Genomic DNA, 64,694 nt, shown 5'->3' with positions numbered 1-64,694 from the left:
CTGCCCAGAACTCATTAGAGACAAATTGTAGCTAGCTGCTACAATGGCTTTTAAATAGGTTTTATTAAATAAATCAAAGTTGAATTCACATACCATGCTAAGACAAAATACAAAGATAACATGGCTTAGTGTGATGTATGAATCTGATTCTGTTACAGCTTTGGTTCATGACATTAATGCACATAGAGATCCTAAATACTTTCCTTGATGTAGAAAAGCAGAACAAGGGAATGGGATGCATTGTGTGAATTGTCTATTGGGAATGTAAATCCTTCCTCTTTTATCGGGCTTTCTTCCCTTCACAGAGATTTTCTACTGAAAATGTTAGGAAATAACCTTCACCTTTCTATATCTGTTTCAGGATCTATTTGCTTTATGGTGGAAGGTAGTATTGGAGTATTAAATGAGGAAATTTGGGGTAGTAGGAGGGGAGAACATGATCATAACTGGTAGGAGATGATCAGTGCTTGCTTCTTTGAATGTTTAGTTACTTTACTCTATGGGCAGAAGAAAACTGACACCAGTAAATGGATCAGGAGGATTGAGGAGGCAGCCGGTGGCAGCGCGAAGCAGCGGACCGGTGAGGCAGCTGGGGGCAGCGCCGAGGAGGCGGTTGGAGGCAGTGTGAAGCAGCGGACTAGTGAGGCGGCTGGTGGCATGGACTGGGAGGGCTGCAGGCGGCAACGAGGCAACACGACAGAGACAGCGGAACAGCGGAGGAGAACCTGGCTGAACGTCGAAGATGGAGCAACGGCTAAAGGCAACTGAGGGCAACTAGAAAGACCGGATGAACACAGAAGGGCAGTCAAAAAAAGCAAGGCAGAGAGGTAAGAGATAAATAAGGAACAAATTAAGAAAAGGACAGATAAGGATGAATTTTTAGGCAGAGAGCAGAAAGCTAAAAGCAAAACCCTTGTGGAGAAAGCAGCCCTTCCCTTCGTTAAATAGCCCTATTCTAATATTAACGTTTAACCTCAATACAAACTGCATTTTTTTCTCTTAAAACCAAGGGGCATACTACCACATACTTTTATCGATACCAGAATAATAAGGCACAAAAACAAGCACAAACAGGCAAACAAAAAGATAGAAAAAATAGGCATAATTACCTAGAACAGAGAAGCTAGAAACAAAGCTAACAGCAAAGCACATCCACCAACCAAAAAGAGGGATTTTCAAACAAGAAGCTCATGGAACAGGTGACTGATACTATTGTGGTACGCAATACATGTTCCATGTATGTGCTTATGCCCAAAGAACACCCAAACTATACATGCATTAGATATAAATTATGTGAACTACTACAGGAAAAAGGAACTTAGAGGCAGCTCTAGCCATACCCCAACGTACAAAAGAAAGCTCCACCCAAACTGAACCAAATAATGAACAAATAACTCCCAGTGGATTTGACCCTATTGATAAACCCTTGGAGGAAGACAAATGGAGGTATGTCACACACAGAAGAAAACACAATACTCAAAGAAATAAGCAGCATACAACTAACAAACCCCTTCTGCCCAATCCAACCCAACCAGAAGCAGCCCCATTAAAATTGAGTGATCAATTTTTCCCCTTACATGGAAACATGCAGACCCACAACCTCCCCCTCAAAGAAAACATGCAGACACCTAGCAAAGAAACAACTTCAAATATCCCTAAAAAAGTCACATCAACAAACACACCTGAGATAAACAGAAAAGCACTCCAAACTGCAGCCTCCCAAAAAGAAAGGAGAGTGTTGGTAATAGGAGACTCTATCCTCAAAGGAAAAAAATCATCCATCTGCAGGCCAGACATACAATCCAGGGAGGTATATAGTCTCCCTGGAACAAAAATCAAAGATGTGGCTGAGAACCTAACCAAAATAATTAGGCCCACAGATTACTACCCCTTCCTCCTTCACATTGGGATGAGCGACGCAACAAAGAACCTGAGTACAATAGTGTGAGATTACAAACAACTAGGCAATAAAGTTAAGCTAGGAGCACAAGTAGTGTTCTCATCAATACTCCCAACGAAAGGCCAACATCCATTGAGGGAAAAAAGAATTCTAGAAATAAACCATTGGCTAAAGGATTGGTGTCACCAAGAAAACTTTGGTTTTCTGGATCATGGACTGCATTTCTTATGTGAAGGACTCATGGCAAGGGATGGGCCGCACCTCATGAAAACAGGGAAAAATGTACTTGGAAAAAGACTGGCCCAACTCATCAGGAGGGCTTTAAACTAAAATCGAGGGGGAAGGGTGTCCAATCTCTAGAACCCAAAAACAATCACAAATCACATGAAAACAAACAATGAGGTAGGCAGTGATGAGGAAAAAAACCTCAAGCAACAATCAGAAGATGCAGGAAACATACCCGTGGACAGGCATAAAAGTCTTAAATGCTTATATAAAAATGCTCAAAGCTTGGGGAAAAAACCAGGGTGAACTAGAATCAATAATACACGAGGGAGGGTATAACATAATAGGCTTTACAGAAACCTGGTGGGACGAAACCTATGAATGGAATGGACTGATGGATGGATACAAATTGTTCAAAAGAAAGGGTCTACAAAAAGTGGAGGGGAAGTTGCATTATATGTAAGAGAACACTACATACCTACAGAAATCACATGATCAAAGATAAAATCTCTCCAGAATGTATATGGGTCAATATAAAAGAGAAAAAAGTGACATTGCCATAGGTGTATATTACAGGCCACCCAACCAATCAGAAGAAATAGATGAACTCTTTGCCAACCAGTTAACAAATGTATGTAGGAAGCATACCTCAGTAGTAATGGGAGACTTCAACTATCTGGATATCAACTGGGAGACAAACTGCAGTGAGCAGAAGATCAAACAGATTCCTAACCAACCTAGCCAACAACTTTGTCACCCAAAAGGTGGAGGTGGGAATTAGACATAAAGCTATACTGGACTTAATCTTTATTAATAGAGAAGAAGTGATAGAGGGAGTTGAAGTTGCCAGAACCTTGGGGAAAAGTGACCACGTCATACTGCAATTTAATATAATGCAAACATAGCAATAAAAAACAATCCAACCAGTGTCTTAAACTTCAAAAGAGCTGACTTTAACAAACTCAGAAAGAACTTAGGAAAGATCCCATGGATCCTAGAGGAAAATTCTGAAAAATGTGATCATAAAAGCCCAGACCAGCGCAATACCACTGAAAAAGAAAAACAAATTCAAGAAGAAACCAGCATGGCTGCACAAAGATCTCTCTAACAAACTGAAAGACAAAAAGGACAAATGCAAAAAATGGAAAGAGGGGCACATAACTAAGGCTAATTATCAGCAGACAGCCAGAACATGCAAAGACGAAGTCAGGAAAGCAAAGGCTCAGGAAAGTAAAGGCTCAGAACGAACAAAGACTTGCAACAGAAATCAAGGATAATAAAAAAAAGTTTCTTCCAACACATTAACAACAAGAAAAAAGTCAAGGAAACTGTAGATCCACTAAAGAGAGAAGATGGCAAAGAAATAACAGGCAACAGGGAGAAAGCAGAACTGCTTAACTCATACTTTGCATCAGTCTTCATACATAAAGAAACTATAGCCCAACATACAAAAAAAAAAAAAACCACTGCAAAAGACAAACTAGAAACAAAAATTAAAATAAGAAAATGGTAAGAGAACCCTATCTGACCTTGAGGAGTATAAATCACCAAGACCCAACAGATCACATCCCAGAGTTCTGAAGGAGCTAGCAGATGTTATCTCAGAACCATTACACCACATCTTTCATAAATCCTGGAGCACCGGGGAAGTACCTGAGGATTGGAAAAGGGCTGATGTGGTTCCCATCTTCAAGAAAGGGAGAAAAACGGACCCAGGAAACAACAGACCAATCAGTTTAACATCAATACCTGGGAAGATCCTAGAAAAGATAATAAAAAAACAGATCTGCGAACAACTAGAAGCAAATAAATTTATAGCTAGTAGCCAGTACGGGTTTGTTAAAACAGATCATGCCAGGCCAATCTTATTTCATTGTTCAATAAAGTAACTAAACTAGTAGACCAATGAAATGCTGTGGATGTAGTATACTTAGTATACTTAGATTTCAGTAAGGCATTTGATAAACAACCTACTGCTTGGTAAGCTAGAAAAAAGTGGAATAGACAACATCACCATCAGATGGATCTGTAGCTGGCTGGCAAACTGTACTCAACGAGTAGTCCTCAATGGCACCACATCCACATGGAGAGAAGTAAGCACAAGGTTCTGTCTTAGGCCTAGTACTCTTCAATATCTTCAATGACTTAGATGAGGGAGTTGAAGGGGAACTTATCAAATTTGCAGATGACACCAAACTGACAGGAGTAGCCAACACCCCAGAAGACAAACTCAGGATCAAAAAAGATCTTGACAAACTTGAACAATGGGGCCTATCCAACAAAATGAGTTTCAATGTGGAGAGAAGCAAAGTTTTACATTTAGGCAGGAAAAATCAAAGGTACAAGTACAGATTGGGTGAGACCTAGCTCAAAAACAGTAACTGTGAGAGGGATCTTGGAGTCCTAGTGGACGATTACTTGACTATGAGCCGGCAGTGTGCAGCAGCAGCCAAAAAAGCTAATACAATCCTGGGTTGTATAAACAGGCATAGAATCAAGATCACATGAAGTATTAATGCCGCTTTATAAAACCCTAGTAAGACCACACCTGGAATACTGCAGCCAATTATGGTCACCATATCACAAAAAAGATGTTGAGAGTTTGGAAAAAATTCAGAGAAGAGCAACTAAGATGATCACAGGCCTGGAGACTAAAACATATGAAGAACGGCTGCGGAACCTGGGTTTGGCTAGTTTAAAGAAAAGAAGAAATAGGGGAGACATGATAGCAGCATTCCAGTATTTGAGGGGCTGCCACAAAGAAGAGAGGGTCACGTTATTCACCAGAGCACCAGAGGGAAGGACGAGAAACAATGGTTGGAAATTGACCAAAGAGAGAAGCAACCTGGAATTTAGGAGAAACTTTCTGACAATGAGGACAATTAACCAGTGGAACAGCTTGCCTCCAGAAATCGTGGGTGCTCCATCACTGGAGATTTTAAAGAAGAGACTAGACCAGTGATTCTCAACCTTTCTAATGCCGTGACCCCATAATACAGTTCCCCATGTTGTGGTGACCCCCAAGTGGGTGTGGCCACCAATAAGAGGGAGTAGGACAGCTAGGGAAAAGGGAAAAAAATGGCGGACAGCATGGTTTGGTGACCCCCATGAAATGGTCATTCGACCCCAAATGGGGTCCCGACCCACAGGTTGAGAACCACTGGACTAGACAGTCACTTGTCTGAGATGGTAGAGGTTCTCCTGCTTGAGCAGGGAGCTGAACTAAAAGACCTCCAAGGTCCCTTCCAGCTCTATTCTATTCTATCACTAATGTTCTAGTCAGACTTGCACCATAGAGAAATACTTTTTAAGTGTTCAGTGTCTGAGTTTTGCCACTGTTTCATCTTCACATTATATCTTGGCTACAAAAGTGCTTGGAATTATTTTGTTGGATGTTGATGTCACCTGCTTTAAGAAACATAGATTGCAAAATATGCTTCACAAGGGATAAAGCAGTATATTGTATTGAAAGGGCAGTAATTCAAAAATGGTTTGAAATAGAAATAGCTAAGGTATAGTCTTAGAAGACCTAAGATCTGCATTGCACTTATGATATTTTAAAAACAAGCCACAAACATTTTAAGCATTAGCAACATCAATAAATATTTTATATGAGGTTATGATAGTGCCATTGGTGCCTATCAGTTGAATAATGGAACTCTTTCCCTCTTTCCATATATAGCAAGAAAAAGACAATGATAGTATACTTCAGTAGTTGTTTGTAAGGAGACACTGTTTGTCAGGTTTAATTTATTCAGTGAACTTCAAGTTACTATATTATATTTCTTGAATGAGGACATCTACAGTGTCCTTTGCTCTGCTCCGTTAAAACAGCAAAGCTCCTGCATCAAAAGGATCTCATTCCTTGCCAAAGGCTGTCTTCAACAATGGTATCCAGAAACTGATTCTGAAGAAGGCTCGTGCATATTCTTGGGAAGAGCAAAGGTGACTAACGAACAAGCACTGGAGTGCATAACACCAGACATGTCACTGGAAAGCATAATCAAAAACTGTGTCTCACTTAATTTGCCCATGTCATGCAGAGGAATTCACTGGAGAAAGCAATTATGTTTGGAAGAGTTGGGCCCCCAAAGAACATGGTGAACACCATCAAAGATGACACAAGCCAGGGCATAGAACAACCCAAAAAAGTAGTGCAAGATTGGAAGACATGGAGAGACCTGGGCCGTAGAATTGCCAAGAGTCAGACATGCCTGAATGGATAACATCATCATCATCACCACCCACCATCATTGTCATCATCATCATCATTACCACCACCATCATCAATATTTAAAAATTAGCGGTCCAGGGAGTGAGCAGATACAGCCCTTTCTGCTTTTTCCCTAAATAGATTAGCTTTTAGAATTTATGTAAGTGAGGAAGAAGTACTTCTGCATATTGGTAGTTCTGCTATAAATTTTGCCTAGTTCTCAAGAGCAAGGAGCAATGGGGTATCACAGGAGTGCTGTACTATTCTTAACTTGAATTTTGCCTCAGAAGCAATCCCTTCAAACTGAGTCTTAGAAATGGTTTCAACTATTTAATCTCTTCCTGTTTGGGATAAACAATAAAGTGTCTCAAAGGTACCTGAAAGCTGGTGATTATTTCACTGGATTATTTTAGAAACCAAAGTAAAATCCATCTTGGTAGCCCAAAGAATTAAACCAAGCTATTTATCTTTAGAGTAAAAGGTTGAGAAGAGATACCTTAGCAAGATGTCACTAGAGAATATTAAATACTGTATGTATTTGCTAAGGTAAAGAAAGATCCTCCACTCCTTACTATTATTTTGTTTAGAGCACTTAAGCTGGCACAAAGATGTGCTAGCAGAGACAGGCCCCTTATTAATGTATAGCTTCTTGTACAATCTATGGTTGTGCTGAAATAAGGTACAATATTAGAATAGAAGATTTGCTTAGAATAACAAGAGTTGGAAGGGATCTTGCAGATCATCTAGTGCAAGCCCTTGCCCAAGCAGGAGATCCTAAGTGCCAGGGGTAGGCAACCTTGGCTCTTTTATGACTCATGGACTTCAACTTCCAGAATTCCATGCTGGCTCAGGAATTCTGGGAGTTGAAGTCCACGAGTCATAAAAGAGCCAAGGTTGCCTACCCCTGCCCTACACCATTTATTTCTGTCATCTCAGTAATGGCTGAATGATATTTGAAAATGCTTTAAGTCAGCGGTCCCCAACCTTTGTGGTTTGGCAGCCTGGCTGGGGGAGAGAGAGATACTGGGTTGTGTAAGGGTGGTCCAATTCCCAATAGGCCACAGCCTGGTAGTGAGCCATGGCCCAGGAGTTGGGAACCCCTGCTTTAAGTCACAAGTGGGGATCCTGCTATAACTCATGAGAGCAAGAGAAGCAGAGCCAGTGTTCTTGGGTTTGTCTTTGGCAATTTTGAAGTTCAGATACTCAATTTTGTCTCATCCAAAGTTGGCTAATTTCTGTAAGAAAAAGTCAATGTGTACATTCAGTTGCCCTGCAAAGAATTACGGATGGGGATGGATACTTTCTGGAACCAATTCTTTTATGTAGAAGAATATTTCTTAAGTAAAAGATAGAGAAACATGGAAATTTGATTATCGAAAAAGCCAGTTGCCTTCATAAGAGAGAAATGGCTGCAATGAGTCCCGATATTAGGTTTGCAGAAGAAAAGGAACCCAGGAATGGCTTATATCATCCCCCTTACAACATTTCCTTTCAGTAAGAGATTTATTTTCAAAACCACCTGCTTGCTAACTTATAGGCACCCTGACCTTGGATATCCCCAATCCACCATGACATCGTGTTCGACCAAATAAAGCCTGCCGAATGGAAACTCAAATCTCTACAGAGGAAAGCAGTAATCAAAACTTAAAAGGGAGAGAAATAGAGAGATGCTGGGGGGTCGTATAAAACGCCGAAACACGTAGACGCTAAAACACAAAGGTCGGCTGTACCAAACGGAAGCGGTTTCATTTTTGCTCGGATGCTGCTGCTCGCCGCTTGAAGTGGAGGCCACGTGACACAATCCTGGCTGATGCCACGAAAGATGCGGGACACAACAGCATCTAAAACAACAACAATAACAAAATGAACCAATAGAAGAGAACTCCGCTTCCCCGGAACGGTATATATGCTCATCTCCCAACTATCCCTCGCTCTGCCTCCCTTCCCGGTGCCGGGGCGGGGCATCTAGCTCCCCCCTAAAATCGTGCCCTTCGCTTAACGAGCGATCTCCGTCTTCCTCTCCGCCAATGTAGCTGTTTTGGTGTTTAATTTCCCACGGGGCGGATTGGACCCGCTCTCGGGTTTGTAGGCAGATTGAAAGCCATGACATCACCTCCCTCCCTCCTCCAGGCGAAGCCATAAAGACGAGAGGTAGCCGCAAGGAAAAAGCACCGCCGCTGCCGGTGATGGTGGTGCTGATGTTGCAGAGCTCGCCAAGGACACTCGGCCGAGCCTTCGCTGCCGCCGCTCTCTCCCTTTCCTCTTCCTCTTCCTCCTCCTCTTCCTCTTCCTCTACTGTCGAACTCCCAGCTTGCCCCTGCCGTCAGCGCCTTGACGCCGCCCGGTTTCTCCCTCATGCAGACGGCCCTGGCGTCCATCCGCGGGCAAACGGGAGCTAGCAACGCCCGCGTCGCGCAGCATGCCCTGGGGGGTTGGCTTCGCCTCATCCAGGTCGTGCGTGGTGGACCTAAGCAGGAATCAGAGCCTTTGGTGCGCGGGGTCCGACGATCACTTTTCCCTTTATGGGGAAATCATTGCTTTCCCACTGCAGGATTACGGCGGGATCATGACAGGGCTGGGATCTGATTCGTGGTGGAAGAAAACCCTTTATTTGACTGGGGGGGCCCTGCTCGCCGCTGCCGCCTATCTCTTCCACGAACTCCTGGCTATTAGGTGAGCGAGAGACCCGGGTGTTTGGAAGGAAGTCATAGATGCCGATAACGCAGCAGGGGGCACGATTGTGAGGATTGTGTTTTCATTAGAGCAAGGTTTCTTTGAGGTGGGCCGGTAGGATACAGATAATTGGGTTTTAAGAATACAGGCCTTAATTTAAGAGAAGGCTCTGTTCTGTACTCCAAAATCTACTTTGGATGTCAGCATTTAAGCCCCATGTGCAGGGCCTCTGAACATAGGCAGAGTGTTTTTCTAGTGATGGGCAAATGCATTCTGGGATTAAATGGTAAACTGATTTGCAGACTGCCACGATCTCTTTTGAACTATTACCCTCATAAAACTGAGAATGCACATTTTTTTTTTATTAGAAGGAAGATTTCTAATGTAGCCTGCATATTTTTAAATGGAAGATTAATTGTAAAAGAAATATCCCCATAAAACATTAGGAGTCAACGTTTAGTTATGAACTAGTTTAGAGGACCAGTTTTGGTGATGTAGTTCTGAATACTTCGTACACAAAATGAAATATTCCAGTCAACCAGCACTTCGGATGGACACATCTTTGCAGTTTTCTCTGACAATAATGAACATGTTTTAGTTCCCCAGCAGAGGCAACGCCTATTGTATTCCTTAATGTCTCCCATGCAACATAGTACTCAGGCCTAAACCTGTTTAGCTGCCATATTGGTTAGACATATAGAAACAGGCCAACTACAAGGTTTCCCACGATCTTCACTGAATTAATAGAAACACCACAACAACAGTTGAACAGAACTATGGCAATCTGATTTATACAGACTTTCATACTAAGCAAGTAATATTTATGCTAAAATGTATTCAGTAAATATGAGTTATGTGGTGATATTTAACAATAGCTCTTTCTAGTTTCTTAAAATAGAGTGATCGGAGTGATACCTGAATTTGATAAATGAATAAATAGAAAGGGAAAAAAAGTGGGATGGTGGTGGAAATAGTTTTTCAGTTTTTGTACATGGCTTTGCAAATTTTGGGATAATCAGACTTTCCTCATTTTAAAGACCACCAAATATGCTAGACTACACACCCAATCATCAAAAGTCAGTACTGTACTGGGGAAGTCTGTTTTCTCTTTGTTTGTGTGAGAATTGCTAACCTTAACAGGGAAACTGTTTAAACTCTATTGTGACTTGCCTCTTTCTCCAAGGGTTTAGCATCCCTCTTGAAAAAAAGGAAGAAATTCTGGACAATGTTGAAACCTTTATTCCTATGTTGTGATTGTTTTATGGGTGCCGATAAAAGTTTGTTGTTATGGGTTTTGCCACTCTCAATTCTGGATCAACCGGTATGAGTAATTGCAATTTTTAAAATACATTGCAAAAGCAAAGACCAGGAGCTCAGCCACACAATTACTTTATATCCAGTATCAGTTCAGTTATTAGTCACAAATCACAATGTTGGAGATGATACCTCATAGAAAAAAACAACAACTTTTTTTCAGACCAAGAGTCACATCTGGGTTTGGAGTGACCTGCTGGGAATCAGATTCCAAAAATAGGCAGGACCAGGACAAATAGGTGCAGCCAGACAAAAAATAAATTTTGTTTAATTAAACTTGCATTTATTTGAGTAAAATTAATGGTGACTTCCTATGTTTTTAATACGTTCGTCTTTCAATCACGTTAAAATTGACAGCTTTTTGGAAACTTTTGGAGAGGCACTGAAAGACCATCCATTAAAGTCTGCAGGGAGGATGAAACTAGCAAAAGGAAACTGCCTGTTTTCTGTCACAATTCAGACTTTATTGTGGTCGTGACCCAGTGTTTTGCTAAAAGTGATACACAAATTTAAAAATACAACATAAAGTGAAGAAAAAAAATTAGAAATACTTGTATGATCAATACGATGAGGTCATGGCAACTTTTACAAACGGTAAAATCGTATTTGGCCGCATTCAGTGAAATTGAGTCATATAGATCAGTGAACAGCAGCTATACATGGAATAGATCCAAATGACTTCAAAATGTAGAAAAGGAAGTTCTAAAATATAGCCGTGCAACAAAATGTTTTTAATATTTTCAAATTCTCTACCAGGCCACAGTCTTAATATATATGATTTGCCCCCTTAATTTCCCTTCAAGAACAACATCTAATTATGTTAAAAATGCTAGAGTTAATGTCCTTCTGAGTTTGGGGATAGTTATTTATACATCTTGCAGGACCAACTATTGTACTGTACTCAAAAACACATCTCTAGAGACAGCTGACAGATTTAATTGCCCTTCTGTGCCCATAACATGTAAAACACTTGGCACTGTTTACTTGTAGCCCAAATGGCATAGCTTTCCTTTGGGCACCACAACATCTCATGCATGCACAAAAGGGTTGGAGTTATGGCACAATGCCACAATGTTGCTTTCGTCACTTTAACGGAAGCAGCACTAATTCATATCTGTTCAGAAGAAAGCGCCTCTAAATTCAAGACAGCATAGTACCAAATAAGTAGATATATGACAGTGGTGGCGAGCACTCAGAGCCCTCTCTGTGGGCATGCATGCTGTCACCTCAGCCCTGCCTCCCCCTGTGGCCCCCTGCTCACCAGCAGCTCCCCTGAGGAGAGTCACCCCTGAGCATGGCCCACATGAAGCAGAGCAGCCAAGGACATGGCAGCCAGGCAGCGGGGACAAGACTCCACCCTGGTGCCCCATCGTACAGTTGATGCTGCAGGGCAAGGGTGGAGGGCGTGGCTGCCATGGTGCTGCTGGGCTACCTGGCAATCTGTGGCGGGCGGTGGAGGCAGTGAGAGGCCCTGAGGGTGGGTGGGGCTGGGGCTGGCTGGGGCAGAGCTGGGTGGAGGCCTGGTTTTTGGGTACTCGGTCTCTAAAAGGTTCTCCATCACTGATATATGACTTGCGGATTTGTAGGGTGCTTCAAGAAAGAAAATTCCTAGAATTATCTTCCAATGTTTAAATAATTGATAGTTTTAAAATCATGTTAAATCTGAGGATCAGTTTATTTGGAGCTGATTAGAGATATATTTGTTTTGTTTTGTTTATATTGTATGTGTCCTGCATTTTTCCCTCTTCAATTTTATTTTCACAATTATTCTGTGCGGTAGAGTAGACTAATAGATAATAATTGCCCTAAGAGCAATTAAAGAGGATTATATAGCTGGGCAGGGATTCAAAGCTGGGTCTTTGAATATTTGTCAACGCTGCTAATATTGAATATTCTTGCTTTCACAATATATGCAGAACTGTCTGGTATTTTTAGAGTTAAATCAGGTGACAGGGAAAGGGGAGGAGAAAATAAGGAAAGCCCGGGAAAAAGAAACGGAAGTGAATCTTTGCCCTCCAAGTTAATTGGAAGATGTGAATCATGACCCCAAAATAGGGGAGGGGAAGTGCCTGTTATGTTATGTGCAAAGGAAGGGAAATTCAGATCTTAGCATCCCACCATGTTGCGCTGACACTCTGTAATACTAATAAAGGCTTTTTAGGTTAAAAAAATGCCTGAAAGTTCTTTGAAGTGTTTCGTTAATCAGACACATGACAATATTTGTGTTCGTTTTTGATGTTAAAAGTTGGCCAATCAGGTCTTGAATGTGCAACAATGATACATTGTAAAGTAAGATTAGTGACTATAACAACTGCATAACTACTAAATTACCTCCCCGGTATGATAGAAAGAAGTTGATATTAATTTAGTGAGGTTAATGCCTAAATGTGAATTGCTTTATATTCTCTTGATCTGGTTATAAAATTATCTTAATATGATGTCAAAACTTTCACAGATTGCTAGTGGAGACATCAAAGCATAAATTTTTGCATAATTAATTAATTAATTAATTATTTTACAATGACTAAATTACAAACATAAAAGATTATATACAATTGTTTTAAATGAGATTATTGTATTTCTTTCTTACTTGGGTAGTATATGTCTTCCATAATGGCTCATGGGATTTAGATTTTGTTACAGAAGTCTCTTAAATGTGTTCCTTTTTTAAAGCAACAATCTGAAGCTTGTTAGATGTGCTTGATCATAAATCCAGAATTCTTAAATATCCAAAGAAAATATGTTGGGAAAAATTAGTGATTTTCTTACCTTTAACTGATCTGATTTATTACCGGTTGATTTTTAAATCCTAAGCAAATGCATAGATGATTATATATTGGAGAGTAAGTCCCAATAAATTCAGGGGGCAGGGATTGAGCAGATATGTCTAGCATTACCTTGTAATAGCATAATCCCAATCATGAGTAATTCCCACTTAATAGGCTCTTTTCTAAAGAGGTACACATGTACCGCTACCTTTAGTTAAATTACTTATGGAGGATATGTTTACTGTATTGAACTCAGACTAATCTCTAAAGCAGGGGTCCTCAACAGTGGCAACTTTAAGATTTATAGACTTCAACTCCCAGAATTCCTCAACCAGCAAAGCTGGCTGAGGAATTCTGGAAATTGAAATCCACAAGTCTTAAAGTTGCCAAGGTTGGAGACCCCTGATCTAAGGCAACTTGTCGTGATTGTTGTAAAGCTGGAAACAACTTAAAACGAACATAAGAGAATAAGGAATGTCCTGGTTAGGTCAGCCCTTAGAGATAGAACAGACTTTACAAGAATGTCTGGAGGTGGACTGTCAAAACAGAATCTTGAAAGCTGAACGGTGTTTCCCCTTTTTCCCTTGATATATTCCAGGGACTTAAGGAGAAGTCGCTTTGAATTTCTTTCTGATGTTTTCTTTGTTTCCCAGGCTTAAGCCATGTTTTTGTAACTGATGAAAGGTCATCTCTGTGACTCTCCATAGATCAGACATGTCAAACACAAGGCCCGGGGCTTGCCCGTGAAGTGTTTCATGTGGCCCACGAAGCCATCCTGGAAACAGTGAGGGAATGGCCCCTGCTGCCTTGGCCCTGGCCCAGGCCCACCGGGAGGGAGCCAATGTACAATTTTGTGGTGGCCCTCTATGCTGAAACATATTCAGTCTTAGCTCCACAAGGCCATCTGGAAATACGAGGAACCAGCCCCTCCCGTTTTGGCCCCACCCCCTGGGTGCATGCTGGGGAGGGGTCACCCTTTGTGAGGAATGAAGAAATGCATCATCACCTGGAAGTGGTCCTGGTCCCACCCCCTTCTGGCAGAGACCTTCAGATCTGTCCTATTCTTGCCCAGGCCCCCACAGGCACCATTGACGCGAATGATGTAGAGCTGGCCACGCCCACCCAGTAGGCCACACCCACTCCATCCACGCCCATCCAGTAGGCTGCACCCACTCTGGCCACACACACCCCCGAGGGCAACTGCAATGCTGATGTGGCCCTCAATGAAATTGAGTTTGACACCCCTGCCATAGATTAGTTATGTGACTCTGGGTGCTCTGCCCCAGGATATGGGGTTGTTTGGTCTAGTTAAGGCATTAGACTAGCACCAGAAAGATTTAAGCTCAAGTCTACCTTCTGTCCATTGGGTGATTGGGTGCTGATCTCTCTTTTTCAACCCAACCAGAGTATCTCATAGCATTCTTGTGGGAAGAAAGGGGAGAGAAAGGGTTATGTATAACAATTTGAATTTTGGAAGCAAAATCAGTTTATGGATATGATTAAAACATCTCCATAAGGCATAGTAGTTTTATTATTGCTGCTAACTAGCATTCACTTATTTAGAGTTCTATAGATAAATGGGGACAGTTGCAGAAAGAATTCCTGAGTTCCGTGACTATTAGTTATGTTGGGTGGGAATTATGGGAATCCCATTATTTCAGGACAGCTCTATATCCGAGAAGGTTGCTATTTGAGAACCATGGCTTCAAATCTTAAATTGTTATGAGGTGGCACCTGGTGCCACAATCTGCAAGTAAACCTATTGATTAATGGGAGTGGGATGATCCTGGAGCCTGTTCTGACAGATTAATTGTGCCAGGTAAAATAGTCATTATTCTGATAACTTGGATAAAGCAGATATCTGTTACATCTAAAAGCTTTGTCCATCTATGCAAAATAAAGACAAATCAGGGTAGCAGTACAGGTAATAATAAATGAGTTATCAGCTATTATGGATTATTGATGGGAATCCCACACCCTGGGTTGTGTTTGGATTTTTATTGTTTTTCATAACATTAGTCTTCTGCTATGGACATTCTGTTATTTTATTATATTGTTTTAACTGAAGAAGGGGTTTGGATTGTTGGAGTGGAGTGACATTTAAGCCCCAATAAATAAATAAAAATAGATAAATAATTATAATTGGCTAACTCAAAGTAGTGAAAACATTTCTTTATACTATATTTTCCGCAAGCTTGTAGAGTTAGTAAGATGGATTGATCCTGAAATATTATTTGTGTTGGTTTGAGTCATCATAAAAGCATATTCTTGGAACAACAATCAGTCAGTGTTTCAAAATATCATTAGCTACAGAGTGTGTTTGAGAGTAGAAAATATAGCAATAACACCACTTACAGTTTAGATACCAATACTGCAAGATCCCTCATGAATCACCTATCCAGCATGAGCAGCACAGATAAGAACACAAAAGCCTTCTTTGGTTCTTGTCAGAATCCACCAACCAGATGGAGAACCTGATGGAGGGTTGTGTTCCCTTGATCCCAGTTCCTAAACAGAGAGGGACTGTGTACTCAGCCTCAATTAATATTCTGTTGCAAAGCAGGGCTCAGAAGCCTGCGGATCACAAGGTATCCCAAGAATTTTCAAGTTTGCACTGCTGACATTTGATGCCGTATTTTCTCCTCTTGTTATTAACAAATGAAGCCATAAGATAGATTCATTAGAAGAAAGGAGAGGAGAGAGAAAAGAATAAAGGAGGGGAGAAGGAAGTAGGAAGGTTGGAGGAGAAGAGGAGAAGTGGGGAAAAAGGGAAGGAGAGTGGTGAAGGAAAGAGGAGAGGAAGAAGAGGGAAGTAGGGAAGAGAGGAAAGGGAGAAAGAAGGTAGAGAAGAAGGAGTGTGGATACAGTGAAAGGGGAAATGGGTGAGCAACACCAAAAGTCATGTGTATGTATTTATTTCATTTTATTAAAAGTATCTTATTTTAAAAAGAATATATGTTAACATCTGATAAATATCACGGTATATGTATGGGGGAGAGTTTGGAAAAATAAAAAAATATTAAAAAAAAGAGATTCATTAAACCTCTGTAGGGTTGTTAGACATGTTTACTGAGAAAGCCCCTACTCATCCCTCCTCAAAGTGCAAAATAAAAATAAAAAATAAAAATCTAGCTCTCAGAGGCTCTTTGAGCCATTAAATAAAAGCACTTGACCAGCTGAAAGAAAGATGGACACGTTATAGGAGATGGATTCTACAAAGCACCAAGATTGCCCCAGAGAATCATGGGTCTTATGAGAATTTTTACCAATAACTTGCAACAAGGAAATAGTCCCACAGGAGAATCTAGAACAGGCCATTTTTGTTTTGTCTGCCTCACAGAAAGTTGAAGAATCTACAAGTTGGAATGACAAAACATGTAAGATGAGAGATGGGTGAATAGGAAAGGAGCCCAATGATTGCTTTGCTTCACTTTCACTAGTCTTGTCCTCTTTGTGGCTTTTTTTTTTTATAATTTATATTTCAGCCTAAAAGCCAATGTCTGCTCTCAAGTCTGTTCGTATTGATATAATGTTTATTTTCTGGAATTGAAGCTAAATTTTGGTCCAGTCTCCTGGAACTTGGCTGGAACATATCCCCGTCAAATTCTGAAATGGAGATAATGCATTATTAGCCTATTCTGTTGGAAAAAGATTTTCCCTAAGTGCTGAGTAGAGGGAGGTAAAGGGACTCAAGAATTAAGGCATGTGATAAGAGTGCTGTGGCTGAAATGCAGAATCATGCATATGGATCTTTGTAAATAATGCAACTGATTGTAATGATGAAATGTTCATATACGATGTCAAGTCATGATAAATTTTGCCTTTTTCTAGTTGGGCAAGGATTAAAATGAAGACTAGGATAATTAAGCAATATTGAGGCTTTGCATGGTTATTTTGCATTCTTCGGGCACAAATAAAGAGGGCCATAATTTGGCCATTGAATTTCAATAGCCCTTAGGCCAGGGGTCTTCAAACTTGGCTCTTTTATGATTGTGGACTTCAATTCCCAGAATTCCTCAGCCAGGCACTCTGGCTGAGGAATTCTGGAAGTTGAAGTCCACAAGTCATAAAAGGGCCAAGTTTGAAGACCCTTGCCTTAGGCCATGGATTGTGCATCCTTGTACTAAGTCAAAAGAGAAGCAGGTAGCCCTTGACCTACAGCTAATTGTTTAGCAACCATTCAAAGTTATAATGGTACTGAAAAAAGTGACTTACAACCAATCTTTGCACTTAATGACCACCGCAGCATTTCCATGGTCATGCAATCAAAATTCAGCCACTTAGCAACCAGAAATTTTACCACAGTTGCAGTGTCCCAGGGTCATGTGATCACCATTTGCCACTTTCTCAGCTGAGCTTCCAAGAAACAAAGTCAATGGAAGAAGCTGGATTTGCTTAACAACTGTGGCAAAAAGATCATAACATTGGGTTGATTTATTTAACAACTGCCTTGCGTAGCAATGGAAATTCTGGTCCCAACTGCTGTCGTAAGTTAAAGACTTTTTGTATCTCATTGCATAGTGTGTGAATCCAACAATAGCATCAAAGGCAGTACTGGCAGTAGGGGAACAAAGGTCTATAATTCTAGTTGAAATGATCTTCTAGTTCATGAAGACATCTGTCTTGGTATCACACCAAGTGAAACAATGCACAGTATTCTAATGACTTATGCAGGGTGATGCATAGTTCAACTTATTTCTGCCTCTTTTATCTGGGAATTTGAGAGATATGGAGTATAATAATTACACTGTGCTTTTTGTATGTACTTTTATTTTTAAAGGTATGGCTGCTTGTTTTAGTTTGTCTTTATTATCTAGTGGCATGGGCTTTTGGGGCAAAGGACAGAATAGAAATAAAATGGATAGTAAGTAAAAATAAATAATGATTTTATAACTGGCTAATTAAATCATCTACAGTACAACAGTAAAACTAAATAGTTAATGATACTAATTATAGATCAATCTGCTGATTTCTATGTTGTGAAGTCCAAATAATAAGTTTTCCCCTAGCAAGATTGCAGCCCTAGTTAAAATTTATTTTGAAACCATTTTCCACTAACTTGAAAGAATTGAATTAGTTATGGTACAATGCTAATTCAGTTGACTAAAATCATGAAAGTAGATATAAAGTGAATTCATCTAATACCACAAGGATGAATGGCTTATTTGAAAGAAATAAAATTGAAATAAAACCCCATTTAAAATTAGGTTGAATAGTTTAGGATTAGAGTTGCAAATTTCTTTGTCCATTACAAGTATGTATTGTTTTCAATTAACTTTAATATTCATATGCTTTTAAATTACTGTAGCCTGATGTTTGCTATATGATATCAACTAAATGGAATCAAGAGTTGAACCTACAATGTAAGCCATACCTAGAGAACATTATTATTATATTTGATGTTATTATAATCATAATGCACATCATCATATACTATATATACCAGTGAAACTTAGAAAGGTTTGTAGCTATTTCCAGTACAAATTCAGTCTGGTTTGTTGGCTTACTTTGCTATTGCTAAGTGCCTCTTAGAAACTTCAGAAATGATGAATAACAATGCCAATAACAAGACAAGACAGATAGAGTTCCTATCTGAGCAACTAACTGCATTGTAGTTTGGGTGTGTTATGTACTTTGATCCTCTCCAAGATGTGATGTCTTCTGCTTTGTCAACCTTCTTGCTTATTTTTTGTCTAGGAAAGAACAAGAAGTCGATTCAAAAGATGCCATCATCCTACATCAGTTCTCAAGGCCAAATAATGGCATTCCCAGTTTATCTCCTTTCTGCTTGAAAATGGAGACTTACTTGAGGATGGCTGATTTGCCTTACCAGGTAACCTGATGCTTCTTGACCTTTAGACCACAATTATTGAGCTTCCCTAAATAGATGTAATTTAATGTTCTTTTTGGTTCTAAAGATATAATCAGGAGCAGCAGCATCTGAAGTGCAAGGGTATCAAAACTAGCAAAGATTGAAGATAGAGGATTATGATGTAAGCTCCATCCCCCCTTTTTTAATGTCCATGTGACAGTTACAGAGGGACAAAAAGAGTGGGAATTCCATCCCAACTCTTTGTTTGCTATCTTTGACATCCAACAGCTGCTGCATACGGCAGAAAATTACATTATTTGTATCTTAAAATTATATAAATGAAATAAAATTAAGCATATAATATCATATGGAAGTATCTGCATGTTATGTACACTTTTCAGGGTTCCTGTTTTATTATTGCAGGATCCGATCTGGGTCAGTGACCCGGAACCAGAGGTTTGTCTTCTGAGTTTCAGATTTGTGCTGGAGCCCACCTTCAGGGAACTTCTCTCTATCCCTAATTCTAGAGAGAAGTATATACCTGTGTTTCCCCACAATTAAGACTGGGTCTTATTTATTTATTTATTTTGGGGGTAGGTCTTACCTCACCTCCGGCACTGATAGCCCCACCCAGCCAGTCCACTTCTTCTGGGGCCGAAGTTCTGCAGCTGCATTCGGGCCTGCATTTTGTAGTCAGGCCTTTCCAGAAGGCCTAAGCAGCTGAGTACATAGCTTGCAGAACCGAGCTATGGATTCAATCCATAGCTTGGTTGTTGGCTGCACAGGCCTTCCAGAAAGCCCTGTGACTGAGAAATGCAGGCCTGGCTGCAGAAGAGGCCTCAGAAGAAGAAGTGGGCAGATGAGGAGAGGCCTGGCTGTAAGGTAAGTGGATGCCCAGGTAAGTGCAGCTCTACCCCCCACCCCCACCCTAGCTTGAGTTTTAGGTGTGTGCCTCTCCCCAAAACTAGGGCTTATTTTTGGGATAGGGCTTATATTAGGCCCACTCCAAAAAATCAAACTAGGGCTTATTGTTGGTGTAGGCCTTACTCTTGGGGAAACACGGTATGTATGTACCCTAACTCCAGCGAGAAGTTCCCTGAGGATGGGCTCCAGCACAAGTCCAAAAGCTTGGAAGACAAAGCCTCTGCTCCAGGTGACCGACCCAGATTGGATCCTGCAACATTATCCTGGGACATGTATATTCGCCTTCACTCGTGTATTATTATTACTATTTGTTGTAATGGTGGTAGCAATAGTAATAACAGTGGCAGTGATACAATTTACCAATTCTCTGGCAAGATCTTATTTCTTAAAAAGTCCTTGATGGTGTATTCCTTCTGTCTTCATAGCAACCGCATGAGAAGTATACCGTACTTTCTGGCGTATAAGATGACTTTTGAAAGCGTTGAAATTGGCACCGAAGACGGGGGTCGTCTTATACGCCGAGTCGTCTTATACACTGGAAATTACGGTAGTTTCCGGCTTATAAGATGACTTTCTAGGCATGCGACTCGGTGCCAAAGAAGGGGGTTGTCTTATACGCCGGGTCGCCTTATACGGCAGTATATACGGTATTTATTTAAAATATTTATAGGGACGTTTTCATAGTACAAAACCCCAAATAAGATCACATGTCAGAATTGAAAAAGGTTCTTTGATGAAAAGTGAAAAGTCTTCAAGGAGAAACAAAGTCCAGTTGCCTCTTGAAAAAGCACCTTTGGGATAAGAACACATGGGGTGCTTAAGAATCGCTCGGTGAGGGATGCAATTCCTAAATATGATTGGTAGATAAAGTAATCAATACATAAATATATAAATAAAAAAAGAAATGTCAATACACTGTTAACTAGCACAGGTTTTAAAAGCCTAGGGAATGAAAAGGGATTGTTTGTTTTGTACTTGCATTATAGCATTTTAAAAAGATATTTATCCTGCTGTTCTTTTCATATACAACTCAAGGTGATGAACATAGTACTTTTTCCTTCTCCTATATTTCTCCCAATGCTTAACTTTTTTAATCAAGGATTGTCATCCCATGATGTTAAAGAGAGTGCAGCAGAGCCCAAATACAGTATCTTTCCTTTTGTCTTAAGACTTATTGAACTAATCCTACTTCACAGATGTGATTCGAAATAGATTGCTTTGCTATAAATTGCTTCCCTATATTTTATGATAGAACCTATCTCAATCTTTAAGGGAGTATGGCTGTTATATCTGGGCTATGAAAATCCAGATGACCACTAGATGACACCAACGAATCAGTATTTTCTGTAATTTTTTGGATTTTGTAACTTCAATATCAAAACTCTAGGAGAGAAAGAGATAGAGAGAGAGAGATTTGGAACACTTTGTGTCAGAGAAAACCTGATTTAATAAGCAAACAAGTTTGAGATGCCATTAGGTGATCATGCCAAATTTATGGAGGAGCGAAATTGAATTCATTGCAAGAGCTGAACCTGATTTAGCTTCCATGTGATTGCTTTATTTTTGTTTTGTTGTTTTGCTTCACAGAACTACTTTGATGGAAAGCTTTCTCCCCAAGGGAAAATGCCATGGATCGAATACAATCGCAAAAAGGTATCCGGCACAGAGTTCATTATTGATTTTTTGGAAGAGAAGCTTGGAGTGAATTTAAACAAACACCTTGGCCCACATGAGAGAGCTGTTTCTAGAGCAGTAACAAAAATGGTGGAGGAGCACTTCTACTGGTAAGTTGACATAGGAATAGGAGTGCTCTTGAAAGAATTAAAGGATGTAGCTGCATTTAATGGCCCTATGAAAACATTTACAATGGAGAACATAATTTTTGTAAGGAGCACAGGACTGTATGCAGTGTGTGCAGTGGACCTGCTGCCAGTGTGTTTCTCCTTTTAGCTACCTGTATGGCAAGACCTTAAGGCAGTGGCCCCGACCTTTTGGGTACCAGGGACTGATTCCGCGGAGAGACGTTTTTCTGCAGATCGGAGGGGGTTTGGTTTTGCATCCCACAGATGGGAGAGAGTTTTTTTCTGCAGACCAGAGGGGGTGTGGTTTCGCTTCCCACTGATGGGGCTTCACTTGTTTGCATGGCCCGGTTTCTGGCATGTCATGGGCCAGTGCCGGTCCACGGACCAGGGGTTGGGGACCCCTGCCTTAAGAAAGACTTAGTTCAAAGTAGTTCAATATGCTTAGACTTAATGCACAGTTGGGAGTTCTCTATTGTAAGACTCTCCAACCCCATTGAAAGTTTTACCCACTTTTAGAAGAAGAAGTCATCCATCTTTCCAATTTAACCTTTGTAACTCCGCATGGCGATGCCTGGGCCTACTGGCACAAATTAGCAATCTTTTTGTAGCTGTAAGTGGACAGGGACATAATAAAAAAGGGGCATAAATGAGGAATAAAACCAAAGTGAAGAAATTAAAATAATTGCTCATCCTTATTTTAAAGGAGAAGTGAGTGCAAATGTGCATAAACACACACACTCCTATCACTTTTTAGATTTTGCAGTGACTCTCCAACCATTGTGCCATTTCCTAAGTTTATATCCATTTAGTTTATTTAATGAGCTAGAAAGGGACGCAATAATTAGGATTAGGGGAAAAGATAATAAAAGTGACTGAAAATATATAGCCCCATTTCTTCTCATTAGTTTGCACCCAAATTATTCTTTTTTAAATTAATTCTCATTGAGCCAGCCAAATGTTTTCTTCTTCCTGATGTGGAGGATTGATGATAATGAAATAAGCAAAGCACCATAGAGGAGTTTCATGTTACTAAAAATACCTTGTCTTATGTGGATTTAATTTTCCTTCCCACCAAGGAAGGAAAGGTTTCCCAAAATAAGCTAATGCATCAGTTAATTGATGGGGTAGAAGGAGAAGATGAAAACACAAAACACTCTGCAGAAGGGAGGTTTGCTTCCAGAATATATAATCCAGGGTTTCAGATAGTGGGTGCACATTTGTCTTTAACGAAACTAGCAGATGCATGTTGAAGGACACAATTCAACTTCCACCTTTTGCAATATGTCTGCAGGCAAACCCAGTGGACTGTCTTTCTCTTGGTTTGTTTGAAAGGATGACTTTTTTTTTTTTTGGGCAAAAGCAGTTGGAGCAGTTTTAGAATCATTTTCTAGGATCCTGAGGGCTCTTGTGCCACATGTATATAAAGTGAATAAGGGAAAAGAAAAAAACAACGAGTCAAACACTGTATAGGGAAGAAAACAAGAAGGAATCAAAATACCTGCTTAGAAATGCAATTGGTAAGTTTCTGGTAACTTTAAGGAAAACACATGAGCGCAGGTCAAATGTAAAATACTTTTACATCTTTGGTGCCTTTCTTCAGCCTTGTAGCTCAGCAGTAGAGGCTCAGGACACAGGAGCAAAGGACAAATCACCCTTGTTATCAGCTTTGTACGTGCCTCTATTGATGTATGTTTTTTCTTCCATTTGAATGAGATGCTTCTCCTCATAAATAATTAAGAGGCATAGATCCACAGACTCTGCAGCAAAGCATTCGCTCTTTCTCCTGGTGTTTTTCTCTCTTCCCTCCAAGCTCTCAGCAGCCCTAACTTGTATGGGTCAGTGTGCTCCATCCTCGATGAACCCCCTCTCACCCCTAGGTATTTGCTCATTTTAAAAAAAAAACACCACAACAATAAGGAAATAACTGAACTTGTGTCATTTTGTAGCTATTCCTGAACGATTTCTGCCATCACTAATTCAACTACGGAGCTCTCAATATCAAGCTTTTCAAGAGTTCTCAAAATCACCTGGCGGGCATGCCTGACAGGTGCATTTGGTGTTACACACAGTCCTTGACTCACAGCAGTGTGTTTGGTGACTATTTAAAGTTACAATTGCACTGAAAAAAGGAACTTCAATTGTTTTGCACCCTTACGACTGTGGCACCCTTCCCATGGTCATATGATCAAAATGTGGACGCTTGGCAACTGGTTCATATTTATGAGCGCTGCAGTGTCTTGAGGTCATGTGACCACCTTTTGCGACCTTCTGACCCGCAAAGTCAATGGGGAAGCCAGGTTGACTTAACAACCGTGTTACTAACTTAACACACGCAGTGGGTCACTTAACAGCTATGGCAAGAAAGGTTGTAAAAGGGGAGCAAGACTCACTTAATAAATGTCTTGTTTAGCAACGGAAATGTTGGGCTCAATTGTTGCCATAAGTCGAGGACAATCAGTACTTAGGTTACGTAAAGCATGTATGATGAGAAGCCATAACGGTCACCTGATAGTCTGCATTCCCTTGGACTCACTTTGTAGCCCAGGTTCCCTGATATCATCTGACATGATTTAACTTGATTCAAAAGTTGTGAGCAATGGGAGAGGTAGTAGATAAGCTCTGTCAGGATGTGACCTGACCTGATCCCATTTAGAAAATACTCTGGGCTTGATAAATATTTCATCCTGCATATTGCTGGGAAACGACTGAGCCTGTTTTCTGGGCAATCTCTCCCTCTCCTTTTGAAGCTAGGGTTTATTCTGCTTTCCAAATAGTCCTGTGCCATATTCAGGAGAGGGCTGTGTGGGGATACTGCTGTGAAGGAGAACTAATAATCCCACCAACATAATTTTCGCTCTCAAATATTTGTGCCATCTGTTATTTTTCAATCTACATGACAGTTCCTTTGCTTCACAACTTTTTCCTAGTCATTCATTTGCAGTTTGCTGACATTGGAAGAGCAAAAAGGGATCCACTCACTTTTACAATAGAGGTTGTACTTCCATCAGTTTTCCATAGCTAGACTATTTGTTTTACATCACGCAGCTTCATCCTGTTCTTCCATCAAAAAAAAAAAAAAAAATCACCTAGAAGGCTCACCTACAGTAACAAACACAAGATACTTGATATCTAGAAGCCAGCACTTTAAACAATATGATTTTTCAAAAGGAAAAAAGGGATTGGGAAGAAAGGGGAAAAGGAATACATGAAATGGGAGCATCAATCTTTAAAGTCGAAAGAGCATGTGAGCTGGCAAGTAGCACTAGATCAGGGGTGTCAGACTCGCAATGTCACATGACGTGTCGTGATGTATCGTGACTTTTTTTGCCATTGTTGGTTTCGCTATGATGCATCTGCCCCGCGGGTCGGCAGTTTGACACTCCTGCACTAGATGGCTCCAAAAAGTGACCAAGGACAAACATTGTAATGTGTGCATATCAAATCCTCTCACGAGAATTACAACCATGATTTCTCCAACCTGCTCTCTTCCAGATGTTTTGGACTCCACCTCTATAGATGTTCATCTTTTTGACTGTGGGTTATAGAGAAGTCCAAAGTATCAACAGGACATTAGTTTGGAGGAAGCAACACTAGCCAGTTAAACCATTTCTACTTCAAATAAGAAAATCCTTCTTATTTGAGGTTCAGACAAACTTCAGTTTTTTAAGAAAACATTGCAAATTTTATTAAAGCAAATAATTTAATAAATAACTCAATCACCCAGTTCTTCCTCTCCCTTTTTGAAAGTATATCCAACAGTAAGACGTTGTAGTCCATTCTTTCCTAACCTGATATTCTCCATAAGAGTTTGACTACCTTTCCCATAAAGTTTGTTCCTGGGCACCAAAATAGGTTGGTATTGCCCGATAGCTTCTTCTGTGAAGTACTTTTTTCCATCTAGCACAATAAGGTCAACGGTGGGGAAGCTGCCGCCTTCTCATATTCTATATTTCTTTACTGCAGTTATAGCACTGCTGGAAATCAATATTGTGGTTGTCTTCAATGTTTAGGACCTTAGCCTATTGCCAATGGGTGGACAATCTCCATGAGACCCAGAAGATGCTTTCCCTTGGTGGGCCTTTTAGTGACCTACTGAAGTCGATTCTGTGCCACATCACCAAAGGAATTGTGAAGCGGGAAATGTACGGACATGGCATTGGCCGCTTCTCTGAAGAAGAAATATACAAGCTGATGGAGAAAGATATGCGCTCGTTGGCCAGTCTTCTGGGTAATGAATAGTACATTTCATTACATTCTGTAGGCATCTTTCTTCCTTTGCAATTTCTCGTTTTTGTTTAAACTTCAGTATTACTTTTAGCTAGTCATGTGACTGTCTTGAAGTTTTTGAATTTACATGGGCCTGCATGACTAATGACCCATTCAGTTACACTAGTATGAAGTACAGAGTGTCCTCGACTTACTGCTGCCACAAAAAAGGTTGTAAAATCAAAGAAGAGACTGGACAGCCATTTGTCCGAAATGGTATAGGGTTTCCTGCCTAAGCAGGGGGGTTGGACTAGATGACCTCCAAGGTCCCTTCCAACTTTACTACTACTACTACTACTACTACTACTATTATTATTATTATTATTATTATTATTAAATAGGCCATGTGACCAGTGGTGGGATTCAGCCAGTTCGCACCACTTCGGCAGAACTGGTAGCTAATTTTTTGTTGCCCCGGGCCCAGAATGGGCTTCCAGAAGTGGTATCCACACAGAGAACCAGTTGTTCACGTATCTGAATCCCACCACTGCATGTGACTGACCCATTTTATAACCGTTAAGACATAAGACCATAATGAGCAGGCTCCTTTAGGGCCTTTGTTGAGGACTACCTATACTATAGTACAACTCAGATTTTCCTGTTCCACTGTGAACAGTACTAACTAAAGCTTCTATTAATTCAGTATTTCTGTTATACATGCTTGGTCAAACATTTTGGGGTTAATGGGCCACAAACTGTGCAGGCTAGATTTTACCATGCTATTCTTCAGCTTGGAAATAGACTTCAATAGTAATAATTACTTATGATTTATTTACTAATTAATTCTCCACAAGAAGTAGTTTTACTCACCTACCCAAAGAGTTTGGAACGATTATTCTTTATACACCTCCTTGTAGCTTACAGTACTACAATGCATTGAAATGGAATGAGTTGAAAGGCACAAATTCATTGAAACTTGAAACTTCTAACTTAGAATGAAGAGTTGGCCCAAGAAGCTATCAAATCCCATCCCAGAAACCTCTTAATTTCTTGAAAGGATTTGAAGGCTCCAGGCTTATCAATGATGGCATATGTTCACCAATATTATAATGCACAGTTTGAGCTTAACATATTGGGGTATATTATGAGACATAAGAAGCATTCATTTTATTTAATTGTATAATGTTTGGAAAGATTTGCACGTCATTTGTATTTCTATAACTGTCTGGCTTGGTATAGCAACCAAACAGGACAGGTAAAGACTCCAGTAGATAGTTAGGACTGCAGAAAAACTAATTGCAACAACCCTGCTTTCCATTGAGGATCTGTATATTGCGTGAGTCAGAAGGAGTCCTGAGAACATATCAGCAGACCCTTCACATCCTGGACGTAAACTGTTTCAACTCCTCCCCTCAGAATGTTGCTATAGGGCATTCCATGCTAAAATAAAATACAGGGACAGTTTTTTTCCTCTTGTGCCATCATTTCGCTGAACACCTACTGTAATTCTCACAGTGCTGTCTAATGTTTATGTATATTTACCCATGTAGTGTGACTATTTATTATTCTTATTATCTTTAATACCCCCTCTCATTGGTATATTATTAGTAATATTAATATTGTGATTCTCATTAATCTGTTGCTTTGCATGTACACCAAGCGCTTCTGCACTAGAGACAAATTTCTTGTGTGTCACACTTGGCCAAATAAAGTATTCAGTCCAATCCAATTTGATACAGTGTTGCCTGTTAAATCCGGATCATACCTTTGCAAGGTAACTTTCTGATGAAAGAGATAGCAAATTAGAGGTTACCGGAGACTTGAATCAGAATTCCAGGATTCAGCTTGTTTTCCAGAAAGTTTAATAAGTTATTATAAATCTCCCCTCTCATTAAAAATAAAAGGCCCTTTGAGTCACCTAAATGTTCTGTGCCTATTGAAGCCCTACTGGAGAAGCTTCATGGCTGAATTGAGTCACACGAGGTGCTCCTTGAAGATACATTTCTCCATTTCTATCAGCGAGGTCGCTGAATTCAGTTCCATTCCAACAATGGCCGAGGGTTTGCTATTCCCATTTATGGACCGAGCCTGTTTGGAGTGATATCACCTCCACTGCAAAAACTGCACAAAGGAATTTTGCTGGACAGGAAGTACATAGCGAGGTATTGGATTGCCCAAGCATCTTATACTGCATAAGCTCTTACATATTTGGGACTGTGAGGAACTGGTATGTTCTTGGGATTGGGCATCATCACCTGCATTTTGCCTAATCACCTGGAAAGACTACTGCTTACGGGCTAAATAGAAAATTGTTTGAAAATTATGATTTTGCCATAACTAAGAGTCATCTGCATTTGGGAAACAAATTGTCAAGCAGAGGAAAATCAGGAAGTCGAGGCAGTTTAAAATGAATATAAAGATTTATTGCAAGCTCTTGCTCTGTACAAGAATCTGAACTACTAACTGTCAGAGCAAATTGGCGGTAGATAAGAGTCAAGGAATTCAAGCTGGGCTGGACTTAGATCTCTTACGGGCGTGAAGGGACTCAAGACTGATGATGAGTTTGACCCCTCCCTCAGGCTCAGCCTGGTCATCTTCTACAAAAACCTTATCAAATGCAACAATGCATATACAACAGTGTGTGTATATGTGTGTTTTTATGTATGTACATATACATAAGAGCCAATTAGGCTGTGAAAAAAAATGGTGTCATCACAAATCTATTAAATTCTTCAGAGCAACAGGCTTCAGATATAGCCAAACATATACTGAATGTTCCATACTCTTTTTTTTAAAATGGGTTAATTAATGAAAAATCCATGAAGGAGTAGAGATCACAACAACTAATTCCATTTTACAGAATAATTGTATGTATCAGTATAAACCGTCACGTGTTGAACTGCTTCGTTTACTCTTTTGAAGGAATTAGCAAGCATATATAAGACTGAAAGCTAGGGTATACATTAAGAAAGACAAATGAAATAAAATATCACAACCCGCTTAAATGTTTTTTGACATCTGTTTATTTTCTAGGTGATAAAAAGTATATAATGGGACCCAGGCTTTCCACTTTAGATGCTACGGTGTTTGGTCATCTGGCTCAGGCAATGTGGACGTTGCCAGGAACTAGACCTGAGCGCCTCATTAAAGGTATGAATGCTTTAATCCAGCAGGAACATAACTCCTGTTCTGAGTCAGCTTTAAACCTTGTTCATGCACTAACAAAAAAATGTATGAATAAGGAGATTAGAGTCCATACTCATCCTTCCCGTCCAGCATCTGCTTGTTGAAAAAGGTCCAGAAAGGAGCCCTTTAGATAGGATTTGCCAGCTGATCGGAAGTCCTGGGCAATACACTATCTGGGGGGAGGTGATGCAATTCATATGTTAAATCTTATCATGGAACTGGGCGAAGTAGATCAGATCTGATGAATACTGTGAAGGATGGTGGGACGCCTGGCCCTATTTTTTCAGCATTTGATGTTTTTCATATCTCACTTTATTTGTCATGAGAGAAACAAAGAACCACAGTATGTAGGTGCCACTTCTAAATCTAACAACTTATATCGGTCATTGAAAACTCCGCCAGATCTCTGCCACATGCTTTCAAACATATAATGGGAGCGTAAGAATGTTCTTTTAAAAATGAAAGCTGGGATTTTTAGGGAGTCACAGAGGAACTCTGATACTCTTCAGGAAGAGCTGCCCTAAAATGACATTGGAAAACGTTGACCAAAGTATTGATGAAGGAAAACATGTGTGTGATGTATCAGATATTGGCAGAAGGGAAGAATTTTCTTATTGTTGTTTTTGGAAACATTTCCATTTATTCTGGCAACTGGATGATGAATTCTGATTTTCTGCATCTTATGGCCAGATGTCCTTGATCATTTCAGAACATGTATGTATGTACCGGTATGTATGTATGTATACCCATGCATATATACATATATGCACACAAGTACTTGGCCAGCATAGAAATAAAAGGATATCAAACAGCGGTGTGTCTAAAGCAGGTTGTATATTACAGTTTTTAGTATAGTAAATACTCACCATTTTCTGGTAGTAATTTGGGCTCTCAGAGAAAGCCTAGTTCTTGTTATAAAAGTTAAAATGGAGGGTTTCCTTCTCTGTATTTAGGAATAAAGTGAATAGCTACAAGTAGAATAGTAAGATAATTAAAAGTTTTATTTGCTTTACTAATTTACCTACTAGTTCTTTGACAAAATGCCTTGAGTTTTTATTAGTTTTATTACTGAGCACCAAGCTAGAAACCAGGAGACTGTGAATTCTAGTCCTACCTCCTTAGGCATAAAACACAGTTGGATACCTTTGGGCCAGTCACTCTCTCTCTCAGCTCAACACACCTCACAAAGTTACTGTTGTGTGGAAAAATTGGAGGAGGAAGAGGTATTAGTATGTTTACTGCCTTGAATTATTTATAAAAATAGTAAAGGCAGAATGAAAATATAAAATAAAATGCTATAATTTTCTGTTTTTCTATTGCCTTTCACACTGAGACACCAATCTGCCTATAACTTTCAAAGGGGCAATTTGCATTTTTTCCAAATATTTTGACAATGTCTGTGGAACAGAACCCTATCTTAAGTTTCTAAACTGAGTAGAAGGTCCATTTCTACTAAAATGGAAGTTGCGTTTGCACTGCAGTAACACTGAGATCTGGATTCAGAGTAACTAAAGTTTACCAGCCAAGGATACAAAGGTGTTGTGAGATTAAAAACCAAATTTAGTGGTTTATCTGCTAAAATACAGTGCCTCAGAGAGGCCTAGGAATACATTTAGAAATTAACTTTTTGTTGATAATGCTGTAAGTTAAATTATTGTCAATGATAGCTGATGGCTTCTTCAGAGTTTAAAGCTGCTTCAAGAGGAAGGATGTTTCCACCATAATTTTACCTAGATTATTTTAGATAATCTGATTGTTTTAGCCAGCACAGTGCTTTGTGGTTAAGAAAATATGTATCCAGAATTTCTCAGATGAGAGTAATATCTACTAATACAGTAAAAGAATGTATAGGTTATGAACAGTGGTTATAATGGATGGTATAGTGTTAGTCTGCAAAAAAATTCCATTGGAATTCCCTGCTTTCTACAAGATTTTTGCTATAACAGCCTTCCAGCATGCCGTAGATAATTTAGACCACTTTCTTCAGATTGATGTTAGAATCCGAGTTCCATAAGCCCCAGTTTATCTGATCAATGGAGCTAATGGAGTTTCCTGGGACTTGTAATTCAGCAAACCTAAAGGCAACAGTGTTGTAGAAAGTTAATTTATAAAAACAATGTTAGGGTGATCCTCACAAATAATGTGTGGAAGCCCGTATGACAAGGTTTCTCATTAACCTGTCCCATGGGCCATGAATTCACTGGTTAATGGGCGGGAGCGTTGCACAAGGACAAGTATTTGTTCACGGAAGTGTGACATAATATGGAGAACAAGCATCAGCACTGCTTTTGATATAGTTCTGATGTTGCAGTTCATTTTGTGTCCAATTCATTTATTTATTCTGAAAGCATATACCCCATTTTTTCCTATTAAAAATTGACAGGTGCCTTTGATAATCCTAGCAACAAATGTTTGCAGTAGATCTGAACCAGGCTACACATTAAATGCATGTTATTATTGCTCTAAAGCAGGTGTGTCAAACTGGTGGCCCACAGGCCACGCCCATCCCAGCTTCACAAAAGCAAAAAACATCACAATTACGTCATGATATGTCACATGATGCGATCATTCACCTGTGCTCTAAAGTGAAACTGAGTCATACAGTATGGGCAAACATAACAGCTCTTGAAGAATATGCATCACAAGCATCCACCCTTCACCCTGTTCCCCCAAAAGTTGAATATGTTTGTGATTTTAATGTTCATTTTCTTTTTATATGAGTGCTGGTTATTTTTAGCAACAGGATTTCAACATCACCTTTTTTTCATAAATACCCACAAATCTATTTGAATTGATTTGAATTCAATACTTGAATAATTTGTCATTAAAAAGTCTATGTTCTAGAATAAGAACATGGAAGTCATCAATAACTTGCCCATACTGTGGCAATTACCTGGCATGGCATTAGACCTCCATGAAGGTTTTGGATAAGATCCAGCGGTGGGTTTCAGCCAGTTTGCACCACTTTGGCGGAACCAATAGCTAATTTTTTTGTTGCCCAGGCCCAGAATGACTTAATGACTTCTGGAAGCAACATCCACACAGAGAACCAGTTGTTCACATATTTGAATCCCACCACTGATAAGATGCAGAACTTTTCTGTAAGAGATCTGCTACTGAGGACAGTTGTTTACTTTATCTTGGAAAGAACATTTTATAAAGAATGGAAAAAGAAACCTGATATGGTTAAAGAACTGCAATTATTTATAGTGGTTCCTGTGATCTAGGAGGCTGAGAAACAAGTCTACCAAGATAAATAACTCTGATCTTGGAACATTGATCTATTAGGTCCTCTCTTATTTTTCACTGGCAAATCTGGCATCTGGACATGTTGCAGCTAAAAACTATAATGGTTGAAATCTGAGAAAGCTATCCAGCTCCAAACACAACACACAATACTTGTCTTGGAGTGGATAAAGGAAAACAATAATAATATCTAATACAGGTGTGGCAAATGGTCACTTTATGCCATTGTGAAGAGAAAGAAATATAAAACTGATACATAAATAAAAGCCTTTTTCCAGTCTCTTTCAGCTATTAGCACTTGATATGGCTCATTGCCTATCATTAAGTTTTGTTCTCTTGTAAAAATTAGATGTCTCCACAAAAAGTTGTGTCCTACCTAGGCTGACACTGAAAAGAGTTCCTCAGGCTGAGCTCTAATTGTGGTGACAAAGGAAGAGCGATCCTTTGGCTTTCTCCTGGAATTTCGTCATCACTTCCCAGTGTAGGCTTGATTCTGGAATTTCCTGCTGATCTCCCATTCAAACACTGACCAAAACTTCAAATCATCCAAGGACAGCTAGAGGTAGGAAAAGAGATTAATTTATGAGTTAAACTCACCTTAGCACCAAAGAGGAGGAAAGTCCACGCTCATATTTTGCTGCTATGATCAACTTCACTGTGTAAATGACTCCCATATTTCTATACATGGATGTAGACTTTGTATGACCATGTATAATGGAATATGGAACTCATTTATACAGAACATAGTATGTTAAGAGAAAAGGTAGTCATATCAGAAAGATACATATCCTTGAACAATACTTGCATTAGAGAAGTGTATATAGAATTGCAATTGTTTATTGTTATAATGACATACACTATATAACATACACAACATCTTCATCAACGATTTGGACGGGGGGATAGATGGGGAACTCATCAAATTTGCAGATGACACCAAGCTGGCAGGAATAGCCAACACTCCAGAAGACAGGCTTAGGATACAGGAGGATTTGGACAGATTTGAACACTGGACGCTATCTAACAAAATTAAATTCAATGGTGAAAAAAGTAAGGTTCTACATTTAGGCGAGAAAAACCAAATGTACAGGTATAGTATAGGGGGTACCTTGCTCAATATGATAGGGATCTCGGAGTCCTAGTGGACAATCATTTAAATATGAGCCAGCAGTGTGCTGCAGCTGCCAAAAAAGCCAACACAGTGCTAGGCTGCATTAACAGAGGGATGGAGTCAAGATCACGCAAAGTATTAATACCATTCTACAATGCCTTCGTAAGGCCACACTTGGAATACTGCATCCAGTTTTGGTCACCACGATGTAAAAAAGATGTTGAGACTCTAGAACGAGTACAGAGAAGAGCAACAAAGATGATTAGGGGACTGGAGGCTAAAACATATGAGGAATGGTTGCTGGAATTGGGTATATCTAGTTTAGTGAAGAGAAGGATGAGGGGGGACATGATAGCAGTGTTCCAATATCTCAGAGGCTGCCACAAAGAAGAGGGAATCAAGCTATTCTCCAAAGCGCCTGAAGGCAGGACAAGAAGCAATGGATGGAAACTAATCAAGGAGAGAAGCAACCTAGAACTAAGGAGAAACTTCCTGACAATTAGAACAATTAACCAGTGGAACAACCTGCCTCCAGAAGCGGTGAATGCTCCAACACTGGAAGTTTTTAAGAAGAAACTAAACAGCCATTTGTCCGAAATGGTATAGGGTTACCTGCCTATGGGGGTTGGACTTGATGACCTCTAGGGACCCTTCCAACTTCTTATTACTATTACTACTACTACTACGGGGATTTTTCTTGTATTTTTTTCACTTTTTGTTAGAGCACCTTTTATGTGTTCTTTCCCTCCCACTTCTTTTTAATAATGGATGTATCACTGTCACTATCATTTTTATGTTTTGCTCTTTTGCTTCTTTTTGTTATTAATTAGAAAGCAACAGAAAATGCATAAATAAATAAGTAAACTTCATAGTATCCCTCCTCCCCCTCCAAAGTCCCAATGTACCAGGAGACTAAATCACAAATACTAGAGGATTGTGCAGAATCCTCATATTCCGTTCCCCACCCTCCATTCTTGAAGATGGTCTTTACTATATTGGATTAGCTTGCAGGACTACCATAATCCCTTACTCACCATCCTGCTTTTTGCAACAAGAATAATTACACTAATAGATTTTCTCTACAGGCATTAGAATGCAACTCTGGGCATGTTTAGAAATTCAGAAAAAAAAATCATTGGCTTTTTTTTAAAGGTTCACGCTAAAAAGATGAATTCTTCTGTCTTTGACTCTGCTAGACACATTACTGAGTTATCACAGCAATGCCAAGCCCTGGCTCTCTGACTTGTTTTGCAGGAAGAAGCAATTTCTTCCTACCAGGAAGATTAAAACACTTCTTTAGATCAGCTCTGTGTGAATCATTGCTAGGACTCTTCATTCGGGAGCTAAAAACATTGAAAAGCTTCCAAAATCATCAGAAGATTGATTATATGTTTTCTTTTATATTTCCACAGGCTAGCTCTTTTTAAAAATGAAAAGAGGGACATTTTGGATTTATGGCTTATTAGGAGTGGGAGGAAAGTACACATGGCCCACGGCCCTCCACCATAGATACTCATGCTACATTTCCTCCTCCCTGAAACATTATGCATAAACCTCTAAAGCTGTAATTTTAGGTTCATAGCAATAAGGCAGTTCATACTGTGACAAAGCAATGCATAAAAGATGTTCATATGCAAAGTATCCCGCTGTTCTGAGAGAAATTTCTGTAGTTATTCCTTCTCCTCTATTTCTATGCCCTTCTTTCATGTACTTAGAGATTCTGGAGAAGAATGGACAATGGAGACGCTCTCTCTCTCTCTCTCTCTCTCTCTCTCTCTCTCTCTCTCTCTCTCTCTCTCTCTCTGTGTGTGTGTGTGTGTGTGTGTGTGTGAGAGAGAGAGAGAGAGAGTGATGGAATTTTTAAATAATGCTGCTATCTGGTGGTTCAAACATATTACCAATGTATTCTCTTATACATCTCTACTTTTTTTGAGAATGTAAATACAGGTAGTCCTCAACTTACGACCACAATAGAGCCCAAAATTTATGCTGCTAAGTGAGAAATTTGTTAAATGAGTTTTGCCCCATTTTACGACTTTTTTCACCACATTTGTTAAATGAACCACTACAGCTGTTAACTTAGTAACACAGTTGTTAAGTGAATCTGGCTTCCTCATTGACTTTGCTTGTCAGAAGGGCGCCAAAGGGGGAATCACCTGATCCTGAGACACTGTAATCGTCATAAATGTGAACCGGTTGTCAAGCATCCAAAAGTGAATCACGTGACCATGGGGATGCTGAAACGGTCATAAGTGTGAAAAATGGTCATAAGTCACTTTTTCCAGTGCCTTGGTAACTTCAAACAGTCACTAAAGGAACTGTTGTAAGACGAGGATTACCTGTACAATAGTTTGAAGATTCACACTGTGGTAACCCTATTCTCCTCCCCCTCTTGGTGTTTTTCCAGGAGAATTGATTAACCTCGCTATGTACTGTGAGAGAATAAGGAGGAAATTCTGGCCCGAGTGGCACTACGATGAAGACAACACGTTGTATGAATCGGAAGAAAGCAGCGAAGCGAGTAAAAGTCACCCACTGCAGGACTTCAGTTTTTATTCAAGGACAGAAACATTTGATGATGAAGGACCTGAAAACAGCTTTTCCCAAACACCTGACACCGATTACACAGGGCACTCCCTCTTTGATTCTGACGTGGATATGGATGACAGCACAGATCATGAACCATGCAAGTGATATGTCTGAAACAGACCACTCCATTTTGTGTCAGAAGCATCCATCCGTCTTGGGACTCAGGCCAACTGGCTCAGGTTTCAAAGAGCCCCTTGTCGGTCGGGAAGAGACCATTATGCGTAACGCTATCTTCATATGTCCTTTGGACCCCTTTCACCTTTTTCTCATCTTAGAAAAGAGTTCCAATGGATCCTAGGCCAGCCGGTTTTAATAACTGTCACTATGAAATTGAAAAGATGACAAGGAAGGTAATGGGGGTGGGAAGGAGGATTGGCGTTAAAACATAAGTATGCAGACCTTCCCAGGATGATGTAGAGAAGCCAAGAAGTGAAGAAAATCTCATTTTGGTGTTCTAACCTTCTCCTCGGTGGACTTCCTGTCCTCAGGGCACGATGCAGTGAAATCAGTACAATGAGGAACGGTAACATCTTTCCACTTTGGGTGTGCCAGGTGACCCCTTGCACAGGTGGTAACACAGGTCCCCCAAAGAAGTGGTCTCGAAGAAATGTTCACAAAAGTTTTAAAAATGACCGTTTTGTTTTTGCATTGAAGCCAATCATGTATTGCTCCTCTCTGTTGAATTGTATTTTTATTTAATTTGTTTTGATAGCCTTACATTTTCAAAGGAGAAAATGCATCCTCCTCGGTTTGTTCCTTTGTGTCAATTCTGCTGCCATAATTATTCAGACTAGAATATAATAATTATACCAAAAGATTGCAAGATCAATCATAGCAAGTGATGAGGGTGGAGAATTGGTTGGGCGTATTGAAGCAGACTTGATTCTCGTTGGCCCCCAGAAAGCAGAAGCAGACAGCCTTTACCCAAGAGCAGTTATCAACTTTTACTTTCTCTCATTCAAATTGTATGTATTGCATACATTTATTTCTGCCTTGGATTAATGCCCTGCCTTTCCACTTACACAAGGAGCCTCTTACTTAGTAAAATCTTGCAATAGACTTGAATCTTTCCACTGATAGCATTCCAGTCCATCACGCAACACCTGTTGATTATAATCATAGCAAGATTTTTGATCAGGGCCAATCACCTGGACAATCAGGCTTGGCTAGATGCATATTGTAAACATCTACTATGTATTTTGGGATGTAGTATAACAATTGCATATGTAAAATACAGGTAGTTCTCGACTTACAACAGTTCCTTTCGTGACCCTTCAAAATTACGACGTTGAAAAAAGTGGCTTGTGACCAATTTTTTCACACTTGCGTCTGTTGCAGCATCATGTGATCAAAATTCAGATGTTTGGCACAACTGACTCAAATTTATGACAGTTGCAAGTGTCCCAGGGGTCATGTGTCTATCTTTTGCAACCTTCTAACAAGCAGAGTTAACGGGGAAGCCGGATTCAATTAGCAAGCAGTTGCAATTGATTCACTTAACAAATGTGGCAAGAAAGGTCATAAAACGGGGCGAAATTCACTTAATAAGTAGCTCACTTAGTAAGAGAAATTTTGGGCTCAGTTGTGGTCGTTAAGTTGAGGACTACCTGCATTTTGTTTTTAGTTCTTTGGTCCACTGTGTAAAGACGTTTCTAAAACATTTGCAAAATCCATCAATGTTACTATATAACTGTGCAGGGCTTAATTTGGGGAAGAAGAAATGCTGCAAGGAGCTGTAACTTCTGCTCCTCGGGTCTTTATCTGATAGGTGTGTTTACAGTTATTTAAGGGGAACAGTAGATACTTGTTTAATTGTAGGATTTATTTATTTATTATATCTCTCATTGCAAAGCACGTGGCTTTGTTTTGGAGAGACTGATTTTGGAGTTTATTTGATTATATTGATATTGACATCCACACTCTTATTTTTTTGAACCCAAAACAGTTTTCAAGAGGCTTTGTTATCTGTGAAGCTTTACTGTAAGATTCCCGCCCCACCTCATTTTTCCTAAAACGAGCTACTGCCTTTTCATCAGACATAGATGCTGTCGCTTCCACGTAGTGGATTTTGTTTGTCATGGCCCCTGTGTACCTGTTGCATGCGGTCCTGAGATCAGTGCTTATTTATTTATTTATTTATTATCAACCTGTATAACCCATCCTGATCCCAACAGAGTCGGGATGGGGTGCAACAAAACCAAGAGCAAAAGAGAAATGCAAAAATAAAAGCTCAGTGTAAGCTGTTAAAATAATATCATTAAAAAACCAATAGTAACCATGCCCTTGACTAATCTAATCAATGGGCTGAGTGCATGCTGCAATTAAGCTATTTTAGCCGGTTTACTGAATGCCAGCAGGTTTGAGGCCATCCATTCTTTGGGTGGAAGGAAGCTCCTGGTCTGAGCCCACGTACCTCTTGTGGGGGGGGGGATCTACATCAGACCCACTCCTGATGATTGGACTGCAGAGGCAGGTTCAGTTCTAATAAAGCACGGTCTTCAAAAATCCAGAGTTCAAAAGGGAAAAACTTTTCAGGTAACAGCATTTTGAAGGGAGCTTGAAACCCTTCTAGCAACCTGTGTAGTGACTTCCCATCAGGAGTCCAGCTGCTGCATTTTATACCAGTTGTAACTTCTGGAATGTAGAGAATGTAGAGTGTGTTTCTATGGTTGAAGGACGGTTATAATCCTTCTACCACCGTGTGGTGACCAAGGCATGGGTTACCGTTACCAGGCATGTTCGCCCAAGTAGAGTCACAATAGGTTCTCCAGATGGAGATGAGCAAAGACCACTTTGATCACAGTTTACTATTTGCTGTGTTAGCAGAAGGGAAGAGTCTAGGTCCGGGGTCTTCCAACCTGGCGCTTTTATGACTTGTGGACTTCAACTCCCAGAATTCCTCAGCCAGGCACGTGTGCCTGGCTGAGGAATTCTGGGAGTTGAAGTCCACAAGTCATAAAAGGGCCAAGTTTGAAGACCCCCTGGTCTAGGTGAAACCTCCATTCAAATCCTCACAGTCTTCAGCATCTAGTTCAGGACTTTTAGGACTTGGGCTACGGTGGCAATATATACCGATGACACCTCACCCCTCCCAAATGCTGATTGACCTCATCTTTCATTTCCACCCCATCAGGAGATGTTAAAGAAAATGGGGGAGGACATGGAGTCCTGAAGAATCTTTGTTGGAGTTCCCGAAGCTTGAGGGCAGGTCCTGACTGCTGAAACTGCCCACTGATGTGGGAGCAAAACCACCGTAAAATAGTGACCCCAATTCCTGCAAGTGGTCCAGAAGAATAGTATGGTTGATGGTGGTACTGAACACCACCGAAGAGTCTTAATAGGCACAAGAGGGACACACTTCCCCCTCCCCCATTTAGTTCCAAACGAAAGTCATTGACAAAGCGAGCAACGCCATTTCTGCTTCATTATACTGTCGGTTGATTTTTTTTTAAAGCCCTGAATAATCCATATGTCATTTAAAAGTATAGAATGTGGATAATAGCTGTTCTTAGAGTTCCATAGATATTTTGTTGCTTTTGAAATTTTGAATAATAATAATAACAACAGTTGCCTATCCCATGTCCTTGAGAAGGACCTGATGGGTGGATTAAAATGCCAGATCCAATCTAAACTTCTGGCTGACTGGGTGAGCAACTCTAATAAGATAACAGCATTCTGGAATTTTCAGTGAAATTAACAAAACCTGTTTCTCCCTCACCTTCCTTCCCTCTTGTGTTCTCCTTTTGCTGGTTTCAGATATACCTGAAAGAACGGAAAGGTTGACAGTTGCATTCGATCCCTCGTGCCTTGTCTATGGTCTTATTATTTGGAGATGGCTCCAACTGAAGCCTTAAGCCTTGTGAGGGCAGGAATTTTGTTTCCTTCCTCTGAAATAACTGCTGCATTGCAAACGCCATTGATACACAGAATATCTTTATTTTTACCAATATCCTACTCTTTAAATAAAATGACCCTATTTCCAGTGAGCCTTCCAATTCATACAAATGTAATGTGAATGAATATGCAGATGAATTAATATAATGCATAGCAGCGACCTAATCCAAAGAAAATTTTATACCAAATGAAATCTGAGAGAAAGAAAGTTCCAACTTACTGAAAAGATAGCAGAAATTAAATCATATAACACATTGAGACATAAGGTAATTTGTTTGGTTTTGGCTTAGCACAGTGCATGAATTCAATGGGTTGTAAATCTTGGTATATGGTATAACTTAAATGTGTGATTCTAGGTACTATAACTCTCAGGTTTTAAAAAGCATATAGTCCTCAATGTACTACCACAATTGGGACCAGAACTTATATGGCTAAGTGAAACAGTCATTAAATGAGTCACACTTGATTTTACAATCATTTTTACCCTGGTTGTTAATGGTTAAGTGACTCCGGCTTCGCTTGTTGACTTTGCTCATTGGAAGCTGGCTGGGAAGATCACGAATGGTGCCCACAAGATCCCAGGTTGCTGTCATCATTGTAAATACATGGTGGTTGCCCACATTTTGATCATATGACTATGGGGAGGCTGCAATGAATGTAAGTGCAAAAACTGGTTAGAAGTGACTTTTCAGTGCTGTTGTAACTTTGAATGTTCTTTAAATGAATGGTCATAAGCCAAGGACTACCTGTAATCAAGACAAGACTTAGCACAGTAATGAACCTAAGTTTTTAGTGAACCTGCTCTGGGAATTACTCCACTCTTGTCAGATCAGGCAAAGGGCCTCTGGAGCAGATCTGAATATCTGAGAGAGGTTTAGCTTAGAGATGAAAGAGCTTGAATTAGTCAATTGCTAAGCAATTTATTGCTTTGAGTAGAATAGAATAACAGAGTTGGAAGGGACCTTGGAGATCTTCTAGTCCAACCCCCTGCTCAGGCAGGAAACCCTATACCATTTCAGACTAATGGTTGTCCAGTCTCTTCTTAAAAACTTTCAGTGTTGGAGCATTCACAACTTTTGGAGGCAGGTTGTTCCACTGATCAATTGTTCTAACTGTCAGGAAATTTCTTCTTAGTTCTAGGTTATTTCTCTCCTTGATTAGTTTCCATCCGTTGCTTCTTGTCCTGCCTCCAGGTGCTTTGGAGAATAGCTTGACTCCCTCTTCTTTGTGGCAACCCCTGAGATATTGGAACGCTGCTATCATGTCATCCCTAGTCCTTCTCTTCATTATACCCAGTTCCAGCAACTGTTCTTTATATGGTTTAGCCTCCAGTCCCCTAACCATCTTTGTTTTTCTTCTATGTACTCTTTCTAGAGTCTCAACATCTTTTTTACATTGTGGTGACCAAAACTGGATGCAGTATTCCAAGTGTACCCTTACCAAGGCATTGTAGAATGGTATTAATACTTCACGTGATCTTGATTCTATCCCTCTGTTAATGCAGCCTAGCACTGTGTTGGCTTTTTTGGCAGCTGCAGCACACTGCTGGCTCATATTTAAGTGATTGTGCACTAGAACTCTGAGATCCCTCTCACAGTTACTACTATTGAGCAAGGTACCACCTATACTATACCTATGCATTTGGTTTTTCTTGCAAAAACTTTACTTTTTTGACCGTTAAATTTCATTTTGTTAGATAGCACCCAATGTTCAAGTCTGTCAAGATCCTTCTGTATCTTAAGCCTATCTTCTGGAGTGTTGGCTATTCCTGCCAGCTTGGTATCGTCTGCAAATTTGATGAGTTCCCCATCTATCCCCTCTTTCAAATCATTCATGAAGATGTTGAAGAGCACTGGGCCCAGAACAGAGCCCTGGGGCACCCCACTACACACTTCCCTCCATGTTGATGCAGTTCCATTGAAGACCACACGCTGAGTATGGCTGGTCAGCCAGCTATGAAGCCATCTGGTGGTGATGCTGTCTAACCCACATTTTTCTATCTTATCATGTAGTAGGTTGTGGTCTACTTTATCAAATGCCTTACTGAAGTCCAAATAAATTATATCCACAGCATTCTTCTGGTCCACTAATTTTGTGACCTGGTCAAAGAATGCAATGAGATTTGTCTGGCATGATCTGTTTTTGACAAACCCACGTTGGCTTTTGGTTATGATTTTATTTGCCTCTAGGTGTTCGCTGATTTGTTGCTTGATTATCTTTTCCAGAATCTTTGTATAAGATTGTCAGCACTTGGAATTGTGTCCGGTTATAGACCAGGATCTGATGTAGCTATTTCAAATCTGATCTCCTTTGCTTGTCAGCCATGAATCAACCTGATCATCTGTTTGATCACAGAACAGAATACTATCTTCTGTCCCACTGGTCAATTTGTTGCTTTGTTTTACTGTCTTGCAAAAGGTGGAGCTCAGGATTTTTGAAAGCAAGCATAAGCAATCCTTTCCTCTACCTTCTTGCCATCCTGCTGTGGTAAATTTGCTGTTATGCATTAGTTTAGCACACTGGGTTCCTTCATTTAGACAATTGGCATCTATTGGAATTTCTTATTGCAATGTGCCCTATAGAATAAAGTTCCCCCAAGATCTGAGTAACTCCCACCCTGCTTTGGAAGGTCTTAAAAGACTTGAGTGCTTTTTCAGGCTGAATGTAGTTGAAGTCTCTTTTGAATGACTGGGCATATCTCTTGTTGTTATCTGGTTTGCTACTTTTTTGTTCCTTTTGTCTTTATTGTTGTATTTGTTATTTTTCAATGTTTTTATCTGGTAAACTGCCCAGAGTCACTGGGAGTTAGGCAATGAATACATCAAATTAAGAGTCACTGGGAGTTAGGCAATGAATACATCAAATTAACAGCAACCAAGTGAAAATTAGAGAACTAGAAAAGGCATTTGGGCCTAGAAAATCCTAATCTACCAGCACCCCTGGTCTATCTTTAGGGGAAAGGATCTAGAAGAAGCTGAATACCATATCTCAGAACAGGACAATTAAAAATCTGGTGAAAGAGATGCCCTTTTCACATTTTCTCAGTGCTGAAAGAATGAGACACAACATAGCAGAGCAGAAGCAAACTTTCTTGTACATGCCAGAAACACAGACTTCTGACAGTGGGGTGTATCTTTAAAATATGGGTGACTATTGGGTGGGGTAGTTGAAATGTGATGTGGTACTGTACAATCTTTCCCTTTTCTTTTGCATGGTGATGTTATGCACAAGTAGGCATGGAGGAAGAGTTTTTGCTGTTTTGATGAAACTTCATTTGCTGTAGATGTCTGTGTTCTGGAAGGGCCTCTCCTCCTGATCTTAACACTCAGAAGATTTACAAGGGGAGATGGGGTTGCTTATAATCAGACCCTAAGTTACTTAGGACTTTAAAGGTTATTTCCAACCTTTAAAGTTGTGCCTTGTAAGCAGTTGGCGACCACTTCAATTCTTTCAGTACAGGACCACTCATTCATTTTCATATTTCATTTTTGTAGATGCCAGCTCACCCTTTCACCCTACGGCCCACAGATGTTGGGCAGCAATCTGTCATATGGTCCCTGTATCGTATATCAACTAGCTGCATCTTTCAGATGCTTATCATGAGTAGCCTCATATAGAGGATATTGCGACAGTCAAAAGGGATATACTGTATAGCTAAGACATGGTGGAGAACCATTACGGAATCTCACCAGCTCAGGAAAGGAAATAGCTGATATAGTAGACAACATTTTGCAAAAGTGCTCCTTGTCACAGCAGTCCTACTTGCAAGTCTCGCCAGAGCTGAGGATCAAGGAGCACTCCCTTAAGCAAATGTCTTTCAAGAAAGCTTCAAATGCATTCCAAACAGACAGAAATGCGGAGAATCTTAGAATTTCTAAGGTAATTTGCTCACTGATTCCCATTTACATAATTGTGTAGACCATTAGTTAGGCTAATGCTCTTTAGATTTTATGTGGGCTAAGTAAGCATCATTTGCTTTATTGGGTTCTTTTCTATACTGAAGGGCGGCTCCGGAGGAAATGAAAATCCAGGATAGCTGTATCAAAATGTGTTTTAAAATATATAATTATAGGGAAAGTTAAGTTTGGGGAGGGGACTAATGCAGAAACATACATGAATATACACATATTTATATATGTATAAATATATACATTTTTTTTATACAGGGACTGCAAAAAGACTGTATAGCACCACACACTGCAGATTATTCAAGTTCGATGCATTGCCTTCTTTGCATACTTCTTTATTAATAAACAAATAGCATCATTTTCCTTCAAGTTTCTTCATATCTCTTTGTATAAATAACGCCCCATTGTGCTAGTCTAAATTAGAACAATACTGGTGCGTATATTTTATTGAGTTCTATCGCACCTGCTATACAGCTAGACTAATATTCCTTTAAAGAAGTATGACCCAGTCTAGAGCAGGTGGTCCTAAACCCATTGGTGTTTGGCTCATCCTGACTTCAACAGTATTTTTTTCTAGCCCCAGAGTCTGAAAAATTAAGCATTTAATTGGGATCTTGGTGCCTTAAAGCAGGGCTTTTCAATCTTTTTACCCATTGTACCACTTTTAGGATATGGCAATATCCGAGTACCACCAGTCTCCTAGCAAGGTATCAAAAACTTGATGACCAAAAAAAAAAAAAAAAAAGGAAAAAGGTGATAAAGTACAGGTAGTCCTTGACTCACAACAGTTCGCTTAGTGACTGTTCGAAGTTACAATGGCACTGAAAAAAGTGCCCCCAAGCCACAGCTGAGCAAGACACCTGCCTGCTCATCCGGTGGCGCTCTTCCTCCTGTCCGAGGTTTTCATTGTTGTGAGCGTTTCTGTTGAGGATTGGCAGCAGGGGTGGGGTGGGGGGTGTTTGGTTTTTATTCCCCCCCATCTGCTGGGTGGTTGCAGCAGATTTTGGTCACTTCATATGACCCTGGGACACTATGACTGTCATAAATATGAATCAGTTGCCAAGCATCTGAATGTAAATCACAAGACTCTGGAGATGCTGCAACATTCCAGCTGATCGGCGCTTCTTCAGGGCTCAGCAGAAGCACCAGGATCGGCGCCAAGCTCCAGCTGGAGCCTGGTGCTGATTCTGGCGCTTCCACTGAGCCCTGACAGTCCCGAAGAAGTGCTGATCAGCTGGAAAGTGGCACTAATTCTGACGCTTTCACTGACAGCCCTGCAGCTCCAGCCATCTCTTGCTCAGGATTGTGTGGTGCTGCCACTGGTTCAGCTCATTCCCCTCCCCCGCTACCAGGGGGATGGTCGCGTACCACCTGCCAGGTGCCAATGTACCACAGGTGTTACCCATACCACTGGTTGAAAAGCCCTGCCTTAAAGCCTCTTTATACAATGGTCTTCTTCCTTTTTCTCCGTCCTTCTCTGAAAAAATAAAATTAAAAAAAAATTGCCCCAGATCTTTCTAGTCACTAACATTTTTAGCTGCCTGCTTTTTTATTTTTTTTTCCATTTCTTTGGAAAACTTTGGAAAATTTGTTATTATGAAGGAATTAAAAAAAAAGTTATTTTCCTCCCATTATCCAAGTTGATAACTCAAATTTAAATAGAATTACAGCATGGAACTTGAAGGTACATGACAATATATCATTTAACTACCTACATTTATTCTAAAATATAGTTGGAGAACTATTTAAGAAATGTGGTTCTTAAAGAATGCTTCACATTTGATTATAAAGTCTTTAAGAATGAGAACTTCCTATAAGTTTTGGTAGACATGAATTGATCTGGTTAATAATTAATAATAATAAAATTGGAAGGGACCTTAGAGTTCATTTAGTCCAACCCCCTGCTCAGGCAGGAAACCCTATCCCATTTCAGACAAATGGCTGTCCAGTTTCTTCTTAAAGACTTCCAGTGTTATCATTTGGATAAATTAGATTGGTTCAGTCAGACAAAAAAAAAAAAAATCTGTAACTCCTCCCTCCCTAAATAATAAAGCAAAATAATTTAGTTTTTTAAAATCTGAAAATATTTTAAATATAACCTAAAAAAATGTTCCAAGTTAATCTACTGAGGAACTGGAAACAGTCCTCTCATTTGACATTCCACTACTTGTTTATTGAATTTATACACCACCTTTCTGTCAAAAGTGGTTCTTAAGGATGGAAGTGAAATCTGAGGGGGGGGGGGGAATCCAATACAACATCTGTCCAAGTAAATAATAATATTTTTTTCAAAGAAAATCAAAGGGATAAGGAAGTTTGACTAAGATAATTTGTCAATAAATCCTATTATAACCATTCTTTTCTCTTTTTCAACTTTCTCCTTGTCATCCATAATCAATGATGGGGAAGTTGACTAATTCCTTATCGTGTTCACTACAAATCACTCAACATAATAATTTAATTTTGCACTGTAAACCCAATCATGGTTTCTGGTAAATATATGACCATTTCAATAGTACTTTTCTTTCACCAAACTAATGCAAAGAAGCAATTTTGGGTCCGCAAACCTAAAAGTGCATGCTGTATCTTTACTAATAAGTGTTAACCTAAATTTAGCAGTAGCTTGGCAAAATAGGTCCAGGGTTTCTGTTTGTTCTTTTGTTCTTCTTGCTGTCCAAGATTAAATCTCTCTGGATTTTTCATTTGACATGTGGAATATAATGGAATTTTGTATGGAGCAGGAACTACGGTATACAGTAGGTTGAAAACATAGCTGCTCAATATATATCACACTAGCTGGTGGCCCTTTTATTCAAAGAAGCATTGTGTATTTTGCTTTTATGCCATTAACAACTACAAATATCCTATCACCCAACAGGAATGAATGAATGAAATTTCCTGTTGGAATGAATTTCCACAGGAAAGCATCACCTTAAATTTGAATTTTCTTTATACTGTGTGTGTGTTAATGGAAACCTCCTTAAAAATCTTTCTCATTTGCTTGATATATTTATATCTATTCTTATAAAATTATGTTCACAATGCCCTTCAATATACAGTTAAATATAAATTTAGCAAATGGAAAGAAGAGGGAGTCAAGCTATTCTCCAAAGCACCTGAAGGCAGGACAAGAAGCAATGGGTGGAAACTAATCAAGGAGAGAAGCAACCTAAAACTACGGAGAAACTTCCTGACAGTGAGAACAATTAATCAGTGGAACAACCTGCCTCCAGAAGCAGTAAATGCTCCAACACTGGAAGTTTTTAAGAAGAGACTGGACAGCCATTTGTCCGAAATGGTGTAGGATTTCCTGCCTGAGCAGTGGGTTGGACTAGATGACCTCCAAGGTCCCTTCCAACTTTACTATTATTATTATTATTATTATTATTAAATATGCATAGATGAAAGTTTAGTTACACATATTGATTGGGATATGCTAACATGAAGTATCTTTCCTTGGTAGAAATGATCACATCAACTGCCTGAGAAGCTGATGTCACCATTTGTGCTGCACAATATGTATAGTTAAAGCAAAATTCACTGCAAGTTATGTAAGGGATCATTTCAAGGTCAAAAAATTAAATTAGTAATTATGTGAAAATTCAGTTACGTGTATCCTATCCAAATACCATAATTGCTGTTGTTTGTTTGCTAAATTTATATCTTGCCTTTCCTTCAGGACCTTAAAGCAATGTAAATGCAATTCTCTCTTCCCTTTTTCCCTGTAATGTAGTGATTGTTGGGTTAAAAAAAGAGACTAATTAAAGTTATCTGGTGAGCTTCTATGCCAGAGGATAGAAGCTGGATGTTCTCATTCTTAGTCAAACAACTTAACTGCTACACCAAATTGGCTCCCATATAAAATGGATCTTACATCCACTTCAACAATGTTTTGATGAATTGGTGATAGAACATCCTTCATTTCAAAAGTGTATCATGTTCATTGGTCAAACCATTGAATGTGATGCCTGTATTACAAAACAACCAGGATTTTGACTGCTATGATTTTGGTGCTATTGTTTAAACCTCACTAAAGAATGCAGGAATTTATGCTGTTGCACCGTTCTTTTTTTCCTGAGTGTTCTCTCTCACAACTTTTCTGAATTTATTGTCCCAATAACTTGTTCATGATTTCAATTTTAGGAACTTTAAAAAATGACAGGGTCATTGTGATGGTGGAAAGAATGCAATGCACATAGCTGGTATGAAAATAGAAGCCAACATTGTTTTATTAAAACTATCAGCATTATGTGTAAAATTACCAATCACACATTGGTATGCAACAAACCAATGCTGTGGATTGTTACATGAAGCATTCATTATTCTAGCACTGTTATAACTACTAGTTTTTAAAGCCATGTTTAAACTTGTGCACTTGAGTATAACATACTTTTAAATTGTGCACTCTGTTGATTAATGTGTGTGTGTACATACATATACATATATGTGGAATTCTGTATATTTGGCTTCAATGCATATGTAGTTGAAGTGTAAATTATAATGAATAGCTATCCAAAATGTTGTTTGTCATGTTTTTCTTTTTGTCTTAACTATTGAGAAATAGAAATTTGCACTACTTACAAAATCTTAGGTTTTCTTTCTTTCTTTCTTTCTTTCTTTCTTTCTTTCTTTCTTTCTTTCTTTCTTTCTCTCTCTCTCTCTCTCTCTCTCTCTCTCTCTCTCTCTTTTCTCTCTTTCTTTCATCACATCATATGTCATATGTCAATTTATTTCTCTTCTCCGTCAGACATGTCCAAGAGAGCCTACTTAGCCGTCTGCCAGAATGCTTAATCTGGATAGAGTACCTGCACTGACCAGGGATTTATATCTGATGGTATAAAACGACATTTTCTAATCCTGTGATGTTATGCAATGAAAGTAAAAACTATCAAAACAGAAAATCAAAAGTGTACTTATAGGCTCAGTGTACAGTATTTTCAGTTTCAAGGTTTTAGAGTAAAATCTGAAGAGCTTTTGTTAGAGCTCATTATGTTTTATTGAACAAAAAAGCCAAAGTGATTGGTTTATTGGTTCTTACATTAACACATCTCTCCTCTGAGACACGGATGTCTGTCTCTTTGATAGCTCTGACATATCCATGTCTCCTTTTTCTTGTTTAAGGTGAAAGTATATACATTTAAATACTCTTCTGATTAACTTAGATGTATTAGAGCCTCAGGCAGAACAAATTGCTCTGCCCATCCCTCCCTCTCTCTCTCTCCCTCTCTCTCTCCCTCTCCCTCTCTCTCTCTCCCTCCCTCCCTTACCCAGTACTGTACACTAATGTTTGCAATGGAAAAAGTCAAAGACCAGGTTGTGGGTGTTTTCACAAAATGGCAGTGATGCTGAATATGGCTAGTCATAATACACATATTTATTAGAAAACAAAGTGGTGAATAAATTTAGCAGCTTCCTCAGAACTCTTTGATGACGGCCATGCCTTCAAAGGAAGCACTGGTATTATATACTTGATAATAAAAACAATGCTGGGATCTGGTGCTTTTCTTTGCAGCATCTCAGCTTCTAATTGTAAACTCATCTTAATTTTTTTTAATCAGTTGGGACAGAATCTGGCAAGGGCTAAGTGAGGTGCCCGTAGGATGTAAATGCCTGTAGGTGCCATACTGAGAATCGCAGAAATATTGGAAGGGTATGATCTCTCTTGGTTAGAGATCTGTATTATTCTCATAAAGATAATATTTTAGTGTGCTGCCATATTGGATGCAAGGACAGAATGCTCCTTAGAGCATTCAAGGTGTGGCCATAGCACTTGTTTCCTTAAAGCAATTCCCACCGCCCCTCCTAGAATTTCATTGCTGCAAGATCTTAGGGAAAATATGTTTGGTTTAAGGAACTGTAGCATATTCTCATCCCTACTCCGTGGACTTCAAATTACTTTTTGCTTTCAGGTACAAGTATTGCTGAACCCTACTGCCAACTCTCAGTGTCCTTGGTGCCCTTATTTCAGCCAAAGATAACTGTAATGTCATTTCTCAACATGTCCTTGCGGATAAACTCGAAGTGTCAGTTGTTTTTGCCAAAAAACATTTTGAAGAATTAAAAGGAAAAATAAATATATTTTCAAGATATATTTAATGCATAGGAAATCTAAATTATCTCTACAGTAGTAAAAAAATGGAAATTGATACAAAATAGCATAACTTGTCTGTGGTGGCACTGTCATTTGTTATCAATTTGTGTCCCATTTTCCACCCAGACCAGCAAAGATTCATATAAATCTGGATTGTGGATACTGGATACATATTATTTTGACAACAACATCCAAATATTTCTCTCTGGGTGAATTTATGTGCATATCTGTATCTCTTGTCTTTCTTTTTTTCCTTCCTTCCTTCCTTCCTTCCTTCCTTCCTCCCTTCCTTCCTTCCTTCCTTCCTTCCTTCCTTCCTTCCTTCCTTCCTTCCTTTCCTTTCCTTTCCTTTCCTCCCCTCCAATGCACACACTATACACTTCCTTCCTTCCTTCCTTCCTTCCTTCCTTCCTTCCCCGACCTTCCTTTCCTCCTCCAATGCACAGACTATCCTTCCTTCCTTCCTTCCTTCCTTCCTTCCTTCCTTCCTTCCTTCCTTCCTTCCTTCCTTCCTTCCTTCCTTCCTTCCCCCCTTTCCTTTTCTTTCCTTTCCTTTCCTTTCCTTTCCTTTCCTTTCCTTTCCTTTCCTTTCCTTTCCTTTCCTTTCCTTTCCTTTCCTCCCCTCCAATGCACACACTATACACTGACCTTCCAACTGACCAGAATTTCAGAACACACCATTTTAAGTTTAGAAAAATCTGTCTTTATAAAAGCAACAATATAGCTACAATTACTGCAATCACCTCAAAACTGGATGATTATACAAAAGGTTGTCCAAGTATATAATCTGAAGAGTTCTACAGTTCCTTTTTCTTCATGGTAAATTTGACCCAAATATGGAGAAAGAAACTAATCTGGCTCTTTTTAATTTTTTTCCAATTCAGTAAAATATTGGAAAGAAATTGTATGAAGTGACTTGGGACTCCCATCAGTTTGTCTGCCTGTCTGTCACTCACTAGGATAACTTTATGAAAAGTGAACTGAATAGCACCAGCTTTGGTAAAAGGAGGAGAAGCTGGTAAAAGAAAGATGAAAAAAGTGATCCAAAAGTGATCTGGATCTGATCTGGGGCTGTGCAAAAGGATATCCTAGGGAAAACCCCCCCCCCAATATATCTCTATGGAAGAGGCCATTGGCCAGAAATTCTATTTGTTTGTTTGTTTGTTTGTAAAATGTTGGCCATCTTACCACAGGATAACTCTGGGCACCTTGTCATCTTCTCTATCCCGTTCCATCCTGATCATGTGATTCAAAGCAGAGAGTATATAAACTGCCCCATGCTTTCCAGTGTGTACATAGATAGAAGCATACAGAGACACTGTACAAGGTGAGAGCAGAAACACGCAGGCATAATAAGTCATTTTGTTACCCAGAAGAAAACATTGCCATCGCTTATAGACACTGCTGGTCATGGTGTTCGAAGGAATTCCAGAAGCCATACTCCGCATGATTTCCCTAACTTGTTATTTTTTCCCAATCCAGCAGAATTTGGAAGGAACTATCTTAGGGACTCTCTGCCTACCCATTTGCTAGCAGGATAATTGCCCTAAACCTGAGCAGAATGGTACCAAATTTGTTATGGCAGAAGAGGCTGGCAAAAGAAAGTTCAAGTTAGACAAATAGGCCAGATCTGGTCAAGACCTAAAGAGCAAACATTTCACCAATGCTTCCCCCATGGGGGTGGCATAATTGGGGAGAAGCTTGGAATGCTACAGCTCTTCCATTCTGAGTCGCCCTTCTTCCCTCCTGGTGATATGGCCCAGAATAGAGCAGATGCTCTCTGCCCTATGCTTCCCAGTGGACACCCACACCTACAAACACACAAACAGATACAACACATGCATCCAAACTCTCTCAGGTGCACAGAGGCAACACATGCACGCATCCTGGAAAGCAAGTACCCATGCGTTCATACATGATAACTACTTGATTACACAGAACACAATTCCTATCCAACGACCTTTGCCAAGAAGCAGTTGGAGAGAATTCCAGAAGACCTGCTTTGCCTGCCTTCCCTAACTTGCCTTTTAATTTAATAAAATTCCTTGAGTTAGTAAACAATTAAAAAGCTTAGCTCCCTTATTTTTGCTCCTTCTTCCTCCTTTTCATGACTACGGTTCATAACTGTCTCAATTAAAAAGGACAAAGGAAGGAGGCATAAATAGAGGAGAAAATACCAGGGTGTTGGGCAGGTTCAAATTGGCATCTAGTGTGGAATTTTTGTGTGGGTGAAGACCTGGACAGAGATGCCCTTCCCTTCAGAGAAGCGTTGTTAACTGGAGCCCTTCTTCTATCATGGATTTTCTATTTCTAGCTTAGGATAAAAGATAAAAAAGAGGAATAGGACTTACAAAGCATCCGAGGTGGTCTTTTACAAAGCATGCTGACTCTGGTGAAACTCCTTCTCATGAGCTGCTACAGCAGTCACATCTTCTGCAAGGCTTGACATGGTTGATTTCAAGACATCCTGATTGTCTGTGCCCTTGACTGTGTACACAGCTTCTTCACTTTGCCAGCATCCCAGGGCTGAGATGTTTCTTGAGAAGCCTCAAACATCTATTTCTACTTATGGTATGTGACTTTGCATCCCTTAAAGACGGGCAGGTGACTTATTCTAAAAATTGCTGGACAAGGGATATTGTTTGGCCAATCTGCAATACAGAAATGTCATGGTGACCGGATAGGACCAGTTTTTTTTGGGGTGGGTGAATTTTTAAATGCTATATTTAAAGCTACAGGTAAGTCCTAGCCTACTGACCACTCCTTCAGCAATCATTTGAAGTTGGACGCTGCTGCATGAATGGTACATGTGACCAGTCCTCAAAGTTCTGGCCGTTGGAAACACCCCTGCTGTCATGTCATCACGATTCAAGTGTTTGGCAACCAGTTTGCATGAATGAAGATCGAGGAGTCCCAGGCTCCTTTGATCACCATTTGCAACCTTCAGTACTGGCTTCCCACAAGGAAAATCAGTGAGGAAGCTGGCAAGGAAAGTCACAAATTTCTCTGGTAACTTCCCCTAACCTTCTATACTTGCACTCTGTGGCACCATCCATGCCCCAAAGCTCCTGCATTCGTGCCAGATCATTCTATCCACCCCTCCAGCCTTCCTATGCTTGTGCCACACCACACCATTTAGTGGGTGTTAAGGAAATCCAATGACATTGACTATCCAACTTCCCTCTCTGCCTGGCCTTGCTGTGCTCACATTCCTGTGCTCATCTTCAGAGGCCTGCAGAGCTTGAAAGCTCCTGAAGGCCAACTGCTACCTGAGAAGGGAGCCTGCTACTATTAGCCCTTTATAATGCTCCTACTGACCTTCTTTTACTTTCATTCTCGTTCATATCTTTTGCCATGTTTTCCACAGATTGCAATTCTGTGACATTGACTATTAGCCTGAAAATGTCCTTTAGATTTTGGTGATTAATTCAGACTATTGCGTGAATAACATGCTTTATTACATAAATTGCTTTCTGGTGTTTTTTTAAAAAATATATACATTCTTTTTAATTTTGTTTTTCTTACAGGGAAACTGTCCTATGCTATTCTGATAGGGACCACTGGAGGGTAGTCAAACACTTGAATTAAGCAAACAGGCTCCAGTATATTTATTTGTATATTGTAATCAGTTGGCCTCTTTCCCATTTAACTTTTAATGTTAGAAGGACTGATGCAGAAAGGGGATGCACTTTTTCAATTCTGTACCAGGCTTTATACCTTTTCTGTGTGCTTTGGTGGTTTCACTTCTCACATGACAAACAAAGGCTAGCAGCACCATCTCTAGTCCTGTTCACTGGCTAAAGTGAAAAGTTGTACAGAGTAACCAGGGCCACACCTGTTCAAGGTCAGGACTTGCTCCTTAAAAAGAAAGCAAACAGCTAGGAAAAATTTTAGCTATACAGAAGCAATATTTTCTTTCTTCGTTGTCAGGCCCCATGGCTTTCATTTCTTTGACATCACAAACCAGATGACAGGTCACTGAATATCAAAAAAAAAAAAAAAAAGCTTCAGTTGTGAAACATATATCAACGCACAATGATCACACCGACACCTTTCAAAATCTTGCTGTCTATCTGCCCAAGTATATCTTTTATATTCTTCATGTCAAACCTGTTCCTCAGCAGAAAATAAAATACAAATAAGATGAAAACATAATCCTTCACTTTGGCATACATGGCTTTAACCTGACCTTTTCCAGCTCCAATGATTCCCCCTCCCCTTTCACTGGGTATATTTCCATCTCTGAATTTACATTTAGTAAGATGTCATTAAGCATCACCTACTGAGTTTATTCTGCTTTTGTCTAATGACACAGAATTTCTATTACAGATGTTGTTACCTTTACTTTTCAATGCATATCAAATAGTACTAATAAAACAATTTGGGTCTTCTTAATGCTGAGGTCACAGCCTTGGACAAAATGGGCAACTCTTTAAGCATCATGGTCAATTAACCAATCTCAGGTTTCTGTTTCCTTTTTTTCTTTTCTACCAGGAAGGTAATTTAACGTACTTTTATTTATTTATTTATTTTTAAAATTTATAAACCGCCCCACTCCCGCAGGACTCTGGGCGGCTAACAATAAAAAACACCACAAAACATGACAAAACAAACAGTGCAATAACAGTCATCCAGGGGTCAGATTTTATAAACCCCAGGCCTGCCAGAAAAGCCAGGTCTTAAGCAGCTTACGGAAAACCAACAGGGTGGTTTATTTTTCCTGCCCAATACCACCGTTGTCCTCTGTCAAAAAGTTTTGTGAAAGTCTTACGAAGTCCTTTAGAACAGAGAAATTAAAGTAGGTTTCTCCCAATCCAGTGACTCCACTGGATGTGATGGACAGCTCCTAAAATTCTAGCCAAGGTTTGTCTGATTAGAAATTGTTGAAGTACAAGGAATTTTAGTGAAACTATAAACAGCTTGGTCGGTGTTGGGTTCTATTTTGCTTTTCTGAACTAAACAAGTATCCTTGTCCCTGAATAGACATATTTTAACATTCCTAGCTCTGATATTCATCCTTTTCATCTAAAAATGTTCCTGTTCTCTTTCAAGTGCTTCTGTGCTGTTTCCTAAACTATTTTTTTTTCTGAATTCTTTCTTTCTTGCCCTGTCTTCCTGTATCATCCTTTGTTGTCTCTTCTGAGGAAAGTCAATTTTCATGGAATCTACTAATACCAACTAAATTTTTTGTTTAGTTTTCTGTTGTGTTGTCAGACAACGAAAGAAAGAATTAAATGACATCATTGGAGAAGCCTGGGCCCTCAGGAAGATCAGGAAGTAGAATTATGGCACCCAAACCATCAACATTATCCATGCTTTAGTTTAGCTCAGGGGTCCCCAACCCCCGGTCCATGGACCGGTAGCGGGCCGCGGCATGCCAGCAACCAGTCCACATAAACAAGCAAAGCCCCATCCGTGGGATGCAGGCAGCATACAAAACCACACACTCTCCGGTCTGTGGAAAACCTTTCTCCATGGAACTGGTCCCTGGTGCCCAAAAGGTTGTGGACCTCTGGTTTAGCTCATCCTGTCTTTTACCGGATTCCCCTTATTAGTGCTGGTCATTACATCCAAGGATTCATGGTGTTACTGTGAGGGGTATCGACACACAGTCTAAAGCAGTAGTTCTTAAACTGGGATAATTCCCCCAAGAGGATAATTTGGCCATATTCTGGGGTAACAGAGTAATTTATAATTGTTTGTTTATGAGTTGACAACTTCAGCCTGCTGTTGCCAAGAGGCTTGTGCAAAACAGCAGTCTGATTTTTCTATGTATCCATGTGTAATGACATTACTGAAGACTGAGAAACGGGGTAATTGGGTCAAACAGTTTAAGAACCACTGGCTTAGTGGTATTTAAAAACATGCCTTCTATATTAAATTGGTTAGCCTAATATTCTGTTCATAATTGTTGTCACTAGACAGTTTGTTTTCAGAAGCTTCCAAGCGGTTTATGAAGAAAGAGTATTGTTTCTATACTTCTCAAGGTATATTGCCTTCAAGTACAATGGCTTCAGTCAAGTTAGCTTCAAGTAATTGTTAGACCTATTTTTCTCATATTGTATCCCTGCTGCTTTGTAGAAAGAAAAGGTAAGTAGTGCAAATTCTTCTCTCCAGCCATGATTGTGCTGCATCGATTCTGGTCACATGGAGCTTGAATCTTGCAGTTTATGACCTCACGGGCGAAACTTGTGTGAGTCACAGAGGTGAAATGTATGAGTGTAATGTCAATGGTATAAAAGTCAGGTAACCCTGTAGTATGTGCAACTGTTTTCCTACAGGCAGAGGAAACTGAACATAATGGATTCAGCTAGAAAAAGGTGCTCCGGGCTACTTTCTTAGATTAACAATGCACTGTGCATGTTAGCTACAATGTAGAGAACAGACCTCAAGAAAGAATATTCATTATTTTTCATAAATCATTTGCTTTGAAATGCCTTGAAGAGATGTGCTTTATGTGATGTTCCCAAAACTGTTTCTTGAGCAATCCTGATCCACTGTGTCATTTCATTGCCCCTGTTCTATGTTGTGGCTTGCTGAAAGTGACACAATGTACCATAAATGCTAGGACACTGCTGACATTTTTATATGTGACCTCCTTACTAAATATTGCATATTATGCCCTAGTTCAGGGTTGTACTAGATGAGATCTACCAATCCTAGGCTGATCCTTCCATGAGGTTGACCTAGCCTGAAGTAGGAGATACTGAATGGCAGTAAGTGGCTTGCACTTATTCCGTTTTCATTGTATTTTTCATTGCCATCAGAGGCCAAAAATAATTTGACAAGTTTTTGATACTTTGCATCCTGACTTGACAGAATGCCAGCAACATCTTAAGAGTGGCAGATACAATGGCCTACAACATGGATCTATTTATGTAGCTTTTAAGAGGAAATATCCGAGCTTAATAGGAAAACTCATGCTTCATGCTATCATTTCAGGTTTAGTTTCCAAAATCTCAAGTAAAAAGGATTAGGGATGCAGGCATCTGCTCCTAACAAAAGTGGCGCCAAAATGGTGAAAGCTGTGACATGACACTATAGCAAAAACTCTAACCCTGCTTTGTGTACATAAGAACTTATATTGGTGATGTTGCTATGTACCGTGTTTCCCCGAAAATAAGACCTGGTCTTATATATTTTTTGCCTTCAAAAGAGGTACCAGGCCTTATTTTGGGGGGATGTCTTACTTGCTTACCTTAGCCAGGCCTCCCACACCCTGATACCTGTTGCACTGGTGCCTGAGTTCTTCTAAGGCCGCTTGCGGCCACACACCACATCACGCCAGTGTCACCGCTCACAGCAGGTGGCCATGTGACTTATCGCGCCAATCGCACTAGTGCCACTGTTTGCAGCAGATAGCCACATGGCTTGTTGTGTCATGGTGGGTAGAACCCTGCGATACACCATGCAGCTTCCTGCTGTGATTGGCAGCACCAGTGCGATTGGCATATGAGCCATGCGGCCTCCTGCTGCAAGTGGCAGCACTCGCCCAGTGTGCCACGTGGCCGTGCAACCACAAGTGGCCACAGAAGAACTTGCACAGTTGCGTGACAGGTGTTGGGGCAGGGGAGGCCTGGCTGCAGTGGTTCTAAGGTAAGTGGGTGCTGGGTGCATGGGGCAGCTCCCCTCCTCCACCCCTGCCCTAACTTGATTTTTACATATGCACATCGCCCCAAAACTAGGACTTATTTTGGGGGTAGGCTTATATTAGGCGCACGTGTAGAAATCAAACTAGGTCTTATTTTCGGGAAAACACGGTATGTTTGTCACTTTTCCTGTCTGGCCCTTTTCCTGGAATGTTATGCCAGAAAGGGGAGTGTCAACCTCAGCACTGCATTGTTGCAATGCAAACCCCTCTGGTATCAAACCAACAAGGCTTGCATCACTTCATTGCGCTGATCATTCCTTCTTTTGATAAAATTGTTAAATTCTTTGAGTGTATTACTTGCTCACATGTCAATATCCAAAATATTGCTTCCAATGAATTGTGTGCATCAACACTTAGCATTAATTTAACTAGTGGCTGATTTTGTAACATCCGAACCTGAACTGTAATGAGCTCTACAACTAGGAAACAGGAAATAATTTGAATCTTTATCACAAACACCATAGATGTCCCAGAACAAACCGTGCCCTCTCTGTGTGCAGAGCTGTTACCATAAACACAGCTACCATGACATATTTCTTAATCAGCAAAATGCCATACCAAGAAAGATGGTATCATATTTAGCGTAGGGTTTCCTGCCCGAGCAGGGGGTTGGACTAGATGACCTCCAAGGTCCCTTCCAACTTTACTACTATTACTATATTTATTGTTCGAGTTATGTATTGTATTGTATTGTATTGTATTGTATTTATATATATCCTGCCTACAAGGAATATAAACCCTTCCATTGCCCCACCATCTGGTCAGAGCTGAAGAAACTTCTTGGATGAGAAGTGAAATTCATTTATTTTCATATGTTAAGAAGGTTAGATCTTATCTAAAGTGAAATGTTTAACCTTTCTGTTAAATGTGTTCCTTTCTCACTTTCACTAGGAAGAAACAAAAATTCTCTCTATATGACCAAATGTCTCTATGTGTCCAATATCCTTTTTTTCACAAGGGTCCCTCACTTTTGTACTAGTTGCTCAGTTGCAAAAACAACAGTGATTCTATTATGTGTAGATGAAGGCAACGTTTGGTTTGGATTTTAGGAGATGCTTGGCAGGTTTACTTCTGAAGTCCAAGACCTTAAAGTGCTTATTAGTCCACTTCTGGACCAGGAAGTGTGGGGGTTTCTCTGACTGGTAATAGAAAATTTATTTTGAAGCATCACTTATTACACAGGGCAGGGTTTTTCTGATTTAGATGGAAATTTTATTTTGAACTGCTGCCTATTATTCCAGAGAAAGGATTGTTTTATTCAGAAGAGAGATTTTATTTTCAAGTACTGCTTATTAGGGCTGTGTGATGGTTTGGATTTATCACCAAATGGTGCCTCATAATGTGAATTTAGCATTCAGGGGCAACATTATCAAGCAGCTTTCCCCAGTTTTACCTAGCAATTTTCTGGGAAAAGGTGCAGCTGTTTTGGGGTGTTGCAGTCAAGTGTTCCGTCCGTGCTCCGGCACGCTCCAAAGCACTTTCTGAAGATCATCTCCAAAGCACTGCACTGCTCAAATACTTTTTTGCTCCCTCTAATGTAGGAGGCAAAGATTATTCTGTAACCTGCCTTCTTTTTCTCCTTTTTGGGCTTCATATTTATGAATATTGTAAACAATACGTAGAACAAAATGTTAGTTTGTGTGTGTGTGTGTGTGTTGCTCATGTTATATCCTCCCTGTTACTCATTCCTTTTGCTTAGACTTCATTATTATATCAGCTATATTATATATAACAGACAGCAATAGCACCTTTCCATAGTGCTTTACAGCACTCTCTAAGCGGTTTACAAAGTCAGCACTACTGCCCCCAACAATCTGGGTCCTCATTTTATCAACCTTGGAAGGATGAAAGGCTGAGTCAACCTCGAGCTGATCAGGATCGATCTGGTAGTGTGAGCAGTGTTAGCCTGCAATACTGCATTCTAACCACTGCGCCATCACAGCTCTTAATATATAACAAACAAATATATGAGATAGGCCACTGTTTCTCAAGTATGGTCTAAGGCTGGGAGTTGAAGTCCACGAGTCATAAAAGAGCCAAGTTTGCCTACCCCTGGTCTAAGGATTCCTGAGAATCTCCCAAGATTGTCTCAGTGGTCAACGAAATGGTATGCACACCTTCAACCTCTAGTCTAATAAAAAGTGCTACATCCTGTCACTTACTTACTATCTGACCTCCCCTCTTTTTTGATCCTTTACAGCTTGATGGAAATCTGGAACAAAAATATGTAAACAGGCCTGTGGTTCTAAAACTGTCCACTTATCCATCGGAAGGATAACCCTCTAAAACCAGAAGGGAATGGAACCAAATTTGGTACAGCAGAAGAAGCTGGCAAATCAAATATAAAGTACTTCAACAGCTTAGATTTGATTGGAGCTGCAATGAAAAACATTAAAATCCTTCAATGGATCCCTATGAGAAAGGCAATTGGGCAGCAGCTTAGAATGCTGTCAACTGCTCCATTCTAAGTCTCCCTCCCTTCTTTCTTCTCCCTCCCTTCTCCCTTCTAGTCATGTGACCTGAAAGAAAAATGTATGTCCCCCTGCCCTGATTTTCCCAGAGAACACATACCACGCATAGATGCTGCACAACACACATACTTGAACAGCTACCAGGATTGAAGAAATCTGAATCCAGAAGAGAACGATAATCTGAGTAAGCATCTTAGACAAGGCTAATTCTCATGAAAATAAAAAGGGAGGGGAGCACATTCAGACTTGCAAGATACTGGTACTGTGATTTTATAATAAAAAAAAAAGTTAACTTTCGTGAATTGGGTGTCCTAGTCTGCTTACTTTGAAGGCCGACGCAACATCACAAATTGTCTTCTTTTTTTCTTTCTGAAAGTCAATGATAACACTTCCAGGTATCGATTCAGGCACATGCAGGTACAAGGTATTTTTTTTAATGTCTTCCTTCTCTGCTAGGAAACTATGCAAAACCACCAGTACATATGGTATATTCTTTATTTCTTTTGGTTGTGTTTGTAGAATTGTTCCATGCAAGGCATTTTACCATGCTCCTGTGATGCAATATTAATATTTTCCACTCTCTTAATTTTAATTGTATTTTACTATCTGCTTGCAACTTCCAGAATAGCACTTGAACTACAAGAAGACTGGAGCTTATTATTTTTTGAAGGCTAAATAAGAATATTTTATTTAACTAAAATAGGAACACATTTGTGAACAGGTTTTGTGGATGTTATTAAAGTTGCCCAATCTTGTCTCCCATCATTTGCATAGAGCTTGACTTAGACAAGATGTATAGGAAATTAAAAAAAGAAGAGAGAGAGAGAGAGAAGAAAAAGTAGAATGAAGTTTTTGAGATTCTATGTTTAGATAATGTATTCTTTTTGCAGAAAAGAAAGGGAAGCACTCATGGCCAAATGTGAAAGCAATTTATTTTAAACTGCAGAGAAGAGGTTGAAGCAAGAAAGAGAAAAAAAAAGGGAAGAAAATGTCTAATCAAATAATTGGTAAATGGAGAAATAGCTTTTTAATAAATGTCAGGGAAAAATTGTAAGTGAAAATATTTTGCCCTTTCTAGTTAGAGTGGCCAGTTTCTGAGGTGTCTCTGAAGGCAGTGTAAAGAGACAAAGAGAGAGAAAAATCTCACTTTTTTCCCTCCATTTTCAGGGGAAAGATGAGACAGAAATCTAGGAGGAACTGGAATAAGACAGTTTAAGAATTTGGGAGGCAGTTTTGTTTTGCTACGTTTTGTTCCAGATGCCCCTTTTCTAATGCCTTTTATAAACTTGAGATTTAAATCCTTCCTAAGAAGGAAGACGATGGAAAAGAGATGAAAGGGAGAGAAAAAGAAAGAAAAAGGAAAAAAAGAAAGATATGGTTCCGTTCTTCACCCTTGTACATTCTCAAAGTATTTTATAAATGTATTATTTAAAGGATATTGCATGCTTTCCTTTCTGGTCTTAAAATAAAATGCTCAAACTATTGCTGCTATCTTTTAACCTTTCCTTTCATCCTTCATGTCATTATTATTGGTAATGGACATTAATATAAAACAAGAATAAACATTTAGTTACCATGCACAATTTTTGAAACAGAAGGAATTTTGGTTTGTGAGATCTTTTCACCAATGTCGGCTTGACTACATCTTTGAGGTTATCCATATTTTAAAAATCCATGTTTTAACAGTCTAAATCAGTGTTTCTCAACCTTGACAATTTTAAGGCATGTGGACTTCAACTCCCAGAATTCCACAACCAGCATTGCTGGCTGTGGAATTCTGGGAGTTGAAGTCCGCATGCCTTAAAATTGTCAAGGTTGAGAAACACTGGTCTAAATAAAGAAGCTTAATAGGTGGTAAAAAGCTACATGGGGGAAGTATGGATCTATCAATCCAATCTACAAAGCCATACTAGACTTTTATATCTAAACAACCTTCTCCACAAAGAACAACTGTAACCCTGTTTTATGTAGAGACTTAACACAGGTTGTCTTTGACTTACAACTGATTGTTTAACTACCATTTGCAGTCGTTACGGCCTTGGAACAGGGACACTGAGCACAGTGGTCATGTGGCATCTTGCTTAATGTCCACTTCACTCAATGACTAAGATTCTGGGCCCAATTATGGCTGTAAGTGGAGTAGTACCTATAGAGAAGAATTAGCTATGAATGTTTTACCTTGTACCAATCTGGAGATTCTGGCAACGATTAGAGGAAATACTGTCTGATTTGTAGATAATCAGGACTACGAATAGTCCTTGTTTACTGAGCACTTGTTCTATAGCAATTTGAAGTAGTGACAGCACTGAACAAATGATACTTACATTCTGGCTGTTTCAGATCCCATAGTCATATAATCACAATTCAGATGCTTGGCAGCTGTTTCACACATATGGTGGTTGCGGTATCCCACAGTAATGTTACTGCTACTTGTTATCTTCCCTGCCTGTTTCCCACAGGCAAAGTTGGTAAGGAAGATTGCAAGTCATTCCATTAAATCCCCTGTGCCTTCTTGCACTCATATGTATCCTGTACTGGGCCTCCCAAACCTCTTCCAGCCTCTCCCAACTCACATGCAATATGCACAGGCCCTCCCAGGCCCTCCCCCAGCCTCTCTTGTTCCCCACACTTCAATGGCATACTTGCAGCATCCCTGTGCTTCTTAACTGGGATACCTTCCACTTCCCACTTAATGACTGTCATGTCTTGAAGTTATGACAACAACCGGGATTGCCGGGATGGTTATCGTTAAGTGATGCAATCACAGGACATCGTGTCTTACAAATATCTCACTTCACGATGGCAAATCCTAAACCAAAGGCTATGTATTGTCAATCTACTACCAAACCAGGACAGAGAGAATCAGCTGGATACACGGAATTTGCAACACTACTTCAGCAATGAACTGAAGAGATATTAAACAGACATTTTTATGGGTGTATATGAAGTTTTAAGCTAAGGTGACCAACCATCCTCCTTTAGGGAGGACAGTCTTCCTTTTGTGAGTTCTGTCCTCCCTCAAAAAGTGTCCTCCTACATGTCCTCCTTTTCGATTTTTGAAAACTAATCTGCAGGGCTTTTTTTTCCTCATAGAATGCTCAGAACGGCGTTCCGGCACCTCTTTTTGATGTTTTTTTTTCAACTTTTACATGAGCTGTATTACTCCCCCTATTGGCTTTCGAAAGCCAATAGGAATTGCTGCTGAGCGCACCAAAACACCCGGCCAGCAAACTTTGCACATGTGAGTTGTCTGCAGTGAAGGCGAATTGGCAGGAACTTTGCTCCCCTCCCTGCTACCCAACTACACCATCTCCTAGTTAGTCCCAAAGATACCTGGAGGAGACTGGAGTGGCGACGCCATGGTAACTTTCTCTTGATCTTCGGCCTTGCTAGGGCAATCATGGCTGCGAGTACAAGAGGCAGGGGTGGCGGGGCTGCTGCGGGTAGGGGTGTGACGGGCGGCAGTGGCCGGCTGCCCCTGTGCTGTGGGAGCCGCGGGGCTGTGCAGGGTGGGCGGTGGTGCTGACGGGGCGGCTACAGGCAGGGTGTGTCGACAGCGGGCTGCCCCCTGGGCTGGAGCCGGCACAGCTGGTGCTTTGGGACCGCAGGGCCTGCTCTACATGGCGGGGCAGCAGTGCTGGCAGGGTGGCTGCGGGCGGGGGTGCAGCATGTAAGCATAATTACAATATAAAATGTTATTGTTACAAATGTTTTTTATTATGCATTTATAGTGTATTCTGTATTATTGTTGCAATGAATAAAATGTTTCTTTTATTTACGATATTTTTTTCTTCAATTTATTTGTGTTCCCCTTTTCATTGTAAAAAAGTTGATCACCTTATTTAAGCTCTACCTCCTTTGGGAAAGGAGATTGGTTTAAAGAGGATAGACTTATACTCTCAGATATTGGCCTAGTAGAACTAGGGAGTTTCCTGTTGGTATTGTGATCACAGAGATCTTTCATGAACTGCTTAGGGATCTGATTTGAATGGGTTTATGTGAATGATGGCATTATTGCTTGTATGACTATTACGGTTTCTTTTGAGTTCTATGACTTCCAAAGAATAATGTAATGGTTAAGGACCAAGGAAATGCCGCTTCAAGTTCCTCCTCAGCCATGTAAACACTGCTACCAGATGGAGAAAAGCTATTAGAGAGGAAAGATTTATATAACTTCAAAAGGAAGTTATACTTCTGGAAATAATGGTGTACAATTGCCTGAAAGTTACAATGCAGCCAATTCAATGTGATGGCAGTTTCTTCTCACAGTAGGAGAACACTTTCAGACCTATTTGCAAATGTTAAATCCAAAATCCAGAATATGCCAGTTAAAGGAGAAAAGTATAATGAAAACATTGGTATTCCCTTGAACACATGTCACCATACTGACATACTTTGAATAAGAATGTGAGATGGAAGATATATGCATCATCTGTTGCTGTCCTATTTTGGAAAATTCTTGGGGGAAAAAAAAGAGTTGGGGAAACAAGACTAAAAGATTTGGTGGAGGCATATTCTAAAGGATTAAGAGCAATCTCAATCTCAATCAGAATAGATCTGGAAGGGACCTTGGAGGTCTTCTTGTCCAACCCTCTGCACAGGCAGGAGACCCTATATTTCAGACAAATGGTTGTCCAATTTTTTCTTAAAAACTCCAGTGATGAAGCACCCACAACTTCTGATGACAAGCTGTTCCACTGGTTAATTATC

At 39.9% G+C, this 64,694-nt stretch overlaps 1 protein-coding gene across 5 annotated transcripts; it reads left to right on the top strand.

The window, feature by feature from the left end:
- The first annotated feature begins 8,106 nt into the window (after positions 1-8,106).
- On the top strand, positions 8,107-60,312 carry FAXC (failed axon connections homolog, metaxin like GST domain containing). 5 transcript variants are annotated; one of them, XM_039356074.1, is made up of 7 exons: positions 8,172-8,238; positions 8,890-9,011; positions 18,791-18,926; positions 21,417-21,613; positions 25,642-25,859; positions 28,871-28,987; positions 35,788-38,826. In XM_039356074.1, exons 2-7 carry the CDS (start codon positions 8,905-8,907, stop codon positions 36,072-36,074), a joined length of 1,062 nt encoding a protein of 353 aa, XP_039212008.1. In that variant the 5' UTR covers positions 8,172-8,238; positions 8,890-8,904; the 3' UTR covers positions 36,075-38,826. The 5 variants fall into 5 exon arrangements, with proteins under 5 accessions (XP_039212010.1, XP_039212008.1, XP_039212009.1 ...); XM_039356076.1 differs by lacking the exon at positions 8,890-9,011 and having other exon boundaries at positions 8,107-8,238; XM_039356075.1 differs by lacking the exons at positions 8,172-8,238; positions 35,788-38,826 and adding an exon at positions 59,714-60,312 and having other exon boundaries at positions 8,728-9,011.
- Positions 60,313-64,694: the final 4,382 nt, after the last annotated feature.

This window comes from Crotalus tigris, unplaced genomic scaffold, assembly GCF_016545835.1.
Source record: "Crotalus tigris isolate CLP2741 ecotype Arizona unplaced genomic scaffold, ASM1654583v1 scf7180000018784.18638703518:1950463, whole genome shotgun sequence".
Classification (NCBI taxonomy): Eukaryota; Metazoa; Chordata; class Lepidosauria; order Squamata; family Viperidae; genus Crotalus; species Crotalus tigris.
This window is presented reverse-complemented; position numbering and strand designations above follow the sequence as displayed.

Coding starts and splice junctions, on each gene's coding strand:
- FAXC (XM_039356073.1), top strand. CDS start 8,758: ATGCCCTGGGGGGTTGGCTTCGCCTCATCCAGGTCGTGCGTGGTGGAC. Junction 9,012..18,790: donor CACGAACTCCTGGCTATTAG/GTGAGCGAGAGA, acceptor TTTTTTGTCTAG/GAAAGAACAAGAAGTCGATT. Junction 28,988..35,787: donor ACCTGAGCGCCTCATTAAAG/GTATGAATGCTT, acceptor GTGTTTTTCCAG/GAGAATTGATTAACCTCGCT.